Source organism: Zingiber officinale, chromosome 2A, assembly GCF_018446385.1.
Source record: "Zingiber officinale cultivar Zhangliang chromosome 2A, Zo_v1.1, whole genome shotgun sequence".
NCBI lineage: Eukaryota > Viridiplantae > Streptophyta > Magnoliopsida > Zingiberales > Zingiberaceae > Zingiber > Zingiber officinale.
Genome location: NC_055988.1, coordinates 144,659,617 through 144,720,564, shown reverse-complemented (window position 1 = coordinate 144,720,564; position 60,948 = coordinate 144,659,617). Strand labels below are relative to the sequence as shown.

Below are 60,948 nucleotides of genomic sequence, written 5' to 3'. Positions count from 1 at the left end.
ATGGGCAGTAGCAACCTACCTATCTTGTCAAAAATATCAGAACATACTGCACATGCCCACTAAGGAACTAAGGGCATCCATGGTCTCTTGCCTGTTCGACCAATAGGGCATGGACACACTAAGTGAAAATCGCCAATAGACTTCGGATATTATCCGAAGTAATAGGTAGATATTTACCGAAGTAGACGCACGTGAAACAAAAGGGTTATTTTTTTACTTCGGCACACGAATACCGAAGTCTATCACCGGTCCAAAATCGGTTCAAAATTGGACCAGTTTTGAAGTAAAAAAACTCTATTACTTCATCAAGACCAGTAAAAATACCAAAGTAGTTGATGATATATTACTGTATAGGTTACATTGTCTGACGAAGTTTAAAGACGTTACGACTTCACAATTTTTTATACCATGGTGTAGTAAATAGTTAATATTACTTCTGCATATTTTAGCTTGATCAAAGTAATTGTTATTGTATTACTTCATCGTAGTATGGAAGTAAAAAAACATATTTTACTACACTTCAATAATTTAAGTTAGAGCAGTAATACATACGAACGACTTCAACAATTTTAATCAGTGACAAAGTAAATAGTTTCTTTAACTACGACAATATTTAAATTTACTGAAGTCTTATGTATTCTATTACTTCATCATTTTTATTTATAGTATCGGAGTAGTTGACTATATTTTACTACAATACAAATTTAATTGACAAAATTGTATATCATAATATTTTACTATAACACAATAGTTTTCATCACCAAAATTGAACAAACATATCACAAATATCTATGAAATACAATCCAAAAGTGTATTCATAAAAGAAATGTTTAACCATAACCCAAAAACTTTTGTATCCATAAATCTCTAAATACAATCTAAAATTTATATCATAGCCTACACTTAGGCACCCACATAGAAATAGACGAATTCGCTCCATTCACTTTTGACTTCATCATGATATCTTGAAATCCAGACCGAATTGGGATTGGAAGCTCTGCTTCTTCATCTAAGACAACATCAATAGATACCTTGAAATTCCCTTCCCCAAGTAGAACATGATGAATCAGTATATTTGGGCCTCCTTCTGATAGTATTATGACATATGCCACCACATTCTCACGTTGTTTCACAGCCAAGTTACATTTTTCCCCTGTAAGAACAATAAGAAATTGTATATAAATATGTGAATTTGAAAACAAAAATTAATTTGACATAAAATTTAAAAATATAGAACCTCCAAGTTTGAAGTGTTACATTCATAAACCTCCACATCATCTCTCCATTTTGGGTCATTCATGTTTGATAACTTATTCGATATCATAACCTCACAAGTTTGATTATTAATGACCTGATCAAGTTGAGCCTTCAATTTCTCTACTTCAGCCTTCAAGCTCTTATTCTCCTCCGATTGTTCTTTGAAGTTATCCATCGAATCCTTTGGGACTGATTCCCTATTCTTTCTTGCAATTTTAAAGTAGAGTTGGGGTTTTACACATCGTCCCACACCTCTAACTCATCCATAGTGTTCTCGATTTCCTAAGGCAGTGGTAATAGAAATTAGAAAATTGGAAATGCATGGAGGATTTCAATAGTCAACTATGAATCCAAAATGGTAATAGAAAAAAGCTTTTTTACCAAAATTTAATAAATAGTAATTGTTGAACCCTTCCTGCATGGAAAATATTAGTTTCGCCATTCTTCCCAATTAGCATCATGGAAGAATTCATTTTCTAGTTTGATGGATGTTAAAGGGAAATATGGTACGTAATGTAGCTTACCGCAATAGTAGAAGTTGGCTTAAAAGCTATTCTCAAGTAAATGGTTTCTCCATTTGATATTCCTCCCTGTACAGAGGAATCATTATCATTAAACCTTAATTCTTCTAATAACAATTTTCATATGAACAAAAGGAGTAACAAAGATTAAAGGATAAACCTGTACACCCCCAGACCGGTTTGTTCGTGTCCGCATATTGCCATGCCCATCCATGAAGACTCATCATTATGCTCACTTCCAGTCAAAAAAGTTCATAAACATAGTTCAATGACAATTACAGAAAGAAAAATGTTGATTATTATGAATATTCTGAACAATTTACATAATATACGAAGAACCTCAACTACACTACTCCAGGTTAACAGATACTGACCTGCAAAACCACTGCCAATTTCAAATCCCTTCGTTGCAGGGAGAGACAACATCGCTTTTGCCAAATCAGCTTCCAATTTATCAAAGACTGAACATCCAAGCCCCTGAGAGAATGGAAGAAATGCAATTGAAAATGTTCAGTAAAAAGTAGTTTTTCATATAATCCACTCAATGCAGGCTATTATAAACCATTGCAGAGAAGAATCTATATAAATAATAGCAAAGAATCTGAACAAAGTGAAATAATTACTTGTGGAACATTTCGAGTAATGCATGTCACTATGCCTCCAACAGAGTCTCCCTTAACTCGAACTTCATCGATGGCTTCAATCATCTTTTGAGCATAAACTGGATCCGGACATCTGACGATGTTATTCTCAATCTGGTAAGTTATGAGCATAATAAGATCAATTGTCTATAAGAAAATGAAAAATTAATTAGAATAATTGAGCAATCACATACTTGATCAAGGGTCAATGTCTCATGATCAACAACACCTTCAGGAAGCACAACTTTATGAACTTGAGAAACATATGCCAAAATCTGGAAAGATATAGAAGATTTAGAGTTAAGCAAATAAACATCTAAGGCCAATGGCACACTAAATGAAACTCAAAGATTCTAGTTAACTTAAATTAACTAAATTGAAGCGCGAATATTTGATTATTTGAATATTGCTATATGCTCAATAACGGAGGAACTATGTGATAGACAACGACGACACAAAAGATAAGACAACCTATGTGACTCTGTTGCTAAAATATTTTTAATAAATTAAATAAAAGGCTCTACATTGGAACTTTTAAACCAAAAACTAGTCAAACCAAATCAACAGTCATGCATAGACAGGATAGTTACAATGTGCATCTCCAATTCAATATCAAGTTCAATAAGCATGGCAATAGAGGATTGTGAGAGTAATTCCTTTTTGGGACAGAGGAATTATGAGTGCATTTATGGTTATCTAATGGAAACACAAAACACCATATCAGAAATTTATATTACAACATTGTCAAAATAAAACAATGAATAAACCCACCTCAGTTCCTGCATACATCTTAAGAATCTTCTTTGCAATAGCTCCTGCAGCAACCCTACCAATAGTCTCTCTTACTGTACAATGAATATCAAGAAGTTAAATACCCCTACCAATAGTTCATATGTATAATTCTTGTCTTGCTCCATCAGGTTTTAGTTTATGAGATCATGTCAAAAAAAAACCAATAAACTAGAGAATAAGACTTGCCTCTTAGGATCGGTTAGAGACAATTGGTTAGAAACAGCGCAACAGAGATGAAAGGAAAAGAAATCTAACAGTAAGGCAGAGAGGAAAGGAAAGAAGGGGTCAGAGAGGGAACAAACCTAGAGCTGTAGAAACCTGAACGGCGGTCGCTAGGTAAAGTAGATTTGTCGCTGGTGGAGTCAAAGAACACCGGGTGAAATCGATTGTTTGCGTCAGGCGAAAAAACAAGCAGAAGGCGCAAGGCTAAAAAACACGAAGAAGACCTAGAGGGCGCATGACAAAAAAAACAAAAGTTAGGATCGGTTAGAGACAAAGCAACAGAGAGGAAAGGAAACCTAACAGCGAGGCAGAGAGGAAAGGAAAGAAGAGGTTGAAGAGGGAACAAACCTAGCTCTGTAGAGAGGAAAGGATCTTTGTGCGTTTAGGGGAACAACTCGAAGATCACCGGCTGGGTGAAGTAGATTTGTTGTTGGGGGAGTCGAAGGTCGCCGGCGGTGAGTGGAAGGCTGCTGGGGGAGTTGAAGGTTGTCGAGTGAAGTTGAATTTGTGCGTCGGGCGAAAAAACATGAAGAGGGCGCAAGGAGAAAAAACGTGAAGAAAATAGAAGAAGACAGAGGGTGCACAGCAGGAAAAAAAGTAAAGTAATTAGGGTTCCCGCGTGGAAAAAAAATAAACTGGCCTGTTCAGCTAGGAAAATATTTTTAACCAGTTATAACTTATTACTTCAACATTTAGACATATAGTTTAATTTTGTGACTTATTACTTCATCAAATATATATCATGAAGTAAAATATTAGATAAAATTAGAAGTAAAGCCCGTATTTTTTAATCTATGAAGTCTAAAATATTATTTACTATATTAAATTTTGTACCGAAGTTAATTGTAATATATTACTTCATAATTATTGACTGCCGAAGTAAATAGTGGCGAAGTCTAATACAGATTTTCACATAGTGACATTGTATGGTCATTCCCAATGGCAATTGGATAAAGGAAATTTCTCTTAGTGGCGGTAGACTACTTCTCAAAATGGATGACAGCCGAGCCGTTCACCAAGAAAACTGAGCAGATAGTTATAAAATTTCTGTGGCAAAATATCGTTTGTTGGTTTGGCGTCCCTCATCGATTCATCTCTGACAATGGAAGGTAGTTTCAAGGAAGGAGTCTCAAAGAATGATGTGCCAACTACAGTATTACACAGGCCTTCACTTCGGTGACTTATCCCCAAAGCAATGGCTAGGCGGAGGTCACCAATAGAGAAATCCTCTGAGGACTCAAGACTCAGCTTGACCATGTTCGACGGAGCTAGGCGGATTAATTGCTGAGCATGTTGTGGGCCTACCTCACCATGCCTTGAGAAGCCACCGACAGTACCCCATTCCACTTAGTATATGAAGGAGAAGCTGTGGTGCCAGTCAAGATGAGATTTAAGTTCGATCGGATGTAGCTCTGCGACGAGGATAATTCTGAACGCGTCGCATGGAGTTAGATTTAATAGACGAGTTCAGAGATAAGGTAGCTATTCGGCTAATGATGTACCGGGAAAGGATGAAGCAGAACTACAACAGACGAGTGATTCCCAGATCATTCTAGGTCGGCGATTTAGTCTAGAAAAGAGTCAAGTCGATCGGCGACGTCAGCAAACTAGAGGCCCCATGAGAAGGACCCTATAAAGTGATTCAGAAACTCAGCTTGAGGTCTTATTATTTACAAGATTAAACCGGGAGAAACCTAGAGCGGCCCTGGAGCGCGAACCATCTACAGCCTTATCAGGCGGGATAGTAGGTTCGTGACTAAAATTATGTAACCTATAAAAATGTTCATTCTATGAATGCAAGAAGTTTTGAATGAAAATTTGTCAAGTGTCTGAGACTCTTGAGACGTTCGGCCAAGTTATAAGTGACCTAAGCTCTCGTGCCAAGTGTCAAAGACTCTAGATCTGATCGAGCAAGTTATAAGTGAGCGGATCTCTCACAATTCCAGACTCTTGAGTCATTCAGTCAAGTTATAAGTGAGCTAAGCTCTTGTGCCAAGTGTTAGAGACTCTCGACCCGATCGGGCAAGTTATAAGTGAGCAGAGCTCTCACAATTCCAGACTCTTGAGTCATTCGACCAAGTTATAAGTGAGCTAAGCTCTCGTGCCAAGTGTCAGAATCTCTCAACTCGATCCGGGTGAGTTATAAGTGAGTGAAGCTCTCATGATTCCATACTCTTGAGTTGTTCGTTCAAGTTATAAGCGAGCTAAGCTCTCGCCCCAAGTGTCATAGACTTTTGAGTCGTTTGGTCAAGTTATAAGCGAGCTAAGCTCTCGTACCAAGTGTCAGAAACTCTTGACCTGATCGGGAGAGTTATAAGTGAGCGGAACTCTCAAAATTCCAAACTCTTGAGCCATTAGTCCAAGTTATAAGTGAGCGAAGCTCTCGTGCAAAGTGTTAGAGGCTCTTGAGTCATTCAGCTAAGTTATAAGTGAGCTAAGCTCTCACGCCAAGTGTCAAAGACTCTCGATCTGATTGGTCGAGTTATGAGTGAGCGGAGCCCTCATGCCAAGTGACAAAGACTCTTGACCCGAACAGGCAATTAATAAGCGAGAACCTATGAGCACTGAACGGGAGCATATGGATTCATACTTAGAAACTATGTGAAACTTTCGAGTGGAGGACTCTGGGTTGTCGAGCGGAAATGTGTTAATTCATACTTGGAAAATTTTTACAAACTACGCTTGGCAGTACAACAAAAGGCTGAAAAACTTAAAGAAGAAAACTATGTTAGGTAATCAAGAACATCATCCAAGAGCGACTAAGGGATCTTCTCCCTATTTATAATTTTTCTCGTCAGATCGGGAGAGACATAGCCACCGTCCTTTAGTTGTTGGAGGATCCCATCGATGCCATAGTTTAAAAGGCAAATAGTCTAGTCGGTGAACATGTCGTTGAATTTGAGGGAACGAAGGTACTTCACTCGAAAAGATTCTTGCCGATCGGGTTCCACCTCCTTGAACTTATTAAATTCCTCTCTGGACTCCTCTAGCTCGGCCTTGGACAACTCCATAGCGGCCTTTAGTGAAGCTAGCTTAGCATCTTTCTCATCGAACTAGAGCTTGCTCACCGTTCGCTCTGTAGTTTGGTCATCCCGCTCGGCCTCCAGAGCAGCTTCTGTCTCTTTAAGATTCTAGGCCAAGACCCGAGCCTCGTTGTTTTTCATGTCGAGGTCTTCAATGGCTCAGAGCTCCCTAGTGTTGGCAGAATTTATCTTCGACTCAAAATTATGAGCTTGCTTGGTTAACTGGTAGAGTTGAAGGGTCTGCTCATGATTCTTATTCTTCTCTACGCTAAGTGCATGTTCGAAGCACAACAGCTACTTGGAACTCTAGTCCAAGTCTTCCTTCAGTCGGATCACCTTTGCAGTCAATTGCTCAATGTGGGCTCGGGAGGTTTCTGATTGCCCAATCGGAGCGCACAGCTACTAGAGCTCGTGCTCTAAGAATGCCAGCCTCTAGCACATGACCAAACTCTCTACCCAGAACTGCAGGAAAGAAAACCTAATTAGAGCCGATTGGGAAATGCAAAGAAAGGACTTAGCTAAAAATTTACCCCAGTGGATTTCTAAGTGAAGCCATCAATAAGCTCCCCGGGCGGAGTAGAGGAGGCTTCACCAATTCTATTTGCCAACCGGTTGGATAATCGGGCCAGCTAGGAAAATGGATGAAGAAGTTGTTGGGACCTTGATGTCCGCTAGAGGGGGTGAATAGCGTTTCGTCGCGCTTACTCGTACTTGCTTCGTCTTGATGATGTGCAGCGGAATACAAAGACAAAGCAAAACAAAACACTTACAATGCTAACACCTAGGGTTTACTTGGTATCCACCTCAAGATGAGATGACTAATCCAAGGATCCACACGACACGCTCACTCCACTATGAAAACCTCCTTCTCGGTCGCAGCCAAAGGTAGAGAAGCCTCGTACAACACTCACACACAACACAACACAAATACAACAAGAGGAAACAAAAATACAACGCAACACACTCCTCTTCTTGCTTGCTTGTGCTTGTCGTCGCCTCTTGAACCTTGGAGAAACTCCCCAAGTGCCTTCAAGAACTGGCGTGAGTAGATCGGAGAAGCTCGCTGTGAATTGCTGAAGAACGACGCAAAAGATCGCAAGAGATCTGCTGAGAAAAAGCTCCACCTGGGCTTTATACAGTAGCTCTAATCGATCGAATTCATCCCCAATCGATTGCCACGTCACATCCTGACAATCCTAGCCGTCCACCACCTGCAACCTGCGCAACGGTCGAATCCCAATCGATCGATCGATTGGGAACATCTGGATCGATCGGTGGATCGATCCAGAAGTATTCTGTGCTTCTCGCGATCGCGCGAGAATACTCCTGCCCAATTGATCGATCAATCGATTGGCAGCTCCCAATCGATCGCCCGATCGATTGGGAAAGGTTCTGTGCTCACGAAATATCATCCCAATCGATCGACCAATTGATTGGGCCATTACTTCCTTCGCAGCACACTCCAATCGATCCACTGATCGATTGGAGCCTATTCAATCGATCGCCTGATCGATTGGACACCCTGGACTTGACTCAAACTCAAGTCCAGCTCCTCAAACCCAACTCTCGGTCAACCGTGACCTGTTGGGTTTGCACGCCTAGCATTTGGCTATTCTCGACCAACCTCGAACTAGCCTTCTAGCCTCCTCCATCAGCCTTGCGTCCCTCGGATATCTCTCCATCCTTCACGCCTTGCCTTCTGGAGCTTCCATCGGCCTCATCCTAGTTGTTGGGTTCTCCTAGCCAAATCACCCTAGGACTTGCCCTGCCAAGATCACACTTGGTCTTTCCAATTGCCTGGCTCCTCACCAGGACTTTCCATTTGCCTAGCTATACTAGGACTTTCCAAATGCCTGATCTCACTTATCAGGACTTTCACCACCAAGTCTGGTCAACACTGACCTACTTGGATTTTCACTCTTGCCAACCTTCTTGTTGGACTTACCTTTGCCTAATCTCCAATTAGGACTTTCCCAGTTAAGTGTCCTGTCAACCTTGACCTACTTGATTTCTCTCTTACCTAACCTCCAGTTAGGACTTCCCAGATGCCTAAACTCCAGTTAGGACTTTCCCGGTCAAATCTCCGGTCAACACTGACCCACTTAACTTGTCTTCTCATCAACCTGGTCAATCCCTTGACCATCTCCACAATCGGACGATTGCTCCAGCAATCGTCCGATTGTGGAGATGGTCATTGTTAACCAGATGATTGCCCTAGCAATCTCCATATATTGTCAAACATCAAAACTCAAATTCTGACTCAAGCTTGACTCAACTCAAGCTTAGTCAAACTGGTCAAACTTGACCTAGGAAAATTGCCCCAACAGAAGTAATGCTCCCTTCAATGCGTATTTGAGGAAGGCATTTTATTAAAATAAACTATGCCCAAGAGGGTTTGAAACAAAAAAGTGTCTGGCTCGGACAACTTGGGATAATAAAAGAAATAAAACGCATGGGGTACTAAGGGAAGGTCGTATAGACGGAATAATATGACCACCCCGCACAGTAACCTAAAAGAATTGGGCACTAGTTGATGTAGCGAGATATAAAAATATCTACAAACTTTCGAGAAAAAGGGGTGGACGGGAAAGCAGAGACCGACGTAAAATTGGTCCCTAAAGAATGTTAAAAAACCATTCGGGGGTAGGTGAGGGTGGTCATAGGCAGAGGGAATGACAATCTGATAACCCACGGAGAAACGGTAGGTTAATTGCATCTAGGCAACCTCGTCACCGTTAAATTTGGATTCGGTGGAGGTGTACCAGAGCTCGCGGACGGCCGGGAGAGGACGAGGAGATTCAACCATGAAGTAGAGGGAAGAAAATCAAGAATTTAAATAAAGAGAGAAGAAGGGGCTTACTGCAAAGAAAATCACCGACAAAGAAGAGAAGATGACGGTCAACGCAAGGAAGATGATAGGGCGAAAGAGAAGGCTGGGGGCTTAAAAACCTGGAGAGAGGCTGCTCTGAGCCATTCAATCGAGGGCTTTAATAGGGGTTCATCGCGACTATTAAATTCAAAAAGATAGCAATCACATCAAACGCAAACAACCGTCTATCACATCATGCATATGGGGGCATGAAGAGACGACACGTGTCATTCTATTACAAGTGGCATTAATGATGAGGCAGAAAGCAGGATTATAGGGAATGACTAAGCGTGGTCTGCATTAATGGGGGAAGATTTGAACGATTCTCGAGAAATTACGATGGCATTAACGACAGTTAGAGGACACTACAGTCAAAAGCACAGATAAGTAAGAAATTAAAAAAAAAATTGGCTAAGTGTCGTGCATGATAGAGCCGAACGACAGCTATAAACCCTTGAGCCGAAGATATTAACAGCCGAACGGCGACTATAAAACCATATAGGTTTGATATCAGCAGTCGAATGGCGGCTATAAACTATATGGGTTCGACATCAACAGTCAAACGACGGCTATCAAACCATATGGGTTCGACATCAGCAGCTGAACAGTGGCTATAAAATCATATGGGTTCGACATCAGTAGCTAAACAGTGGATATAAAATCGTATGGGTTCGACGTCAACAGCTGAACGACAGCTATAAACCCCAGGACACCCTTAGGGGAAGGAGAAGTTTCAGACCGCACCAACTGTCCAGTCAGTCGGACTTGCAGCTTCTTTCGACTAGACTCGAGGGGGAGACCTATGATCCGTTAATGATGAGGGGTCCCACCAAGGAGAGGCCAAAGGAAGACCGGTTGATGTGGAAGACAAGGTCAAGCGAGGTGTCCAAGTCAATCGAGTAGATTGAGTATGGACGAGCGTACCAAGTATGGTCGACTGGACTGAGTATGGTCGAGCAGATTGCACAAGCTTATGAGACAAGCAAGCCATGCATTTCCCAACTGAGTAAAGCTAGTCCTCTGACCACAAAGAAAGTTAAGCAGTAGCTGATTTTGTTGACCAGGCTCCACGTCCGGTCAGATGGAGACAACTGATGATGGTCAAGAAGCAAGGAAAATGACGAGCCAACAGATCCGATGGACACCGCCGAGCGGGGGTAGCTCGGCCGAGCGAACTCCGGTCGGCCGCGCGTGGCCCCACCAAATATCTTATATTCTTTTGGAAGTTCATGCCGGTAATAGGAGGATATGTCCAACAGGCAAATCATACTTTATAAGCTTTCAGATTGTCACATCAGAGGATTGCATGACTACATAAGAAATGGTGTCAGAGACACTTTTTCAACTTGTCTTTTCCTGAGACATCTATGAAAATGTCCTTACACTTTGAGATGCATGCACGAACACTACAGTGCCACTATAAAAGGGGGGTTCTCATCTATAGGAGGAGGTATACGCAACTTCGTTTTCTACCCACTTTATCTACAATTCTTCGTTCTTTGAGATCATCGGAGATTGACTTGAGCATCAGAGGACCAACGCCGGGAACCCCTTCCTGACCGACATTGGTGCTTTTGTGTTGCAAGGCTCGTAGAGTCTTCGCTGCATCAACTTTGGAGCACAATCCCCAACTTACTATCTTTACTGTTTTTGGACAGGATCAACTATATATTAAGAGGGTATAACATCCTCCTAAATGACTAATAATTTTGGGATGGAAAAGGTTCCACCCTAATTCAATAGGATATCAAAGTTAGACCCACTAAGTGATGATATTGAAACTAGCTTCTCCCTGCTCATTAGCTTCACATGGACAAGGATACTGGTTTCATATGTTTTTATCTATATGCCCTTGTAGATGATTAGCCATTTTGCAATGAAATGTCCTATACCCAAATTCAACACTGATCCAGACATAAATGGTGATGGAATGTTAAATTCCTGCCCTTCTTGAACAATGGAAAGTTAAACTCCTCCACCACAATGTCCAAATGCGATACCTTCGTACAGTAAACAAGAATAGAGGAACCAAAGAGATAAGGAATCGATACCACTCCATTCATAGCTTCAATGTCAGGCAGAGCGAGGTGTATCAAAGGAGGTGGCGGAGGTGCGTTTGGGAACAGGAAGAGAGGGCGGAGACACCGTCGCAGGCGGGGCGGAGGCAAGCGGCGGAGGTCATTTTTGCAGGCTAAACCGAAGCGCCGGCAGAGAATTGTATTCTTATCCTCTCTGTACCGTTGGCGGATAACGGCCTTTCGTTTAATGTCAGCCATCCATCAGAACCACGCGCGAATCGTAAAGAAGCCGAATTAAAATAAACGAATCACAGCATCCGGAATCTCTTTTTAAAAAAAAATCCCTGCAATTTTACTATTTATCATTTCACCTATATACTAAAATACCCCTATAATTCTATTATTGTCATTTAACCCCCTATACTTTTATAAATTCAACCAGATCAGATGAGCACTCACCATTGCAAGAGATAAAACATGGAACCGCCATTCCTTATTGGTAAAACATCACACACAGTTTGCAACATACCGAAATGTTTATTCGATGACAGACATTGAAAAGCTAAAATTCTAGGGTTTCTTTTGCAAATTTAGATCTCCCTCACACTACTACTCGAGCAGCTGCAAGCCTTGCAATGGGCACCCTGCAAAAGGAGTTGACAAAGATGAGCTTGAGTAGAATTATGCCAATGCATTTTGATAAGTCGACATAACTTGGCTAAAAAATTTGTGTGCCGGGTGGCATAGAGCAAGAATTCAGATCGACAAGAACATTGACGACGAAGAGTACCTGAACGGAGAACAGGAGACATAGTTGAAGCCAACTTGCGCAAAGAAAGCAACTGAGGAGGGTTCTCCACCATGTTCACCACACACTCCTATCTGCATAGAGACCGATCGACATTATAATTCATTTTGCATCTTCACAAAGTACATATTTGATGGATCTCACCTCCAAATCAGGCCTAGATTTTCGACCTCGTTCCACTGCAACCTTAATGAGCTCACCTACCCCTTTCTGATCAAGAACCTATATCCGTATATGAAAATTTTTTATTGAAACAAACAACTTCATCAAATTCAAAAACTTATCACTTGAATCTATTTATCCAGTTCGAGGCTGTAGAGGCTGATTCACTAATGAAATTATCAAAAACCACATTCTAGCAGAAGAAACTTGCCTCAAAGGGATCATTTTGCAGGATGCCTTTCAATAAGTAGATAGGAAGAAACTTCCCGACATCATCTCTGCTGTAGCCGAATGTCATTTGTGTGAGGTCATTGGTTCCGAATGAGAAGAACTCTGCTTGTTCAGCTATCTACCAACATCATATTCGATATAGTATGAATAAGCAATCAAAAGTTTCATAGTTGACGATAAGCAGATTAGCCACCCAAAAGACATTCGAGTACACATTTTACCTCATCAGCAATAAGGGCAGCCCTCGGAACCTCAATCATAGTTCCGACCTTATAGCTTATTGAGGTTCCCATCTCAGAGAAAACTTTCTGCGCTGTCTTCCGTATCAGATCAGTTTGGTGCTTCAGCTCCTGACAATCAATGACTCAGGTAAAAATGCTCACTATAATTTACAGGAAAGTTATGATAAAAAGTTGCAGAACATGAGTTTTTGTCTCTGAATCAAGCAAGGTATGGGGGAAAAATATTACTTAGGAGGAGTAATCAAAAGACAGATTCAAACCTGAGGTGTGCCAATCAGAGGAACCATAATTTCTGGAAACACTTTGATACCCTGATTGCTCATAATAATAGCAGCTTCAAATATAGCTCGTGCTTGCATTTCAGTCAACTCTGGGTATGATATGCCGAGCCTAAAAGAGATAACACTTACTCTTCACACAAAACCATAAGCCAAAACTTCACAAGCACACAAAATTATAATAGTATTACCCTATGAGTAAATATCAAGGTAAACTAGAAATAAACAAAGAAGTGATCAAATATTGTTTTTCAAATATAGAAATAGAAATTAAGAATAATCAGATAGGCGATATCTAAGTCAAGAGACAAAAAAAGAAGGGAAGATTCTAAAAACTAGAAAGATACTGTAACCATATTGGTTTGCACACTACCATTAGACAATCAAAGCATAAAGTTCAACCTGCAACCTCGGAAACCAAGCATGGGATTAACTTCAGAGAGCTTCTCCACTGTTGAAAGTACTTGCTCTTCTTTTGTGCCAGTATCTAAAGCAAGTTGACTAACAATATCCCCCAGGTTACCCTCTGGGAGAAACTCATGAAGTGGTGGATCTAGCAACCGGATAATCACAGGAAGCCCTGCAAATCAATAGCAACGATAAGAGCTAAGGTAAGGCAACAATCCCTTTTACATCTACTTCTAAGGATTAAAGAGTTGGTCGGAAAATTCAGACAATGAAGAGTGAATCAGACACCCAAAATTCTCAAAGGATCGATAAACTAACTAATAATGCATTGGCTTGTTAGACCCACCAAAAACCCATGATTTCAACTTCTGTTTAATTTTGCACATAAAAATTAAAAAACAAAGGAATTCAAAGTAGAAGTTATGCTGAGTAGATATTGTGTCGACCCAGATGAATGCCATTTATTTTACCTGTGCAAACACAAGTATGGTGGTACCAGTTGAGACAAGCCTATCTCAACGAGTTTCATCTAGTCGATTAAGGCAAAGATTTTCTTGTCATAATTCATCCTTTTTTATTTTATTGCCAATTATGAGGAGAAGATGAAACACTATATAAAATAGAGCAGAAAAATAGGAAAAGCACCAAATGAAGTACCAACAATAACAAAGAGGGATGTTGCTGGAGTCGAATAAATGAATCTGTATATGCTATTGCATGTGTTTGTTTCATTTCGAGTTGTGCTAGTGCAAGTGCAACTCTAAGTGTTAAACTAAGGCATATTTATACACATATAGAAAAACTAATTTCAATACTAGATGTTAGAGCATTATGTAATGTGAGTCATATCGAATTATGAGGTTATTTTATACTAGGATGCTACAAGAGTCAATTCCTTTTATTGCACAATAAGATGGCAATGTTTTTGGTAGAAGATACAATTAATAGTTGATATACCTGCTATATTTTTAACATGTTGCTAAAAAAAATTAATTTAATTGATTTTCTAATTCCTATAATAATTGGAGCTAAAGAAGCTGAGTAAAAACATTCATAGAACTAAAAGTCATTTAAATTGATTTCAGCACACTTTAAAAGTATACCATATGTCGATGCAAACATTATATCAAAACTGCATTAATATAATGTTTTTAATATAATGTTTGTATCAACATATGGTATACTTTTAGGCATAATAGAATAAAGATAGAATATATGAAATTAAGTTTAGCAATATTAAACGTAATGAGATAATTGTTAAGATAGGAGATGTCAAGTTTCTTGGAACTGAGAGCTTTAAATATTTAGGATCATTTTTGCAAAACAATAGAGGGATTGAGAGAGATGTCTTACATAGAATACAAGCAGAATGGTCGAAATGGAGGAGAGCGTCGGGTGTTTTATGTGATTGTAAAGTACTTCTAAAGCTTAAAGGAAAAGTCTACAAAACCATAGTTAAACCTGCTATATTATATGGAGCTGAATGTTGGGGTATGACTCGAGTACACGAGTAAAATACGAGAATTGTAGAGATGAAGATGTTAAGGTAGATGTGCGAACATACGAGGTGGGCAGAATAAGAAATGAGAGCATTAGAGAGAAAGTCGAAGTTGCATCTATTGACGGAAGCTCTAAGAGACACACTTAAGATGGTACGGACATGTACTTAGACTACAAATAAATGTTCCAGTTAGATGTTATGAAACTATGACAAACACGCACATCAAACAAGGAAGAGCAAGACCAAAAAAAGACTTGATTAGCAACAATAAAACTAGATAAAATTTATTTAAGTATTGATAAAGATATAGTAGCAGATATAGTCCAATGACATAAAAGGATCCATATAGTCAACCGCACCTAGTGGGATAAGGTTTGGTTGTTGTTGTTGTTCGATCAGATTGATACTTTAAACCTAGTTTCCAACAAAGTTGAAAATGAACTTTTTTTTAATGAAAACCTACCATCCATGGCATGAAATATTCCTTGGAAGTCTGATCGCTGATAGGGCAAGAGGAGATCTAAGGCCCGATGCCTTTGCTCACTATTTGGTGCCACTATCATTTGTCTAACAACCTTTATCCTTTCATCTGAAGAAAAAAACTGAGGAACAATGGATGTTAAATATGAATAAAAGGAAAATTAAAAAAGTAAACATAATTAGTGAGAATATTTCAAGGTTTAGTGTTGCATTCAAGTTTCAACTTTGTAAATACTGTACCAAACACAATAGCATTAGCTTGGATCTTCTAATTTACAAGTAAATCCTAAAAAATTGATGAAATTTCAAATTGGAGAATCACAACTAAAGATGAACTGCCTCTAAAAATGAGTGAACATATTAACAAACCATGTGTTCTGTCCTACAAAGTCCAATCCCTTCTGCACCATTTTTTCTTGCTATTCGTGCATCGTCAGGTGTATCCACATTTGCCATGACCTAAAAGGATGGCCATTTTGTTGAATATCAATAATTTTTTTGGAATAATAGAAAAAGATGAAATAAATGTTGGATGGTTCTAAAGAAAGTATTTCTATCCTGATTAATATATGCAACCTATCGATCTGTTGAACCTAAATTCTTATGGGTATTAAGTGAATGTGAGGTGCACTATCTGTAATTAATAAGAAAATCATTAACTATTACTTCAATATAATACCTTGAGTTTCCTTATCTCATCGACCCATGACATGAAGGTTTCCAAGTCGCCACTTAAAGCTGGTGGTGTAAGTGCTTGCTTTCCTAAAATTACTTCACCTGTTGATCCATTGAGTGATATCCAGTCACCTTCATGTATCGTTTTGTCTCCAATCAGCACCACCTAAAATTAAAGCAAACTCAACAATTAAATGCTATTTGTGAAGAACACAGAAATAAGTTATCACCATGAGTGTTAATGAAGTTTAACCATGGCAATCAGCAAAAAAACAAATTGGTCATTAACTAGTTGCTACGATGTGTATCGTGATTCCATGAAATGTTACTTTTCCTATAGTGACAAAAATGACTTTGAAACTTCAGCACACCTTATTTGCTTCTATAATAGTTAAATCAGAGCAGCCAGACACACAGCATTTCCCCCACCCACGTGCTACAACAGCTGCATGGGAAGTCATGCCACCTCTCGCAGTTAGAATTCCTTCAGCTGAGTGCATACCGCCAACATCCTCTGGGCTTGTCTCTGTTCTTACCTTTAAATGTTGAAAAGATTGTCATTCGTAATTAGTGAATTGCAAGTTAAACTAATTTATAGCATAGTAAATAACATAATAATTAAATGCATAATCAACAACTTTATGAATATAAAACATATTGATGGAGTCAACTACTTAAACATGCCCTTTCTCACCAAAAACATAATTTTTTCTAAAACAATGTACCATAATTTATCAATTTCTTTTTTATTGAGTGCTATTTTATATTTTGTAGGGAAGGTAATACAAAGGGGTAAACCATTCTATAGGATGAAAAGAAGAAACTTGAATAAACGTTATCAAACAAGATTTGGAGATGTTCCTAACAAATGTCAAATGAAACAACCACCTAATGCAAAAGTTGAATTAATAATTTATAGAAATAATATTGCAACTGACCAAAATAACGGTCAGGCCTTGACCGTGCCATTTTTCGGCATCATCAGCAGTGAAGACAACCTGACCAACTGCAGCTCCTGGTGATGCAGGCAAGCCTCTTGCAATCACTTTATCCTTGTACATGGATGGATCTTCAAACTAAACAAAAGAATTTAGTAAAATAAACCCAACATCTTGCACATTTTCTCTTCGGAGATTTCAAATAAAAAATGGGAATATATTTTGTTGTTTTGGTTGCCATAGTACTTACTATACAGATCAAAGTTATGCCACTAAAAATGCTTACTGCATAGTAAAGCTTACATACCACTTTTAAAACAAAAGATTTTGTGCACAACCAGTTAAATTGCATTGAAGTCTTTAATATAGACCACAAGTATCTATGATGAGAATTCTTAGCGTATGGTTATTTTAGAAACCACTTTTAGTTGATCCATTGATCTTCATCATCTGGTAGAATAATATGCGAAAGGAGACTAGTACAAGAATGATTGGGATCATTAGAAAATATATACTAGTCGTTTCACATTTGGCATTTGAAATGTTGGTCTGATCATGGACAAATCAAAACAATATACCTGTGGATGAAGAAGCTGGTCCAAGTGAATTGGCTCCACCATCTTAATAACAGTACGGGTATCGACAAGGCCTTCTTTGACCATGTCAACTGCAATCTTTACTGCACCTCTGCCAGTGCGCTTTCCAGTTCTACACTGCAACATCCAAAGCCTCTTTTCCTGTACAGTGAACTCAATATCCTGCAGCAACATAGCAAAACATATTCCACTAGGTGACATCCATTAATCAATTTTAAGGATGAAACTTCATGCGGTTTAAGAGAGACCTCAAAGAAAGAATCTAACCATCATATCTTTATAATGACGCTCTAGGATTTCACAATTCTTCACAAGTTCATTATAAGCTTCGGGCATGCATTTCTTCATAGTATCCAGGTCCTGCGGAGTTCTGATTCCAGCAACTACATCCTCACCCTATAAAGAAAATTTAAACTAAATTGTGAAAAACAGTGCAGATGCATGTTGACAATGAATTCAGAAACTATCACAAAAAAAGTACTGTTGAACAAGAAAGATATAAACATGAAACAGAAATGTAATTCACAATATATCAATGAGAGATCATCTATATCCGAGAATGTTCCTAGAGTAATTGACACTTGTCAACCGAATCATGCTCAAAGATCATTAACCTTTTCTATAAGAATACACTTAATATGGTGTATCAATTGATTGTTTGGTAACAAATGAACAGTGGAATTTAACACCAAATGAGAAGTAGAGATCATGATGCAAGTCTCCCAACGTTTCTCAAAGGGATGAGATGGAAAGGAGAAAAATATAGAGATATGTGAAACACCTGGGCATTGATGAGGAACTCCCCGTAAAGCTTCTTCTCACCCGTGCTTGGATTCCTAGTGAAGAGCACTCCAGTTCCTGAGGTGTCCCCCATATTCCCAAACACCATACATTGCACATTCACTGCAGTTCCCTTCAACCCTTTGATTCGATTGATGCTTCTGTACTTCTTTGCTCTCGGACAGTTCCATGAGTCAAAGACAGCAACCACGGCCAGATACAACTGCCTTTTTTGATCTGGAAGCAATGCAGCGGTCAATTAATTTGGAGGTGTTTAAATTTATGTCTAGCAATGAGCAACTAAAAAAGAACTTAAGGAAGCTGAAATTCAAAGAATGATCTAGGGCATCTTGCCATAGAAGGCTAATTTATGTGATTAAGGATTCACGGGAGAAAATTTACCTGTAGGAAACTGCTCCCTTTTGGATTCAAGGTACACATTCTTGTACTGAGCAACCAATTCTTGGAGGTCAGTTGCAGTAAGGTCGGTGTCTGTCTTGATTCCTTTTGCCATCTTTAGAGCTTCAAGTTTTTCTTCAAACAGAGAGTGCGGGATTCCCATAACCTTCAAAAACCATTGCAGTATTTATCAGTCTTGTTTTAGTCTGAAAGATATATATCATGCAATTATTACTGGTCAATTAAAGATTAAAATGAATCTTATATTGTTCAACTTTAAAATGCATTATCCATATTCAAACCAGGATGCTCCATGCCTATTGGCCCAACATGAACATTTAACATATACTGTCTTTCAAGGAAGAATTAATCAGCTAAAATAATAGAGCACAGAAGAAAAAAACACCAGCATGAATTGGAGAAATATTCGGCACTAATGCCTACCACATTTCCGAACATGTCCAAGAATCGACGATATGAGTCGTAAGCAAACCTCTCCCCGCTCTTCATCGCCAGCCCAACCACCACCTCGTCATTGAGTCCCAAGTTGAGCACTGTGTCCATCATCCCCGGCATCGACACCTACACACAAGTATTGCATATATGTGTCAAACAGGATCGTAATTGAATCCATTTGGTGGCTAATTCTCTCTCTCCCTCTCTCTCTCTCTATTCTGTATTGAAGGAGATATCAAAGTTATTTGCCTCTGGCATGGACAACATACCGCAGCGCCAGAGCGAACGGAGAGGAGGAGCGACCTTGAAGGATCGCCGAGACGTGCTCCCATGTTCTCCTCCACCTTCCCAAGAGCTTCCAGTATCTCCTCCCAGAGGCCGTTCGGGAGATGCTTCCCACCCTCCTCGTTATACTCCCGGCAGGCCTCCGTCGACACCGTGAATCCTGGCGGCACCGACAGTCCAATCCTAGACATCTCCGCCAAGTTCGCACCTTTCCCACCCAGCTACACGTTATGCAGCTAAAAAGTCAGTAAAAAATGTTCGATCGGACATTGCGTCGAACATGTCGCGCGCGCTTACCAAGTTCTTCATGCTCTTGTCGCCTTCGCTCCTCCCCTTGCCAAAGGCGAACACCCTCTGCGAACACCGACCAGCAGGAGCCATTTCTCGAGTTTGAAACTAGACTTGGCCGATGAATTCCACTGGCACAGCATTGCATTGCTCAAGAAGGAGCTCTCTACTTATACTCGCATGGATTTTGGCGGCGAAGGCTACGAGGTGGATGAGACAGAGACGCCACCGTGGATTTCACCGGCTCAACGGATCCCCCAAATGGCTCGCACTGCTTGCCTGCGACAACTCTGTCCTGTTTAAACTAACGCTGCGGTGAGCAGGCGGAGAAGGGAAGGATGGCGTTCATGCCGTTTCGGTGCGGCGGCATGCACGTCGACGTGTGGCGCGAGAGGGAGAGGCAGCGGCCTGTGACCCACCCAACTGCTGCTGGGCCCCATCATGACGTTGATGAGGACCCCACCTGGTCGTATATAGAATACGGGAGCGAGGTTAGCGCTGGTAGTTACAAAAATTCATATTACCCTTTAATTTATTTTTTTTATTAAAATACATCTGTATATAATTTTAATTATCAGAAAATTGAAAGAGTCTTTTTTTATTTATAATGTTAAAAAAAATATAGTCTTAGGAAAAAAATCCTATTATCCTATAATTAATTGAACATTATTTATCATTTTTTACATAATAATAAATTATAAGAAACATTAAATGTAATCATTTTTCACTATAAATTGACCATATAAAAAAATATCGTTTTGATTTTCTGCCTTTTAATTTTATTATTTTATGAATCTATATACATTATTTTCAGTGTGCATTTGGATTGTGTGGGACATTATTTGCGTAAGTTTAACTACAGTGTTTTAATATATTGGTATTGTGATTTAAAACAACATGACTATACACATTCCTTGTAATTATATTAAACATTACTGAATTTCTCTATCTACCCAGTAATTATCACATGTATAAAAAAAATCTTCTTCTTTAATTTAAAATTTAAAATTTAAAATTTAAAATTTAAAATTTAAAATTTAAAATCAGTATATCTTTTATTCTTTTATCCCTCTATAATGTTTCTTTATAATTTCTCAAATTATATTATTTTTGACAAATAAAAGTACTATTAAATTCATAACAAAAATCTATCTATAAATTTATTTTGAATTGCAATAGGCTTACCCATTATCTTTACTTTTATTAAAATTTTAATCTATTATCATGCATGTTATTGAGATAAGAAATTAACTTAGCAAAAGATAAAGTTATCATGTTAGTAGCTTTTTAGAGACGACCTCGTTCAATCTAAAAAGAGTAAATTATAAGAGTTTATTCAATTTTACCCAAATGAACTTCCTAGATAGGAACAGATAATTAAAAATAGTATTTGCATAGGCTAAGAATCAGACCATGCCTCTCAGATGGCAAATTTTATCTTAGTACCAACTTGATTTTATTAGAGCAATCAATGTGATCTTATATTTTGATATTTAGGTAAAAGTTTAAGTTAAGTTATTATGGTATTTAATATGCGTTTATCAATATATATATGATGCAGGTATAACAAAGTAAAGTCTAAGTGGAGGTTTGATGGTGTAAATCTAAATGTGTAGTTTTGGCAACATAAGTCCAAGCGTGTAGTCACGACAACTGATGCGACGATAAGGAGGAGTCCACCTGGCACGGGTCAATGGTCACAGTAAAAGTCAAAGTTAAAACGGTCAACATCAAGACTCAGAGGCTCAACCGTGTCGCCCGAGCGAGAGGGGGCTATATAGGCCGATCGGATAAACCGTTGTCCGGTCGATCGTCTGGATGAAACAGTGTTTGGTCAGCCCGATCTGCAGGAGAGCGGGTCAAGCGGCCTGTAGATCGGGCCACCCATCCAACTCGAGGTATGTCGTTGACAGTGTAATGAACCGATATAATAAAAGAGGAAAAGATGGATACTTAATAAGGGGAAGAGAAAACAAAAGAGAATACTCCATCTATCATTGAATGTGGAGAAGCCAAGACAAAGATGTCTTCTGTCTGAAATTAATATCATTAAACAGAGGCATATGAAGGGTCACTAAAACAGGTATAAAAGAGTATACTAGGTATGAAGAAAGGCAAGAATTCATCTCTGTCCCTAATATTTTCAATTCCTCTTCTTCTGTCTCTAACTTGAGCGTCGGAGGGCCAACGTCAGGGACTCCTTCCCTGGTTTGGTTTGTTTTATATATAAAAGTGAGGTCTTCATCTAGTCAGCGAGACTACCACATCCCCGGCTTTCCAGCTTCAGACCTTCGAACAAGAACATTTTGGCGCCGTCTGTGGGAACGTAGTCTGCATCCGAACGAGAAGATGGAAGACGCTGGATGACTCACAACAATGACGCTAATGCAAGAGGATTGTACTAATACAGACTCGAGTGACGAAGATATTGGAGCAATAGTAACAACAGGCGCTGGTCGATCGCAAGCGCATGAGCCTACAGCCTCCGCGGCAGGTCGCCAAGCTGAGCAAGGGGACAGAATGGAACAACTTTCCATTTGGGACCCGAACAAGAGATTGATCGGGACCTATGGGAAAGCACCTCATGCGCCGATCCCCTTACACCGAGCACCATTATGGACTTCAGCAGAAGAAAAAGCCCAAGCGGATAAGGACTGAGGATCTTCCTCGGATGAGGCACCCGCTTAAGAAACAAGGAAAAGGAAGGCACCCAGAGAGGATAATTCGCCCAAGCAGGTCAATCAGTAGTTTTCAGAGGGGATTCTAAATGACCCTCTGCCGAAACATTATACCCCACTGACGATCAGGGAATATAATGGCGTGACCGACCCCGATGACCACTTGGCCAAGTTTGATAACGTGGCCACACTTCATCAGTACACGGATGGGGTGAAATGTCGAGACTTCCTCACCACGTTATCTGGATCGGTGCAACGCTGGTTCAAGCGGTTGCAGACAAACTCGATCCACAACTTCAAGGACTTCCGAGCGGCCTTCCTGCATTACTTTGCTAGCAGTCACCGCCATCATAAGACAAGTGTAAATCTATTCTCACTGAAGCAGGGGCCCCGAGAAGCGTTAAGGGCCTATATTCAGCGCTTCAATCAGGTGGCGATGGACATCTCGGCAGTCTCCTTGGACGTGTTGGTGAACGGCTTCACCCAAGGGCTCATCGAAGAAGGAGAGTTCTTCCGGTCGCTCATTCGAAGGCCTCTAAGGGACTTTGACTATCTACAAAAGAAGGCCAACGAATACATCAACGTGGAAGAAGCCCAGGCGACAAGGAAGAAGGAGACGCATGCCGAGCCCGCAGGAGTACCTGAACGGCGTCAACAGAGCAGCCATCAACCTCCCAAGGGGCCTCGATCAGGAGGAGCCCCGCCACACGAGCCCAGGACACATGTCGTACAACATGTGGTGGCCGCTCATCCAAAGGCTGCAAAAGACAAGGTGTGGGCGCCGATGTTCTGCTCCTTCCACCAGTCGGCAATGCACAACACCCGGGACTGCTATGACCTGGCAGCCAGCAGGTCAGCCCTGTGGAGATATCGTCGTCGATCAACATCACCTGATCGACGACAAAGGCGCCGATCAATCGTCCGAAGGGAGGGAGAAGGACAACGTTCGAACCACGCCATCATTAGCCTTAGTATCGGAACATTCGAAGTATCGTTCGAGGCTTCGCCAAGCGGAATGAACCGTCGGTACGGGAGGAAGAGAACCAGAGTAACGTCGTTCCGAGGGAGATAGGTATGATCACAGGAGAGTCGATCGGCGGAGATTCTAACTGAGAAAGGAAGTTGCTTGCTCAATGACTCGAGATACATATTGTTGGCTGCAACAAGGAAAAAAGCTGAAGAACTCGAAATCATCTTCGGCCCCAAAGACTTGGAGGAAATAGAAATCCCTCACGACGATGCACTGATCATCTGAGCGATAATTGCCAATTATACAATCCATCAAACTTTTGTTGATACTAGGAGCTCGGTAAGCATCATATACAAAAAGGCATTCGATCAGTTGCAAATCAACCTAAGCAAACTATTGCCATTGGCAACCCCGCTCTATGGTTTCACAGGCAATGAATTGTTACCGATCGGTCAGACAAAAATATCCATTTCACTTGGTGAGAAGCCCCTGAAGAGGACAATGACGACAAACTTCATTTTGGTAGACGCATCGTCAGCATACAACGTTATATTAAGCCAACCGACCCTAAACGAGTTCCGAGCGGTGGTGTCCACCTACTGCTAGAAGATTAAGTTCCCGATGGATGACAAGGTAGGAGAAGTCAAAGGTAACCAATTGACCACTCGACGATGTTACATCGAGATTGTCAGATCAGAAGCAAGGACCGCTCGGAAAAACCCACACCTGGAGGTAAACACCATCATTGAGAAGCCCCCTGCGATGGTTTATGAAGAAAAAAAAGAAGTCTAGATTCACTCGAACCGGTCAGATGCGACAACCTTTATTGCCGCGGAGAGTGAGAAAAAGGCGAAGCTGTCCACCTCCCTCAGGTGGAATCTTGATGAGCGTCGCCTAACATGAGCTTCATATCCGATGTGAAGCAGAGGAAAAGGGACTTCAGCGCAGAGTATAACGTGATCATTTGGGAAGAAATAGAGAAATTACTAGAGGTCGACCACATCCGGGAAGTCCAGTTCCTGAGTTGGCTCATTAATGTCGTGTTGGTCTCCAAGCTAGGCAACAAATGGCGGGTGTGCATCGACTTTCGCGACTTGCATAAGGCATGCCCGAAGGATTTCTATCCACTACTCCGAATAGACTAGATGGTGGACTTTACGATAAGCTGCGAGCTGATATGCATGCTCGACGTATATTAAGGCTACCACCAAGTGTCACTCGCCAAAGAAGATCAAGAAAAAGTGAGCTTTATCATGGCTGATAGAACGTTCTGCTACAAGTCATGTCATTCAGACTAAAGAACGCTGGTGCCACCTACCAAAGGCTCATGAACAAGGTATTTCAGAAGCAGATCAGCCACAACTTGGAGGTATGCGTCGATGATATGTTAATAAAGTCTGTCTAAGCTGCTAATCTGTGTGCAGATATTGAAGAGACATGTCGAACCTTGAGGACATATGGGATGAAGTTAAACCCGAGCAAATGTCTGTTCGGCGCTAAGAGTGGATGCTTCCTCAGATATATCATCACCGAACGAGGTATCAAGGTAAATCCGAGCAAGGTAAAGGCGCTGCAAGACATGCCTCTGCCACATAGCATAAAGGAGGCTCAACGACTGACCGGGCGGATTACAACATTGTTCATATTCATATCCAAATCATCCGACCGGAGCCTACCATTCTTCAAGGTGCTGCATCGAGTGATAAAATTTCAGTAGGACGCGGAGTGCGATCGGGCGTTGGAAGAGCTCAAGGAGTATCTTAACTCCTTGCCTATGTTAACTAAGCCGAGCACCGAGGAGCCGCTTTGGATCTATTTGTCGTCCATCGAGTATGCGGTCGGCTCGACATTAGTCAAGCAGAATGACTATGAATAGCAACCCGTGTATTTTTTAAGACATATATTGAAAGATGCTGAATCTCGCTACACTGGTTTGGAAAAATTAGCTTACGCTTTGGTACTTGCCGCTCGGAGACTCCGCCCGTACTTCCTCGCTTATCCGATCATCGATATGACCAACAGTATCCTGGGAAGAGTCCTCCTCAATCCAGAGGTGTCTGGGCAGCTAATCAAATGGACAACTGAACTAAGTGAGTTTGATATTCAATATCAACCCCGAACGACGATTAAAGCTCAAGCCTTGGCTGATTTTGTTATAGAGGTCCAGAACGCCGAGCCGACAATAACTTGGAGAATATATGTCGATGGTTCATCCACTCGACAAAGGCAGCGAGATCGACATTCTGCTCATTTCACCACGGGAAGACTGGATGCAACTTTCCATTCGACTAGATTATCGAGCCACCAACAACGAAGTCGAGTATGAAGTCTTGATAGTCGGCTTACAGACAGCGCGGCATGTCAAAGCCACAAAAGCCTTCACTCACTCAGACTCTCAGTTGGTCGCCTAATAGCTATCATGGATGTTCGAGATTAGCATATCCTTACTCAAGTTATATGCAGAAGCTTTTGAGAAGCTGAAGATAAATTTTCAAAAGGTCACTATACAGAAGATCCCCCAATCGGACAATCAAGAAGCATATGAACTAGCTAAGTTAGCTAGCTCATTATCACCAGTTGTGATCATCCAGCTGATCGAACAGGTCTCATTGGTGGCACACATCAATCGGATGGAGGGAGTGGTCTTCTCGAGCGATTGGAGAACCTCACTGATTGAATTCATCCGATCGGGTAGCACGTCGGCCGACCGAGAGGTAGTGTGACTATTAAAGAAGAGGGTCAGAGGTTCACTTTGGTCGGAGATCAGCTATATAAGAGAGTCTTCTCCAAACCCCTGCTCAAGTGCGTTGGACTAGAGGACGTAGAGTACATCCTGTAGGAAGTGCACCAAGGCTCCTATAGGAGCCATCTAGATGGTCGTTCGTTGGCTCGAAAGATTCTCTTGGTTGGATATTTTTGGCCAACTCTCTAAGAGGATGTCGCTTGTACAGTAACCACATGCTTGTCTTGCCAAAGGTATCACAACATCTCGCACCAACCAATCGAGGATATGAAGACATCCACGGTGTCTTGCCCATTCTACCAATGGGAAATGGGCATCGTGGGACCGTTTCCCATAGCGACCGATCAATGGAGGTTCCTGCTCGTCGCGGTGGACTATTTCTCAAAGTGGGTAGAGACCGAGCCACTAGTAAGGATAAGTGAGCAAATGGTCATCAAATTCATCTGCAAAACATCTTGTGTCAGTTCGACATCCCCCACCAACTCGTCTCAGATAACAGGAGGCTCAAGGAGTGGTGTGAAGGTTATGGCATCTAGCAAGCCTTCACTCAGTAGCCTTTGGCCAGGTGGAAGAGATCGGGAGATCCTTAGAGGATTATGATCTCAGCTCGACCACGCAGGAGGTAGCTGGGTCGACGAGCTTCTGAGTGTCTTATGGACACTTCGTACGACTCCAAAAGAAGTGACCTGCGTAACACCATTCCAGCTGATGTATGGAGGAGAAGTAGTGGTCCCCATGGAGGTTGGAGTAGAATCCGATCGGATGCAACTCTACGACGAGGGAAATACTAAGTGGAGGTTAATGGAGCTCGACTTGGTGGATGAATGGCGGGATAAAGCCGTTGTCCGGCTAATGACATACCAACAGCGGATGAGGCAAAACTACAATTGTAAAATATCGAAAAATAGAGAATAATAATAAGGGAATTTTCTGGAATTTTTTGAAATTTTTCGGGAATTTTTCGGAGCTCGTATGGACGAGTTAACGGGGATAAAAATGGGGTCCAGAAAAGCCTGTTTAGGCTACCCTATTTTAAAGAGGAAAAGTTTTATTTCTCCTTTTCTTTTATTCCTTTTCTTTTCCTCTTATTCCCTTGCCCTAACCCATGCGACGCCATCTCCTCCTTTGCTTAACCGGCGCCACAAGCGACGGTTCTTCTTTTCCCTTCCTCTCTGATCGACGCCGGCCAAGTGTCTGATTCCGCGTCTCTTCCTCTCTTCCAGCAGAGCAGCGCCGATTTTCCCTTTCCCTCGCGCCGCCCCGATTGCTACGGCCAACACCGGTCGCTAGCCGCTGGTTTCCTCTTCGCTTCTTCGCGCCACCACCCGAAGCATACCTCGGCGCTTACCGATCATCGGCCATCGAGGGTTTGAGCTCTTCCCCCTGCCCTAGTTGGATTCACCCATCTTCCCTTCTCTCCCGTGCAACCAACCCAAGCTTCTCTGCCCTAGATGCTGTCAGCATTGTCGCAGCTCTTGCATATGGTTCCAGTGCCTGCAATTGGGGGCTAATCGATCGCCGACCATCCTCACCAGGCTGCTGCCGTCGAACAGAGCAACGTCGACCGCTAGATCTCTCCGGTGTGCCCTGGATTGGGTCTATAGCAGCCGAATGCCCCACTGATCGATCCACTACTACCTACTGCAGTCACCTCCCGATGCCTAGTGCCCTCTGCCCTAGTTCACCACCGCAGACGCATTTGGATTCCATCTGAGGGAAATCAGTGGACTCAGTTAGGGTTTTTTGGCTGCTAGATTTGAGGGATAGCTGGATTGTCTTTTTCTCTAGCAGTGGTTCAGCAGCTGAGACATTCAAATTTAGGTAAGGTTTATAGTCATTTGAATTCTATTATTTCGTTAGGGATGTTTGTGGAGTTATTTGGCCGACCATTGTTGATCCTATTACAGTTTTTCTGGTAGCAGTTTCTCCTAGCTCCAGCCATTGTTTACCAATAGCAGGTTTTCTTCGGGTGTGAGCCTATAAAGGAGCATCCAAATTTGGGAAGTTGGTCTGAGACGAGCATCTTGACATCGGATTGGACCGGATACGATCCTCTTATCGGAGGCGGGTACCTTGACTTATCTTTTTGATATGTCTTGTTGATATGTTTAGTAGGTCATAACTTTTAGTAATAATTATGTTCGTCATTGTTTCGGTATGTCACTTTTGGATACCTGTTACATGCTTGTTTGCTCATCTGTTATGCATTTTATGTTAGTACCCACATGATTATATATATATGCTCAGAGGGGTAGTGACATACCATGCTTGCTATGTTCAGGACCTAGGTTTTTGATATCCTATCTGACCTGTGTACTTTAGATCTTCGTATTTGACCATCGATATTATGGTACTCATTTTATATATATGGATATGGTTATGCTGATCAGTTGGTGGCTATGCTTAGTGTCATGCATCATGATTGCATGATGCACGATTGTCGGCTCCACTATGGTTGAGCACATCGCCAGTTACATGTACTGCACACACCACCACTCATGGGTTAGTGGTATATCAGACAGGTGTGTGGCGGTTCTGCTATTTGGTTCCGTTGGTCTGAGGACTCAGCGTGGTAGCCGGCAGACAGTTCCGCTCTGTTTGGCTCCGCTGGCATTTAGTGTAGCAGCGTAGTAGCCGACAGACGGTGGACTCTGTTTGGCTCCGTTGGTCAGGTGACTCAGCGTGGTAGCCAGTAGAGATACCTCCCCGTCATCGTGTACCGGGAGATGAGAGCATTGAGCTCCCCCATTTATGATTTGGGGTCAGAGGACAGGAGTACTTCGACAGCATCCCGTCCACTCAGTCACTCATCAGGTATAGTGATGGTAGAGTGCACGGTTGTCACAGCCCTACCCACTCGGTCTCACCATTGTGTGTGAGATGACTGACTGACGTTAGGGGTGACCAGGACGCATCATTGGCATCATACGCATTTATGCATTTACTGCTTGTGTTTGCTGCACTTATATGCTGCATTTGGATGGATGCATATGTTTGACATGCATACAGGATTTATGACACTTCCGGTCTGACGACCTGATTATTCTGATAGGTGACCCTGGTGAGTACAGTACTATTCAGCCTTTTTCTATTATGCATTACCTTCTTTTGATCAGGAGGTTGTACTCCATAGTTATTACTATTTGTTATAGTTTACTATACATGTCAACTAGGTATCTGCTGAGTTGTTGAACTCACCCCCGTGGACACTATCTTTTTCAGGTACTAGGTCATTTATGGAGACGCTTGGAGTATCCTGGCTGCCGATCCCCACATCACATCAGAAGACATGTCTATGCTTTTGTGTATTTTTACTTCGGTATTTATAATTGGTGTAATTAGTGTGGTATTCCGATTTTGTTTCTGGAGTTGTTATATTGTTGTGTTGTGTAAGCCTAGTCGGCTAGCAGTTTTAGTTTTGGGTTGTATGTGTTGTCCTTTTCCGCTGTGTTTGTGATTTTTAGTACAGCTGAGTAGGCTGTTAAATATATATATAACTGCATGGTTGTTTATTTTTGTTCCAGCCGAGTGGGCTGATGATACAAACTGCGTGGTTGTGTGTATATTCCAGCCGCCTGTGGCTGATGTATATTATGCCTATAGAAATGTTTCAGATTGTCACCCGTACAGGGGAGGTGCTGCCGAAATTTTTTCGGACAGGGATTTCCTCGGGGCGTGACAATTTAAGTGGTATCAGAGCAGGTATACGATACTTGCTATGTGTTCTGGATTTTCGAGATTTATCTGATACCAATTTATTTGGTATCAGAGATCGGCTTACAAGTCTTATTTTCCCGGTGTTTCAGATTTTGTGTTTTGGTCTTCTCGATGTGACTTTTCGAGTTTTGGGACCTGGCAGCAGCAGGACATCTCCAAGCTATAGGAGGTATGTTGGTAAACTGTTATCCTACTATTTAGTTAGTGTATGCATTGTTGACTGTGATAGTTATAACACTTTGTACCTGGTATCTGTCTGATGTTGTAGCCATATTACATGTGAGGGGTTAGCCACTGACGATGATCGACCTTAATAGAGATTGAGGGATTACAGTTTCTGGTGATTTTTCATATCATACACTAGTAGTTTTAGTTTCTGTTATTACTAGTTGGTTAGCGGATTGAGATACATACCAGCCTCTGCTATTATTAGTTGGGTAATGGATAGTATCTATATCTTTATGTTGACCTAGCCAGTTGTATACCATTTTATTTTAATAAATTTCATCAGTAAATATTTATTTACTCATGTTAGATCGGTCAGTAGAAGATTGATTACGTTTGTCGACTTGGGTAGTCATAGATCGATATACCTTTATGATTGTGGAGGGTCATTTGTGGGTTATTTGTGCTTATTTATGTATCTATAGCACATTTAAGTACATGACTTGTACTGACGTGGAAATGACTGAAATAATAGTATATCGTTGTCGGCTCGACCAGTTTTAGAGGACTGATGTATCCTATTTCATGAAGATTTTGACCATGGACTGTATATACCTGGTTGGATGACTTAGAAGGTGCATTGGGGTTTGTGACCCCGTTGATGTAAGAAAGTGTAGAGCTAATTGCTTAACACTTATGAGATACAATCGTTACTAGTGTATAACTTGGAGAATACATTTGGGTTTATGATGTTAAAATTTTCCCCATTAGATATAGTCTTAGTAGGGTACGACATTGACTTGCAATGTTATACCATGGCGTGTATATCTCTTTTGTTCGCTACTAGTTCCATTGAACCTAGAGCAGGGTTGTTACTGGATGATTAGGCTACTTTATTTTGGGCTATCTATGATTGATGTATTCCTGCTTGATACATTTGCAGGATTTTTGTTTAGGTATACCCGTAACCCATGAGTGTTGGTAGCATAGGGTTGGTCTCTTTGATTGAGCTAGTATGCTGATTTTGCATGTTTAGGTTGCATGTATACTATGATTGTTATGTGTTGTAGGAATCCTGTGGTTGACTGTCCATTTGCAGGTAGTATATGTATACATGTTCTGTTATGGTTTGTAGGTTCCTGGTGGATCATAGCTATGTAGTTCGGTGTATATATCTGAATGTATTATGGAAAGTATCTTTTCAATTTAATCTATGTTGTGGGATGTGCACATGAGTTTAGGTATTTTTCTTGATGTATCTGGTCGATTTAATAAGAGATGTGCTATGTGCAGATATGTTCGGTGTAAGATTCGAGGTATTTTGTGGATTATATTTGATTTATGGATACACTTGGGTTTATTAGACTCTATTGGAAGTATTAAGTGATTATACTCAATTGGTATGTGTTGTGAGTATTATTGGAGGTGTATTGACGATTATACTTATGTTGATATATGCACACGGTTTCGGTATGCATTGTTGGAGGTATTACGATGATTTATACCTATGTTGTGAGTATCTTTGGTGTGTACTAATTGGAGGATTATGTCGATCATACATATGTTGTGTATACATATGTGCCAGGTGTATTGTTGGTAGCAACATGATGATTCTACTTATGTTGAATGCAGGATGTGGAGTGTCTGCATTAGGTTATTTGTTGGATTACCCTGTCAACTAAGTTTCTTATCAGTGGGTGACTCACTACGATGTGGATAGAGTTGACGATGAGATTGATTTGATTACTGGATTGTGATACCCTAGGCTACCCACAGTGATCTGTGGTAGAGCGACCCCATGTAGTCTCTGGCTAGATAGTTAGGTGCCTTGGGCACTTAGGTTTGTTTGTGGTAGAGCGTAGCTCCCACATATCTTGGGTTGTTACACATATTGCGGATTGCTTGTAGCGGAGCATTGCTCCCATATTTATTGTAGATACATATTTCAGATTATTTGTGGTTGAGCGTTGCTCCCACATATGGAGGATTTCTTGTGGTAGAGCGTTGCTCCCACATATGTGGTATTTCGTGTGATGGAGCGTTGCTCTCACACTGGAGGATTTATTCTTAGATGATTTATATTGTTGGTGATCAGATTTTCGACTTTTTATCGGAGATCTTATGGTTAGAAATATCTGTGATACAGACATTTTGTGTTTTGATTTTACCATTAGGGTTTGGGAAGCCTTAGATGTTTTCAGAGACTTGATGATTTTGGTATTCCCAGAATATTTGGATCGATTTCCATTGTCTTTGTTGACGATGTTGTGATCTATTTCGGATCCACAGTGAGTCACGCACATCATCTTTGCATAGTTCTAGGGATGTTTCGATGGAAACGTCTAGATGTGAAGATCAATAGTGCGTATTTTTGGTTGTCTTCTGTGAGATGTATGAGACACACGGTCACCAGTAGGAGTATACCGTGGTTCCACAGGAGATCGAGGTTGTTACCGTTGAGAGTAGACGGAGTCTATAGAAGAGGCTCGCGACTTCCTTTGTCTGGCTTGATATTTCCGGAGATACGTTGATGGTTTCTCTCGGATTGCCATGCCACTGACACGCCTGAATAGGAAAGGCGTAAAGTTTGGTCCGAGGACTACGGGACCAGCTTCCAGGAGTTGATGAGGAGATTAGTGTCGGTTCCAGTTTTGGGTTTTTCACTTCTGGAGAGAACGGATTTGTACTCTACACCAACGCATCTCTTCAGGGTATGGGTGCTGTTCAGATGCAGCACGGTAGAGTATTCTCATATGCTTCTCGATAGTTGAAGGAGCATAAGAAGAAATACCAGTTCGTGATCTGGAGCTAGTCGTCATTATTTGTGCCTTGAAGATTTGATGACATTATTTATATGAAGTTACATTTGAGATTCTCATTGACCATAAGAGTCTCAAGTATCTATTTAATTAGAAGGAACTTAATCTCCGACAGAGGAGATGGATGAAGTTCCTGAAGGCTATGTCTGGACCTTTAGCTATCACCCGAGGAAAAGCTAATGTGGTTGCCGATGCATTCAGCAGGAAGTCTAGAGGGACTTTGGCTTGCCACCAAGTTTCAGTTACAGACTTGGTTCAGGGTTTCTCTTAGTTAGACCTTGAGGAGCAGGGACAGACAGAGCAGGGTATTCTGGTTACCATGGTTGCTCAGTCGTCGATCAGGACGAGGATCCGAGAGGCCAGGCTGGTGATCAACATTTGCAAAATATAGGCAGTCAAATAGCTTCCGGCAGCAGACCGAGTTCACACGAGACGAGGAGGGTATTACATACTTCCAAGGTAGATTGTGCGTACCTTAGTCTCAACCGATTTTGTCGGAGCTACTTCAGGAGGCTCATCGTTCTCGATTTGCGATCCATCCAAGCGGGACCTCCATGTATCAAGATTTGAGGCGTTCCTATGGTGGAACAGTATGAAGGAAGACATCGCGGATTTTGTAGCTAGATGTCTTGTCTGTCAGCAAGTGAAGGCCGAGCATCAGAGATCTGTCGGCTTACTTCAACAGATTTCTATTCCTGAGTGGAAATGAGAACATATTACTATGGACTTTGTGGTGAGTTTGTCGAGGACATGACGAGACCATGACGTGATTTGGGTAATCGTTGATCAATTAACCAAATCCGCGCACTTTTTAGCTATTCGGAGGACAGATTTCCTGGATCGAGTGGTAGATCTGTTTTGCCGGGAGATCATTAGATCACGTGGTGTCCCGTTGACTATTATTTCGGATAGAGACCCCGGATCACGTCTCGTTTTTGACAAAGTCTGCAGCAGGCCTTGGGCACTTATCTCCGTTTCAGTACAATTTTCCATCCGCGGACAGATGGACAGTCGGAGCGGACTATTCAGACTCTAGAGGACTTGCTGAGGTCTTGTGTATTGGATTTTGGAAACAGTTGAGAGGACTATTTGCCATTTGGTAGAGTTCGCTTACAACAACAGCTTTCATTCGGTTATCTAGATGACACCGTTTTGAAGCATTGTATGGTAGACCCTGTCGGACACCCACCCTCTGGGATGAAATTGGGGAGGCCCAGCTGTTGGGACCTCATAGAGCTCAGCATGAGGCAGAGTTAGTCCGTACTATCAGACGGAGGATGTTAGAGGTGCAGGGTTGCCAAAAGTGTTATGCTGATTGGAGACGTAGACCCTTGGAGTTCTCTATTGGCGACCATGCTTTTTTGCGAGTTTCTCCCATGAAAGGGGTGAAGAGATTTGACCTCAGAGGTAAGCTAACTTCACGATACATTGGACCTTTCTAGATCTTGGAGAGGATTGGAGCCATAGCTTACCGTCTGGCATTATCACTGTCCCTGACAGGCGTTCATGATGTATTCCATGTGTCTATACTGAGGCGATACATACCCGACCCGACACATGTACTGACAGATATCCCAGCCCCGTCCAGCCTGAAGCTACCTATGAGGAGGTTCCGGTACGGATTCTGGACCGGAAAGAGCGTCAGTTGCGGAACAAGACTATCCGACTAGTTAAGTCGGATGACAACATCATACAGACGAAGAGGCTACCTGGGAGCTCAAGGATACTATTCGAGCTTGATACCCCCATCTTTTCATTTGAGGTATGTGATTTAATTTGCCGTTCAGCATTTTATACTCTTTACCTGTTATTAGTATTTGCTGATGGTAGATAACAAAATTTGGGGACCAAATTTTTATTAGTGGGGGAGAATGTAAAATACCGAAAAATAGAGAATAATAATAAGGGAATTTTCTAGACTTTTTGGAAATTTTTTGAGAATTTTTCGGAGCTCGTATGGACGAGTTAACGGGGATAAAAATGGGGTCCAGAAAAGCCTGTTTAGGCTACCCTATTTTAAAGAGGGAAAGTTTTATTTCTCCTTTTCTTTTATTCCTTTTCTTTTCCTCTTATTCCCGTGCCCTAACCCATGCGACGCCGTCTCCTCCTTTGCTTAACCGACGCCACAAGCGACGGTTCTTCTTTTCCCTTCCTCTCTGATCGACGCCGGCCAAGTGTCTGCTTCCGCGTCTCTTCCTCTCTTCCGACAGAGCAGCGCCGATTTTCCCTTTCCCTCGCGCCGCCCCAGTTGCTACGGCCAACACCGGTCGCCAGCCGCTAGTTTCCTCTTCGCTTCTTCGTGCCACCACCCGAAGCATACCTCAGCGCTAACCGATCGTCGGCCACCGAGGGTTTGAGCTCTTCCCCCTGCCCTAGTTGGATTCGCCCATCTTCCCTTCTCTCCCGTGCAACCAACCCAAGCTTCTCTGCCCTAGATGCTGTCAGCATTGTCGCAACTCTTGCATATGGTTCCAGTGCCTGCAATTGGGGGCTAATCGATCGCCGACCATCCTCACCAGGCTGCCGCCGTCGAACAGAGCAACGTCGACCACTAGATCTCTCCGGTGTGCCCTGGATTGGGTCTATAGCAGCCGAATGCCCCACTGATCGATCCACTACTACCTACTGCAGTCACCTCCCGATGCCTAGTGCCCTCTGCCCTAGTTCACCACCGCAGACGCATTTGGATTCCATCTGAGGGAAATCAGTGGACTCAGTTAGGGTTTTTTGGCTGCTAGATTTGAGGGATAGCTGGATTGTCTTTTTCTCTAGCAGTGGTTCAGCAGCTGAGACATTCAGATTTAGGTAAGGTTTATAGTCATTTGAATTCTATTATTTCGTTAGGGATGTTTGTGGAGTTATTTGGCCGACCATTGTTGATCCTATTACAGTTTTTCTGGTAGCAGTTTCTCCTAGCTCCAGCCATTGTTTACCAATGGCAGGTTTTCTTCGGGTGTGAGCCTACAAAGGAGCATCCAAATTTGGGAAGTTGGTTTGAGACGAGCATCTTGACATCGGATTGGACCGGATACGATCCTCTTATCGGAGGCGGGTACCTTGACTTATCTTTTTGATATGTCTTGTTGATATGTTTAGTAGGTCATAACTTTTAGTAATAATTATGTTCGTCATTGTTTCGGTATGTCACTTTTGGATACCTGTTACATGCTTGTTTGCTCATCTGTTATGCATTTTATGTTAGTACCCACATGATTATATATATATGCTCAGAGGGGTAGTGACATACCATGCTTGCTATGTTCAAGACCTAGGTTTTTGATATCCTATCTGACCTGTGTACTTTAGATCTTCGTATTTGACCATCGATATTTGACCTGTGTAGCAGCGTAGATATAACTGCGTGGTTGTTTATTTTTGTTCCAGCCGAGTGGGCTGATGATACAAACTGCGTGGTTGTGTATATATTCCAGCCGCCTGTGGCTGATGTATATTATGCCTGTAGAAATGTTTCAGATTGTCACCCGTACAGGGGAGGTGCTACCAAAATTTCTTCAGACAGAGATTTCCTCGGGGCGTGACAACAATCGAAGGGTGATCTCAAGGTATTTCCAAGTGGAGATCTGGTGTGGAAGAAAATCAAGTTGGTCAGTGATGTCACAAACTTGAGGTATCATGGGGACGACCTTACAAGGTCATACAAAAACTACGCTCGGGGGCCTACTACTTGGAGGACGAAGACGGAAGGTGGCTCGAGCGGCCATGCAGCACGAATCATCTCTAACCCTATAGGGTCGGATGAGAGGTGCGTAAGTACATATAGATTCTGGATGCAAGATAGACATGAATAAGAAACAAGTTTTCCAGACTCTTGAGCTGATCGGCCAAGTTAAAAGTTGAGCGGCGACTATAAACCCTTGTCTCCGTTAACGGTCAAGCGGCGACCTTAAACCCTTGTCTCCATCAACGGTCGAGCGGTGACCTTAAACCCTTGTCTCTGTCAATGGTCGAGCGACGACCTTAAATCCTTGTCTCCATCAACGGTCGAGCGGCAACCTTAAACTTTTGTCTACATCAATAGTCGAGCGGTGACTATAAAATCTTGTCTCCATCAATGGTCGAGTGTGACCTTAAACTCTTGTCGCCATCAACGATCGAGCGGCGACCTTAAACGCTTGTCTCCATCATTGGTCGAGTAGTGACCTTAAACCCTTGTCTCCGTGAATAGTCGAGCGGCGACTATAAAACCTTATCTCTGTCAACAGTCGAGTGACGACCTTAAACTCTTGTCGCCATCAACGGTCAAGCAGTGACCTTAAACCCTTGTCTCCATCAACGGTTAAGCGGCGACCTTAAACCCATGTCTCCATTAATGGTCGAGCGACGACCTTAAACCCTTGTCTCTGTCAACAGTTGAGCGGCGACCTTAAACCCTTGTCTCCGTCAATGGTCGATCGACGACTTTAAACCCTTGTCTACATCAATAGTCGAGCGACAACTATAAAACCTTATCTCTATCGTCAGCGGTCGAGCGGCAACCTTAAACTCTTGTCGCCATCAACGGTCGAGCGGTGACCTTAAACCCTTATCTCCGTCAACGGTCGAGCGGCAACCTTAAACCCTTATCTCCGTCAATAGTCAAGCGGCGACTATAAAACCTTGTCTACATCAACGGTCGAGCGGCAACCTTAAACTCTTGTCACCATCAACGGTCAAACGATGACCTTAAACTCTTGTCGTGGTTGAGCGGCAACCTTAAACCCCCAACTACGTCATTCAACTGTCGAGCGGCGACCTTAAACTCTACGTCTACATCAAAAAATCGAGCAGTAGCTATAGACCCGAGATAGATAAAAAAATGACTCATCCAGGCAATTAATATTATGCCGATCGGTGGGCCACAGAGCCACACTAATATAGGCCTGCTTCATGAGATCGAACATGCTCGATTCAGCTCCCTGATAAGTCTCTAACACTGCTCGAGAGGCCTTCAACCCTTCCTTCAAATTGGCTAACCCTTCATCTTTGGCGTCGAGCTTGATCTTCGAGGCGGAGCGTTCGGCTAACCTACTCTCCCTCTCGGCGTTTAACAAGGCCTCCACATCCTTCAGGTTTTAAGCTAGCACTCGAAACTCCTTATTTTTGATCTTTAAACGCTCGATGTCCCGGAGCTTCCTGGTGTTGGCCATGTTAAGCTTGGACTCGAAGGAGCTGGCCTGTTTATCAAGCCGAGCCAATTGAGCAGCTTGCTCAGCGCCATTGCTCTTCTCCGCCTCCAGCTACTCGGAGCTATTACTGGTATCGGCTCTTAGTTGAGCCATCTCAACACTCATCTTCTCTAGCTGCACTTGGGAAGCAGACAATTGGCCGCTCAGTGCACACAATTGCTTGACTTCTTGCTCTAAAAATGTGAACCTTTGGCATATGGTCAAGCTCTCTACTCAATACTGCAAAGAACTCGAGAAAGTATTGGAGCCAAGAGGAAATAAATCAGAACTTACAAGTAAAATGCTCACCCCAGTGGACATCTGGATATGACTGTCGGTGAGTGTCCCCGGAGGAATGACCGCCACGCAAGCCCTAGCGTCGGCCCATATCTATGCAAGCGGCCCCTGGATAATTATCTGGTGCTCAGGGGCTCGGGATTTAGTGTTGTCCGAGGCACGCCACTCATCCGTAGGTAGATGAATGACTGCCATTATGTGGCGTCGACCGCTCGGAGTGGACGGGGCTAACATTGCTCTACCAGCCGAATGAGGCAATGACGTTGGTCGAACGCGGGACACATGTGTCGCTGGCAAAGGGGGTGGCATGAAGGCTACTGGCGGTGCAACTATTAATCCCTCAGGTAGACCGGACAGTGATGGTGTCGGGTCAGAAGATATAGAGCCTGGGAGCACAGGGACTCCTAGATCGGGAGCAGGCGCGGAGGTTTCGCCCAGCTCGGAAGGGGGGCGAGAAACGATCGGTGCTGGAGCTACAAGGTGGAAGTCGCAAATTGAGCGGAACCCCCTTCCGTTCTGCGCCTCTTGCGGTGTTGCAGGGGTTCATCAGAAGTCGTTGACTCCGAAGTGACCGCTATCAGGACCATGAACGGTCGTTCAGGCAAAAAATCCGTTGTTGCAGCCGCTGCATTGCTCACGGCTAGCCGACTTCCTCCAGCACCGCTCCCCAACATATGAGTTCCCTCCTCCTCGCTAAGCGGATCCTCGTTGTAACCGATCGACTGCAGACCATGGCTCTCTAGCTCGACCATAGCCCCGACATTGATGTCTGTGTCCGCAAGTTTACACTTGCCGGCTAGACGTGCTCGCAACATGATTTGAGCTGCACAAAAGGAAGAAAAATCAGTTAGATTTAAAAGTTGGGGAAAAGAAAGAGCACACCTAGGCTGGACGAAAGCTTTGTGTGGATCGAGCTCAAGCTAAACATGTAGAGGACACCCTCTAACGACAATTTATGGATATGGTATTTCTGGCCGACCAAGTTGGAAGCTGCATGGAAGTAGTTTGAGCGGCTCTTGTATTTCTTCAGCTCGAGAGGGTTCGGCACCTCTAATTGCCACTTGGTCGGAAAGTTCGGCCGCTCAGGAAAGCGAACAAAGAAGTAGTAATCCTTCCAATGTTTGTTCGAGGATGTCATCTTATCAAAGAAAATTAGGTCCACTCAAGCCTGGAAGAGAAAAGTCCCTAGCCCGGATAATTTGGGATAATAAAATTAGTGGAAGAGTTGAGGAGTAAGAGGAATGCCATGCAGGAGGAACAAAATGACAACCCCACACAGTAGTCGAAAGGAATTTGACACTAGTTGATAGAGAGAAATATGAAAATATTTACACACGGTAGAGAAGAAATGATGGATTTGGAACCGTAGACCAGCTGTAAATTAATCCCTAAAGAAGCATACAAAGCACAGAGGTGGCTCGTTTGGGTGATCGAAAGTTGAAGGAAGACCGATTTGATAATCGGAGGGAATTTCAAAGGCAACTCTCAAACTCTCAGCATCGCCTCCGTCGAACTTGGACTCGATGGACGTGTACCAAAGCCCAGGGACAGAGACAGGAGGTTGAGAGGAGCTTGCCATTGGAAATAAACATCGACAAGAAACAATGAAGAAGTTCGATTGAAAGAAAGGATGATAAGAACAACGAATAGATCCGGTTAAAGGGTATAGAAAGCTTATTAGAGAAATCACTACAATCGCCGGAAAGAAAGAAGTGTTGGTGCTGTTAGCACTGACGATCTAACTCAGGTTTTAATGAATGACAAAGTAGGTTAAGTTAGTTTCATAGTGATCTAACACTTTGACGAAGTGTGTAGGAGAAGCTCAACTAGGTCGACAGGTCGACCGGATAGCTGGCACGAAGTCCAGCTGGTCGACGGGCCGACTGGATAGCTAGCATGAAACCCAACTAGATTGACGGGCTGACCTGATAGCTGGCATGAAGTCCAGACTCGTCGATGGACTGACCGAATGTTTGGCACGAAATCTAGCTAGGTCGACTGGCTGACCTGATAGCTGGCACGAAGTCTAGATGGGTCGACGGGCTGACCGGACGTCTGACAGTAAGTTAAGGTAAGTCACTAGAGGGGAGTGACTTGATGAGGACGCATTCTCATTTAGAGAACTTAGACGTTGATCCAACTTAGAACCATTTTAGAAATATAAGTTGAGATCTTGACTAGATTCCGGTCTCAGTGAGACGGAATCTAATTATTATTCTTTTACTATAACTGTGCTAACACTTTGTTTTGCAGGATAGTATAATTTGCATTTGCCTCGGACTAAAGTTTTCTTGAAGGAAGTTGATTGCTAGAAAATGGGGGTGCGGGCGCCCGGACCTTCGAGCGCCCGGAAGGGGTATGGGCGCCCAGAGTGCAAATCTTATCCCGTCGCAGTCGTCGCAAGTGGAGCTCACTGGTTGGCTGGGATACGTCACAGTCCAAGCGCCCAGAAAGGATCTGGGCGTCCTAAGCTTCCTATATAAGGAGGGTGAGCCCTGGAGCAAGTACAACAACGTCTTCCAACGATTGCTCTACTACGTTGTGCTCCTGCGATGCTGCTTCTCTGACAACCTGCTAAAGTTTTCTTTCTTTCATTATTGTCGATATTTTTTCTTAATAGTTCTTGTACTTAATATTGTAATCTGATTTTGTGAACTATTAGTGATTTCCCAACGAAAGCACTCAACGAGTGCGAGCCTTGGAGTATGAGTTGACCAAGGCTTTGAACTAAGTAAATTGGTTTGTGTTAGCATTATTTTGCTTTTATTCTTCCGCTGTGCTTACTCTAATTCGATACGATAATTTTTTGATTACTATTCACCCCCCCTCTAACGCTTTCACGATCCAACAAGAAGAACGCAGTGTCGCTGGAAAATTCGAAGATGAAGATGCAGAGGAAGACGACGACACACGCGAGGTTTATAAACCTCGCGATCGATCGATCTCAGCCGTCCGATCCAAAGCTATAGAAATCTAGAAGCAGATCCCATCGTTGATTTTGAAAAGGTGCACGCTTCATTGCAAGAGGATATCTGCCTGTCATATCAAGCGTGCGGCGGCAGTGAGGGACACATGTCCTTCGATCACCGGATAACATTTAATGAGCTTAATTAAAAAGGTATGGCCGCGTACTCAGCCATAATTATCAGGGATTTACACAGCCTTCAAGAAATTTGGACGATGTTGGCCAAGACCGAGCTCGCCCGAGGACGCGTAAGGAAAAGGAAAACAAGTGCAAGTGTTGCTGCTCATCGTCCCGATCGTCGCAAAGAACGGGTCACAAGGATGAACCCGACAATGGTAAAATGAAGCTGAGCGGTGTTGGCTTGTAGGCCGATCAGTGATTAAAGACCAAGCACAGTATGATCGGCCACTAAAACATATGTGCCGAACAGACCTTAAATTCACTAAACACACATCTTCTTGTCCAGCCAGTCGTACTTGTAGCCTCCTTCGACTAGACTTGAAGGGGAGGCTTGTAATGCAGCAGTAAGGAGGAGCCCACCTGGCACGGGTCAATGACCATGGTGGAGGTCAAAGTCAAAATAATCAACATTAGGGCTCAGAAGCTCAACCGTGTCGCCCAAGTGAGAGGGGGCTATATAGGTCGATCAGATGAACCACTGTCCGGTCGATCGTCTGGATAAAACAGCGTCTGGTTAGCCCGATCGGTAGGAGAGCGAGTTAAGCGGACCACCCATCTGGCTCGAGATATGTCGTTGATAGTGTAATGAACCAATATAATAAAAGAGGAAAAAATAGATACTTAATAAGGGGAAGAGAAAACAAAAGAGAACACTCCATCTAACCAGATTTAGATGAGAATGAACCTTCCTAGATCTTGATTTTGATTGTTGTAGTGCACTTATGGGAATAGATGTATTCAATTTGAAATTAGATTTTGATGGGAACCAATTCTAGAATTCAAAACTTCACTATAAATTCTGCACTCAATTTCAAAATTGACAACTCAAGGACATCTCATTTTAAGTCATAAAAAATCTAGCTTGAGAGGATATCTCATTTGGCATTGAATTCTGGATTTAACATCATAGAGATTGTGCACTAATCATGCACTTGATGAATGTTTCTGCAATTCAGAAACTTGAAGTTCTGTACTCTTTAGCCTCTATTGTACAGAGCTTTCATCCAAAGCATCCTCAATTCCTTGAAGGCCTAAGTTTCAGTATTAAGATTCTGAGGTGGCTTCAGTTTAAATCAAATAGAATCCAGCTAGGATGAGAATTTCATTTGTCTCTGAAATGCTAGAAGTTCAGATTTAGATTGCTATCCAAAAATAACATAAACATATTGGTATCAAATTCTAGCTTGACAAATTCTGCTAACCAAGTATTCAGCTTAACTAAAACTCCCATTCAGCACAGAGATGATAGTAGATTTTTGCTGAACAAAAATCTCAATAGAATTTGGCACCAACAGACTTTAAATGTCAAATTACAGAACCTCTTAATTCCTATCAATTGCCGCTCCTAAATTCCTTTCTTATCAAGTTCTGGAATTTACAGAATCTGCCCAAACTTCAACTAATCAGATGTGCAGCTACATGTTTAAGAATTTAGTTCATTGAATCCACAAAAATCTGACACATGCTTTGACAAATAGAAGTCCTGCTCTTACAATGCACACATCAACTAACAAGTCTTACATTACAGTAAATTCAATGAGTTAGCAGATTTTTATTCATCAGGACTCAACTTGAAAGGAAATTGTATTTGTCACAAAAGTATAGGACTGTAATAGGCTCCTCACTGCCAATTTCAATACTAGGAATAATTCTGCAATTTGATTCTCCATTTGTACATAAACAACAACATTCAGATAAAAGCTATGTCATTCCAACATTTCCGGAAATTAGGGAATTAAACATCAACCCATCAACAACAGATTTTGATTTGCTTACTGATTTCTTAAAAATTGGCACAATGCAAGTGTTTTGAGGAGATAATTGCTGCAACCCATTCCGAAATCATCTCTTGAAACTCATACCAAATTGCTGATTTCTGCACTGCAGTGCAATTGAACAATTCTAGGTCATGCATCATGGTACAGGTTATCAAAGATTGCAAGAAAATCATATTGTTGTTCTTGAATTCCAACTCAAAAGGACTACTTCCTGTCATATAGAAATCTTTTAAGAGTTCCTGCAAAATTTCTGCTACTTAGTCTCATAAATTTTTCATCCTGCAGATTCAACTTCTGGAGTTCTTACTGCTTCAAAATCAGAAATCTAGAATTCAATTCCAGCAAAATTCATCTACAATATATGTTCCGGACAGAAGCAATATGAAAAATTGGCACAACACATGTACTTATTGGTACATTGGCTTCATTTATGCAATTCTCAGCATTTCTATAGTCCTATCAGGTTCTGAAATTCATAGTTCCCAGAATTCAGTTTTGCATTTCCATAATTCAGCTCCTTTCCAAACAGAATTTCTGTTTTAGGATTCAAATCAGGCATTTAACAGCATCTTGAATACTGATGCTGATATAATCAGATTCACAACTGCCAAAATCAGATTCAATGAAATTGAATTCTGATTCTGATTTCAGCAACCCCTCATTCTCCAAATTGGCACAGGATTCAGCAATTCAAGTGTAGGAGCATACTATAGTGTGTTACAGCAATGCTTTCCACTTTTAAATCAATCTATTGTGAATCAGATCTTCCAGCACCCAATAGATACTATTTTTTAAATTCTGCAACAATCCCAGCTTGCTTTTTGTTTTCTCAGTTTGCCTCTGCGAACAACTTCATTGATATATCAACAACTCTCTAACAGTCTACTCTATTCAATCAACTTTGAATTTGATCCATGGTAATCAGATTTCCAGCATGACAACCACTAATTCTGTAGCTTAGTATTAAGTTTCAGACATAGAAAAGGGAATCATTCGACACTCAATTAATAGGCACTTAGTTTCATAACCATGCTGATCAAAAATAGCATAAAGAATTGGCACAAAACTTGTATCAGGCATGTCATTGTTCAAGATTTTATTCCTGCAGCTCGTACAGAATTCCAGCATGCAATAACCTTGTTTCACTTATGAACCATATCAAAGATTCGAATAGCATTTCTTAAATCATATTGCTTGTGACTTCTTCAAAACTAGTTGCTGCAGATTGCAATAAGTTGAGGATCTTATTCCTTTCAACTTTGCATCACAGAACCTTGTAACATATTCCAGTATCACTTTTCTTCCTTTCCTCATTAGCTTCTTCCTAACCAAAATTCCACAACCAAGTTTGGCACACCATTGATACATCAAACTAGAAATGTAAGAATTTGATTCCTTTCAAAAATATATAACATCCATCTGAGGCTTTTGTTCAATTTCCAGGAGCATATTCCTCCTTCCAGATTTTTTCATTGTTTCATTGCACATTTAACTCTAGCAATAAGACTTTATAGGAGTTAAGATTCAGTTTCTACCAACTCAGCAACAGAATTTCTATCTCTTCCCAATGCCTCGGTTCTTCACTTATGAAGTAGCTATATCAGATTCTAATGAAGTACCAACTCAGCTTTAATAAATTTTAATCATTGGACTCAGCTTCAGCTATCTACAGCCACCAGCTAGCTCTTTCAGGAATCCATAATTTAGTCTTGAATTTAACATTGTTTTCAGAAATCACTTAAGGCTGATAATGAAAAAGTTGCACAACTTATTTCCATATGTTTTTGAATTCTATTTCCAGCTTTTAACCTCACTGTTTTGAGTGTTAAATGTCGCCCTTTTCTTTAAGTTTTCAGAGTAAACGATGCAATGCTCAAGTGTTGTGTCAATGAAATGCTACCCACTAATTGAATTCCGAATTATGGTTCATGAAAATCCCATTCTAGTGGCTATACAACTCACTGTTCTTGCATTGTTTTGTGTCCATATGGATTCCTGAATTTATCTCTTCTTATCTTGCAAATGCTATTAAAGGTAAGCGTACCATTTGTTTCAGCATATTCTTAATTTTCAACTAAACTCCCACTCATTTAGATCTTGCATTCTAAATTTTGATACTGAGCTGATACAGAATTTCCAGCTCTGTACTTCAATTTCTGCAGATCTCCAAAGCTAAATGAAAGCTGACCCTAACTTCAGTTCCCGGAATTCCAAGCTGTTCACAAAACTTCTTCTCACAATCAATTATATCAATTATTGGCACATCAAAACACTAAGCTTCCTCTCTTAACAATGCATTCACTTATATGTTTACTGAATTAGTTTCATTTCTGATTTGATGCTTAAATTCTGAGTATGTGTAAGCAGAATTCTGAAATTAAGATTAATTCAATGTGCCACTTCACTTCACAGAATCTACTCCTTTTCCTTCTAGCAATCGTTGATGAAAAATGCCATTAGCCACTCTTCAATCCTTAAGATTTCAATAGAGTACACTTCCCCCACACTTAAATCTTTGTACATCTAGTCTAGCTAACTCATCAAGCAATTCATCCAAACTCTCCATGAAATAATTACAAGCGAAGGCAATCAAAATTTTGAATGCTAGATGAGAATGTATAAAGAAAATTGTGAGGAAAGGAATTGGAAAGTATGAAGGGAAACAAAATTGACAAAATCCTCAATTTCCATGCACACATATGCTATTGTGACTTTGAAAAGAAGCAAAGCAAGTTCTAGAGTTTCAATTGCTATGAGTGCATGCCACACAAAATTAATAATAAAGATTAGGCTTAAAGTGGTCATCTCTAGGTATTTTTATGCAATCAAGCTTAATTGATCAAAATGGAATCCACCACCAAACTAATCAATATCATGCAAGTAAAGCATCCAATCTTGTACAATTACCTAAAATTGATGATCAAATTTAAGAAGTTTTTACCATCTTAAAAGCATTACTAGAAAAATTCACATGGAGACTTTATTCAAATGGAATGTTATATACTAAACAAAATGCAAAGTATGAAAGTAAAGTGTGGAAGTAAAATACAAATATAGGAAAATGAAACTAAAAAAATGTATAAAGCAAAAAGAAATAAAAGCAAGGAACAAACTCCCCTTAACTCTGGGCGGTTGAAGAAGATTTAGTAAAAGAATCCACACCGAAAGTGAAGTATCCTTGATTGCGATTAACTTCTTTTTATTGACCATTTTTCCATTGCAAATTATTTCTGGAGGTCTTAGGCGGTTCAGTTCAAGCATCCACTCCGGAAGCTTGTATTCTCCTACAACATCAATAAAAGACAAGAACTCCCATACATATGTGGGATTAAAAGAAAATAGGAGAATATTAGTTTTGATAGAAGATTTGTCAAGAAATGAATCACAACTAATAAAATCAACAAATGGTACCTTTATTGAATTTTCTGAAAAATCACAAGAAAGACTCACCTTGTCATTTTGAAAGGTACCTAGAGTGGTGATTGTTGCCTCCTCTTCATCATGTAAATGCTCAAGCTCTGGTTCAAGTGATGGTTCAGGTGGCTGTACAACTTCATGTAGTGATTTTTGGGTGCTTGGCTCCATAGCACAAGTCCCTACACTTACATCTTCAATTCTTGGTGATTCTTGAGGTAATACTTCCAGTAAACAATCCCCTACACTTAAATCATCTTCAAAAATATGTTCAGAACCTGATCACTATCAACATCTTCAACAACAAAATCATTAGGATCAGAAATTTGCATAATTACATCATTATCACAAAAATTACTAGAAAAATCATGTGAAGTGATAGGAGTAGGGTCAGGCCTGATAGAATCGCTACTTTCCATCTCTCCATTGGAATTTCGTGCTTGCAGCTGATTAATAGATGATGCAATTTGATCTAACTGAATCTAAATGTTCTGTATCCTTGAAAATTATTGCTCTTGATGCTCACTCATTTGTTGCATAATCTCCCTGAGTTTCCATGTTGACTCATCCATCTGAGGATCATTTTGTTGAAAAGAATTTGGCAAAAATGATGTTGAAACTTCTTAAAACCCATATGAATTCTGGTAGACTGGATATGACTCAATAAATGGTCCTTGTGCATTTTCATACCTGAAACATGAATTATCCACCCAATTAGCATTAAAATCATTTGAAAATGATTCATACCTATTTTGTTGATCCATGTTTGGGTAAAACTGATACTCAGGCTAAAAATATTGATTTTCCATTCCACCTCCAAAATTCTGAAAATATGGATCCATGCTAAAGAAATCTCCTGTTCTTCACTACAACACTAAAACTCAAGATTCGAAGACTCAAGAGCATAAAGTTTCAAACTCATGAAAATATGAACATAAAAGCACTTAAAAATTCAAGAACAAACCAACATGAAAATACAAAAATAAATAAACAATCAATCAAGATGCTAACAAATTAAAATCATTCAATGATCAATCCAAAATAAACACACACTACTAGTTAGTTGCTCCCTGGCAACGACGTCAAAATTTGGTGTTGGCCATTTTACATGTCACGTGGCACCCCAAATTGATGAAGATTGGAAACTCACATTAACTAAAATAACACGTATAGTAAGGAGTCACAAGTCGTATTTTTCCAAGGATAACTAGTATGTGTGCGCATTCTAGAATTAGTTCCAAATTGAATTATTACATCAACAAGGTCAATTAGGCACTTCCGTTTGATTCACATTATAATAGAAATTCATCTAGATCTTCAAAGTAAACTAATTCAATCAAGAATAGAATCAAAGGAAAGTTAATCTTATCTAAACATGATTCAACTCCACCTCATCAAGTTAACAACAAGTAAATTCGGATTCAAAGCATCATTGAGACAAATAAGTCAATTACCAATTTCCAATTTACAATATCAGTAAGAACAAACTCTTTTAGCCCAAACACATTTGTAGAAACCCAGATCACATCCAATTCACCATAACAGTCAAATTCAACAATCAAGCTTATACAACTAGTCTTCAATTCTTGCTCTCATTCAATAGTGTTTAATAAAATGTGAAAAATGAAAAGCTCAGGTTAAACATTCACATTTGTACTCCATTACAGTCACAACAAATCAAGTGCATAGAACAAATGTTTCTAAGTTTTTGAATTGAAATTGTCCCTAATTTGTGAACCCAAAACATGGAATTCAAGACAAAAATTACAATTAGATTGCAAACTAAGTTAATAGTTAAAAATTTGGTGGAATTGCAGAAATTCAACAAGTTCAGAAATGTTAAGAAAAACAGAATTGAAAATAAGAAAAAAAATCAGAAATAGAATTGCAGTAAACTGAAACAAGAAAAATAGCAAGAAAATTGAATCAGATCTTAGGATCTGAGCAAATTTGAGAACAAATTAAAGACAAAGATAAAGAAAATAAAAACTCTAAACGTTCCACAAACCACAGATCCTTGCCGCAAACCTTCTTCTCCCTGCTATCACTACAGAATTGCCGTTGAGAACGCCCTTCGACAATTGGCTCTGAATCTTGAGCTATCAACTAATCCGAACGGATGTTCATAGCCTCAGAGAACACCCTTCTAGCTCACAACCGAAAGGAATCCACATCACAAGAAGAAAACAGAGGTTGAATCTTGAAGTTGCTTCACTCACCCGATTGATCAGATCGGCTGGAGATGCTGATGGAGTGGCAATCAGAAATGCGATCGGAAGCTTTTGGGAACACCCTCGAGCTCCGATGCTGATGGAGATCACAGATCTGGGAATGCCTCTCGCCTATGATCCGAATATGAATCAGAAATCAACTCGCGAGCTGGGAACGCCTCTGCCGCTCTCTGTACCCTTGGACGATGAACGCCGGAGCTCAGGAATCTCCGCCGGTGAAGAACGCTGACATCTGGATCTGAAGTGGAGAACGGGAGCTACAGATCGTGCGAAGAAGACGAAGTCATTGTAGAAGAAAATCACGACCGAATTGATAAAGATTGGGACCCAAAGCACCCCAAATTGATAAAGATTGGAACCCAATTAACTAAAGATAAAACGTGTCGTAGTAAGGAGTCCCAAGTCGTATTTTTCCAAGGGTAACTAGTAAATTGTGTGCATTCTAGAATTAGTTCCAATCAAATTATTACATCAACAAGATTCGTATATCAATTCCATTTGATTCACATAACAATTTGAATTCATCCATTAAAATCAAGAATAGAATTGAAAGAAGGTAAATATCATCTAAACATCATTCTCTTGCATCTCATTAAGCTTATTACAATTAAATTCTGATTCTAATGCTTTATTGAATCAAATGAGTCAATTTCCACATCTTCAATTCACACTCATATAGTAACCAAACTCAAGAGCTCCAACAAAATAAAGTTGAACAGAGGCAACATTCAAGAGTGCAAATTAAACATCCATCATGCAAACTAAATCACAGTCATCACATATGCTACGGATAAGTAACTAACACAAAATAAACTCTTGATAATAAGAACTTCTAATTCAAAACACAAACTAGTTAAGTAACTAATCCAGAAGTTAGACTAAACTCAGATTGCTATGGTTCAAAGAAATCAAATGGCAAATGCTAAGTATCAAAATCAGATAGCAAACTTTGTTAGTAGCTAAACAAGTTCCAGATTGCAAAATTTAGCAAGAAATTAGAGGTTCAAGCAAAAAACAGAGAACAGTACTGAATTGCAAACTTAACTGAAACAAAGATGAAATTGCAAAGCTAATAAATCAGATCTGGTGATCTGAGCAAGTTTGAGACAATTCAAAGACAAAGAATAAGGAAAACGAAAACCTAAACATTCCACAAACCCAAATCCTTGCGGCAGCTTCTTCACCCTGCTGTCACTACAGAACCACCGCAGAGAACGCCCTTCTGGTAATCGGCCTTGAATCTTGAGCTATCAACTAATCCATCGGATGATCAAAGCTTCAGAGAATGCCCATACAGCTCACACCCGAGTGGAATCCACATCGCATGAAGAAGCAGAGCTGGAATCTAGAAATTTGCAGACACCAATTGATTGATCAGATCAATGTCGTAGTCGCTGATGGAATGGGGAAACGGAAGTGTGATCGGAGCCTCCGAGAACGCCCTTCTAGCTCCGGTGTGATGGAAATCGCGGATCAGAGAATGCCCCTGCATCCGAATTGCGAAAATGGACAAAAACACAACTTCACGGACTGGGGAACACCCTCTGCCGCTTCTGTGCCCTCGGACGATGATCGCCGGAGCTCAGGAACCGCCGCCGATGAAGAATGCTAACTCTTGGGTCTGGATTGGAGAATGAGAACTCGACCACGGAGAAGAAGAAGACAACGCTGTAGTAAAAATCGTGAGGATGCCAAGCCCGAACACTGTAGCTTCTCACGCGGGTTTTAAATCTCCTCAGATCTAATCCAACGGCTGAGATGCTTCAAAGCTTGATCAACGGTGGAAAATAGCCTAAAATCTGATCCAATAGTATTGATCTTCATCTACGGTCCAGATGTACTCCTCATTAGGTCGGATGGACCAGATGCTTGACGGATGGCTCATATCTACTTAATCTTCAATGGACGGTCCAAAATACTCCAAGACTTGATCAACTTGATTAGCCCTTGATTTAAGCCCAAGTATGGCCTGATCTGATCGGGTCCATGATCCTTTTGATGCCTACAAAATAATAAACAAAGATTAGCATCAAATACCATGATAATTGACTAAATTACAATTAAGTCCAAGATCACATGCAATTATGAAATATAATGTAAAATGTGAGATTAGGCTATGAAAAGACCATTAAAGATATGCATTATGAATCAAAATAATATAGCAAAATCATGATTATCAAGGTCAAAGTCAAAATAGTCAACATTAGGGCTCAGAAGCTCAATCGCGTCGCCCAAGTGAGAGGGGGCTATATAGGTCGATCAGATGAACCACTGTCCGGTCAGCCGTTTGGATAAAACAGCATCTGGTTAGCCCGATCGATAGGAGAGTGAGTTAAGCGGACCACTCGTCCGGCTCGAGGTATGTCGTTGATAGTGTAATGAACCAATATAATAAAAGATGAAAAAACAAATACTTAATAAGTGGAAGAGAAAACAAAAGAGAACACTCCATCTATCATTAAATGCGGAGAAGCCAAGACAAAGATGTCTTTTATCTGAAATTAATATTATTAAACAGAGGCATATGAAGGGTCACTAAAACATGTATAAAAGAGTATGCTAGGTATGAAGAAAGGTAAGGATTCATCTTTATCCCTAATATTTTTTATTCCTCTTCTTCTGTCTCTAACTTGAGCGTCGGAGGGTCAACACTAGGGACTCCTTCCTTGGTTTCATTTGTTTTGTAGATAGGAGTGAGGTCTTCATCCAATCAGCGAGATGACCACATCCCCGATTTTCCAGCTTCACGCCTTCAGACAGGAACAACAACGTAAGTCCAAGTGTGACTTGGCAAGGTTGAAGTCCTGAAGTAAGGAGCTCTTGGCAATGGAAGACCCAACAACAAAGGACGAGGCCGAAGGAAGTTCTTAAAGGCAAGGCGTGAAGGATGAGAAGCATCTGAGGGACCCAAGACTGATGGAGGAGGCTAGAAGGCAAGGTCGAGGTTGTGCGGGCGAGGACGAGTACATGAGAGATTGTACTGAAGGTAAAACCCTAGGTTTAGTATTTACTAGTTGACTGATGACTTTACTAGTCGATTGGTGGGAGTGAACAGGATGTTTCTATTCTCTCAACAAAAGTAGACTAGTCGACTAGTCTTGTCACTAGTCGACTGTATCAAGTCGTTGGGTGTAACGGTCGATTTTCCACAGAGGCAATCGACTGGTGACTTTACTAGTCAACTGGTATTGGGAAAATAGCTTAGATGTTTTCCCTCAAGCTCTATATAATGGAGCTTGGGATGGCTAGCTTGGGTGATGACAATAGACTTGGTTAAAGCCTATTAGAGTCTTCAAAGCTCTCAGTGTGAATGTGTGATCCTTGTGTGTGATCAAGAGATTGTGGCGAGGTTTCTCCATCGAGAAGGAGGATTAAGCTAGTTGGAGTTCTAGGGATTGATGAACCGATGGATTAAGGGATCGTCCACCTTACGGACAGCTGTCGAGTAGGAGCCCTAATCTCTGAACCATGTAAATCAATGTGTTAGGTTTGTTTTCTTGTTTTAATTTATCTTTTGTATTTATATTTTCACTGTGCACTAACGAGTGTAGGAAGCAAATGAACGATTCAGGGTGGATCGTCTATTCACCTCCTCTCTAGCCGGGCATCAAAGTCCCAACAATTGGTATCAGAGCGGGATCACTCTTCATTGGACTAATCGCCGGAAGGAGCAAGTGCTAGAGGAAGAAGATGGATGTGGATGGACCATTAGGATAGGATATCTGAATCTCACCTCTATATGATCGAGAATATTTCAAGTATTCGAGGAAACAGTTGGAGACTTGGCTCTAAATGGATTGGGACCATTGGACCATGTTGAAAGTTCCTTTCGAAGCTCCAATCGATAAGAAGGGCAAGCGCCTCCGGCCACGGTATTAGACCGAGGAGCAAAGGCTATAATCGGAGGTGGATAAGAAGGTAACTAGAATTGTATTAAATCTATTACCTTCTAATATTGTGTCGTGTGTAAGTGAGTACAAGTGTTCTCATGAGCTATGAAACAAAGTGATTGCTCTTTATGAACATCCTACACAAGCACAAGAAGTGGAGGAGCTCAAAGAGAAGAGCTCATTGGTCTAAGAGGAGGAGGACCAATCGGATGTGGAGACGTGTTCAACATCTGATGAGGAGGAAGAAGTGAAATCGACCACATCTTCGGAGGGGGAAGAAGTGGAACCGTCCACGTCTTCGAAGGAGGAAGAAGAATCCAAGACAGGTGAGAGTAGTCTTGAAAGTTCAACCCTCAACCTCATCTACTAAGAAGAGTGGGAAGAACCATATTAAGTGTTTTGAGTGTGGGAAAATGAGACACTACAAGAGTAGATATCCCTTGCTCAAGAAGGTAAAGGAGGTAAACTCTAAACCTAATGCGAATTATAGGAAGGGTGGTGCCAAGAAGAAGAAGTGGCACATTATTTTCTTCACGTGTGGTGAAAGGGGACAAAGTGCCCAAGGAAGGAAGCGCTCATGAAAATTGAGCAACTAAAGCAATAGAGGAGAATAAAGCCATATGGATGCTCGTGTCAAGGGGAAGCTCAAATGGTAGGTAGGAAGGTAATCCCTAATTTGATCCTTAATTCTAATATTAATTCAAGTTTTAGGGGCATACATGCTAGCGATAACAATGTAGGTTATTTACCCATGTATAATTATGGATTTAGGTATAACGATAGGAATAGGGTTGGCATAGTTAATAACCCTAAGAAATCAAAGTTTAATGTTAGACCTATAAATGGAAAACCTATCTTGGTTAAGGGAAAGGAGGTAGGAAATTATCAAGGTATTAATCTCAAGAAGGGGAGACATATGCCTACGAAGGGAAGATTTAGGAGTGTCCAAGGTAGATATGTTGATTCTAAGGTTAAGAACCTAGAAGTGGATAATCAAGCTTTAAAGGAAAAGCTTGATAGGTTAGAGAGAGATTCAATGTTAGATCTAAAGGATTAGGTATAATGTTGGATAATCAAAGACTTAATGGTAATAAATCTGATTTGAGATATCGGTCTTCATCAAACAAAGGTAAGGGAAAGTTATTCATGGAGCACTTTGGCGGGTATGCCACAGTAGAGTTCCCTAAGGTCAAAAGAAGGTCCATACAATGATTGTAAGTGCAAATGATAAGGGAAAATCCTTCAAGGCTAAAGAAGAGTCATATGCTAGGATGACATATGACTATAGTAAGGAGATGTCAAGAAATGATAAGGAAAAGTCATTTAAGGATAAGGAGAAATTAACCAAGGACAAGGTATCTAAGGTCAAGAAGGTTAAATTTGTAGGTCAAGTGTCACCCGAGGTGCACCGTTGTGACCTCGTATTTTTAGATGGGTCACCTAGGGAGGTGGCTAGGGTCAAGAGCTATAGGGGGGCTCAGAGAGTCAAATTGGGACTCATGATCAATAGATCTCAAGTGGTCCTTGCTTGGGATTCTAAATGATTCATGGAATGAACCAAAGGGGTTAAAGGTGGACTTGAGTCTCTAATCTAGTTGGTTGGCACATAGGAAGATGAGATTCATGCATGAGAATATGAATGGAGTTCATATTGCATTATAATTGGTTTTAAATATATAGATATCATATAAACTAATATTAGGGATGTTAGGATGTATACTAAAAGCCTAGCTTTTGGTATAAACATTTATCTAGAAATAAGAATCACATTGGTCAAATGTCTACATTTATGATAAATGTAGTTGCTCAATTAATTTATATTGTAGATAACATGGTGTGTGGTGTCACACACAGAAGATCATGTTATCGGTTCCTTATAAATTATAAACAGTAGCTCACGACCAAGATGGAAAGGAACAAATCATTGGAAGGTCGTGGTGTAATTAGGTATTAGTTTATCTTAACTATATAATTACACTAGTGCACTTAGAGTGTATTGAGTAGGACCATTTGAGGTCGTTCCTTTTATACTGACTTTATGAAGGAACAAAGACCTCAGTTATTATGGAAGTGTGTGCTCTTAATCCTAATATAATAACAAGCACATATATTTGTTATTTATTTCTTTAATTTATCAATGGGTGAGATTTAGTTCGATAAATCAATAAGCCCGATAAGTTGGGAAATGATATCACTTATAGTGTGTGTTGTTGATTATAGAAGGAAACTGTATCCTAGTGATCTAGGTTGAGAATGTCCCCAAGAGGAGCTCATAAGGATTGTCATGTTAAACCCTGCAGGTGGACTTAGTCCGACATGACGATGAAGTTGAGTGGTACTACTCTTGGAGCTAGATATTAATTAAGTGAGTTGTCAGTAACATACTTAATCAGTGGACATTTGTTATCTTAAATACAGGGAGACTAACACACTCATAATAAGAAGGAGCCCAAAATGTAATTTGGGATTGGTGCGGTAGTTCAATAATAGTTCTCTAGTGGAATGAATTATTATTGATAAAATTAAGTTGTGTGTTCGGGGCGAACACGGGATGCTTAATTTTATCGGGAGACCAAAAACAATTCCTCCTCTCGGTCCCTATCGTAGCCTCTTAATTATAGAGTACTATACCCACATATACCCACCTTCTTACCCATCCCATAGGGGCCGGCCAAGCTAGCTTGGAGACCAAGCTAGGGTCGGCCAAAGTTTGGTTCATGGGTGCTTCAAGGTGGCCGGCCCTAGCTTGGGTTCAAGCTTTGTGTGGACCGGCCCAAATTAAAATAAAAGGATTTTTATTTTTTTAAAAATTTTTCTTATGTGGATAACATGATTTAAAAGAGAGTTTAAAAATTTAAATCTTTCCTTTTATAAGATTCTACAAAAGATTAAGAGAAGAGTTAAATCTCTTTCCTTATTTGTAGATTAAAAGGTTGATTTTAATTTTGGTAAAAACTTTCCTTTTTAACCATGTTCATGATTAAAAGAAAGTTTAAAAAATTAAAAATTCTCTTTTATTAGTTTCTACAAAAGATTAAGAAAAGATTTGATATCTTTCCTTATTTGTAGATTGAAAGAAGATTTTAATTTTTTGAGATAACTTTCCGGAAATTATCCACATGTTTAAAGAAAGATTTAATTTATAAAATTTCCTTTTAACCAATCATGAAGGGATAAAAATTATTGAAGAAATTTTTTATAAATTTCTGAAGATAAATTAGGAAGTTTTAATTAATTAAAACTCTCCTTGTTTGTAGCTTTAATATGGTCGGCCATTGTAAATTGAAAAGGAAAATTGTTTTTAATTAAATAAATTTTCCTTTTCAATGGCAAAAGAATTAAGAAAGTTTTTATTAAATTTTCCTTATTTGCCAAGACCAAGGATTATAAAAGAGGAGGTAGAGGAGGCTTCATGGTGAATGACTCTATTCTATTTTCTCCCTCTTTTTCTTCCTTTGTGTGGCCGGCCATCCTCTCCTCCTCTCTTCTCTTTGATGGCCGAACCTCATCCTTCTTGTGGAGATTCATATGGTGGCCGGATTAAGTTTAGAGAAGAAGAAGAAGAAGAAGAGAAAGAAAGCTTTGTTTCTAGCATCCCTTGGAGCATGGTGGTGGTGACCGAACCTCTTCATCCTAGGAGAAGTTTTGATGGTCGAAACTTGCAAGGAAGAAGAAGGTGCTTGGTGGTTCTCATCTCGGAAGATCGTTGCCCACACAACGTCCGAGGTTAGAAGAGGAATACGATAGAAGATCAAGAGGTCGTTAAAGTCTAGCAAAAGGAAAGGTATACTAGTATTTAATTTCCGCATCATACTAGTTTTATTCTTTTGTAAAAATACCAAATACAAGAGGCATGCGATTCTAGTATTTCGAATTTGTTTTCGATATTGTGTTCTTTGTTTTTCTTTTCCTTGTGATTTGATTGTTCTTTTCGGTTGACCTAAAGTTATTTAAGGAAATTAAATATTAACTTTCCTTAAAAGGCTTTGTCTAGTCGGTGGTGGTTGCTCCCATATCCAAGAAGGTCATGTGCCTCGCCACGTCAGTACTGGAAGCCAATTTTGGAAATTAATATTTAATAGAATTAATAACCTAGGTGATTTGGATCGAAAGTGTTAAGTTCCGCAGGAAATCCAAGTCTAAACTTAAAAGAACAAATAAATTAAACTTTGGATCAAACGTGTTAAGTTCCGCAGGCGATTCAAGTTTAATTTAAAAGAACACATGGTAGCTAGGAAATGGTTCAGACCTTTGTATAAAATTTTTATACAGTGGAACCATTAGGCTTTCCGAGTAGCAACTAACAATTGGTATCAGAGCTAGGGTTTTGCCTCTGTGTATTTGGTATTAGTTTAATTATGCACATGTCATACATAATTTAGGCAGGATAATAGTAGGATGTGCTAACTTTGTGGATGCAGGATCCAACTATTATGGCTTATAGTTATTATGTGTGTGATTGGACCCTTGGACATGTCAAGGGCATTTTATTGTGTGCGCATGATTGTATTATAAAATACAGCAGGAGCTATATTTAGTTTTATTAGGATTTTATTTTTTGATCTAGTTACATGTACATTCCTTTTATTGAATATAGGATCGATGGATGTAAATTTTATTTTATGTTCGATCTAGTTTACATGTACATTCCTTCGAGGAATATAGGATCGAAAAATGTAAAATTCTATTTATGTCGCGGATCGAATCTTGCAAGGCGTGGAACCTTTTGAGGACCAGAGGCGCAGCGGAATAAGGAGCAAGATGGATGCGACAACTAGACCCGGTGGCCGTGGCCAAAGATGGCAGCAGCTAGGATTGACGACACACAGAGGACAACAATAGATAAAAGTCATAATAGTTGAAAATTAGTTTTTCTATTTATTGCTTTTTATGTTGTGTTGTGTGTGCTTATTAGTATGCATGTTAGGTAGACTAGCATAGGCAAAATTCCTCACTTTAAATAACTAAGTGGGAGAGGGATTTATTTTAAATAAATTCCACGGTCTCCATTACTGGTTTATAAGTGATGCAACAAGCTTGCGAGTTGGCTCTGAGTGCCTTCCTCCATATCGGATGAGCTTGTTTGCGGATTACTAGATTAAACTTCTATTTTGGATGACTATAGGAAGTTAATTAAGAGCGTGTGATCTTCCCCATCGGAAGGGGCACAATCTTATTAATGGACTTAGTGTCAAGTAATGGTATACACTTAGGCACGTCTAATAGTATCCTCCCCATCGGAGTCACTGCTATTATTTGTGTGACCGAAGAAAACTAACTATTAATTTGTCAGATAAATAGGTTGACAAGATAATAAAATTAAAAACTCCTCTACAAATGTTTGATTTTGTATACGTCCACACTATCGTGGCATACAAAATTCACGGTGTTTGAGGTAATTTTATTTGTCATAAAGATTTATTGACAAGATAATTAATGGGTAAACCCCTCCTCTTACAAATGTTTAAATTTTGTATACGTCCACACCATCGTGGCATGCAAAATTCACGGTGTTTGAGGTGTTGGTGAATTTAAATAATATTGTTTGAGGAATCAATATTATTTTAAATTCAAAAGTTTTGACGAAATATTTGATTAAAGAAAGATCAACTATTAATTTTATTTGTCATAAAGTAAAGTTGACAAGGTAATAAAATTAATGAATAAAATCTCCTCTTTGTTTTTGTATACGTCCACATGATCGTGGCATACAAAATTCATAGGGATTTTAAAGAATTGATCTTGACCAAATATTTTTGTGATTCTTAGGATTTAAAATGTTTGTCAATCCCCTAGTTGTTATACTATAGAAAAGACTTAGTAGTCCCAATTGTAATGATTGGAAATAGGACTTGGACATTAAGGTAGACTGTTTTCTTAGAACTAAGAACAATTTAGGTGTATTTAATTCATTAGTTGAAACATGTCTAGTGGTGTTATCTACCAGAACCTGGAGTGTAGATACAGATGTCATTAATCATGTCTGCAATTCATTGCAGGGTTCCAGGAAATCCGACAACTAAATGAAAATAAAAAACACCGTCCACATGGGCACTACTGCAAAAGAAGCAGCTGTTGCAGTGGGAGAGGTTTATTCTCTAATAGGAATAAAATTTGGATTATTAGAAATTGTCTTTACATACTAAGTTTAGAAAGAACCTGTTTTCAGTTTTGAAACTATTATAGAATAGATATTGTGTCTATTTTGATAACAAAGTTGTTATCAAGAAAAATAGGGAAGTTATCTATTCTGGTATGTTGGTTGGCAATTTATAATCCAATAACTCCCATGATGCGACAAATGGAAATTAGTAACACATCTTCTAACTTTAAGAGAAAGCAACCTTCGGAAATGAACCAGTTATATCTTTGGCATCTAAAGCTAGGTTATATTAACTTGAGTAGGACTCAAAGGATAATAATCGATGAACTCTTGGGTTCATTGGTAGAGGAAAATTTTTCAACCGGCGAGTCTTACTTGGAAGGAAAAATAACCAAGAAGCTTTTAAATCTAAGGGGTACGAAGCCAAAGATATATTAGAATTGGTTCATTCTGATTTGTGTGATCCTATGACTATCCAGACAAAAGGTACTATCAAATATTTCGTCTATTTTATAGACAACTATTCAAGATACAAATACATTTACTTAATGTGCCGCAAGACTAAGTGCTTTGATTAGTTCAAAGAGTACAAGGCTGATGCGGAGAAACGTCAAAGTAAAAGTATTAAGACACTACGGTGAGATCGTAGTGACAAGTACCTCTTGGGAGAATTTAGGAGTCACTTATCAAAAGTAGGGATTCAATCCCAACTAACTGCACCTGGTACACCCCTACAGAATGGTGTAGAAAAAGGAAGGTATAGGACTCTTATGGAAATAAGTAGATTGATGATGAGTTATTTGGAAAATTACCAAATTCATTTTAAGGATATACTCTGGAAACGGAAGTGAACATAGTACCTTCCAAAGTTAGAACTCTCTACTCATATAGAATTGCTAAATAGGCATAAGCCTATTTTGAAGCATATTCGGATTCGGGTAGTCCAGCACATATGCTGAAGAGAGACAATGATAAGTTGGAAAGGAATTCACTTGTTTGTAAGTTATCCTAGAGAAATGAAAGTAGGTTTATAGTCTTAAAAATCAGAAGGTCATTGTTAGCATCAATGACCGATTTTTAGAAAATGACTATGTAATAAACCACAAGCCCATAAGTAAATTTGTTCTTAAAGAAATTATAAAGGACATGTCTAATCTAGTACCAACTGTACAAGATGAAATACCACAAGGAAACTGTAACACGTATCACAAATGATACACAATTGCAGAAAATGCCTCGTCGTAGTGGGAGGGTTGTTAGGCAACCTAAAAAGATTCATGTTTTGGGAGAGTTTTTGGACTCGATCCCTGGAGGACATTAACCTGATCTCCGGACATATGACGAAGCAATCAAAGATAAAGATGCAGCATCTTGGCAAAGAGTAATGAATAATAGAATTAGAATATATGTATTCTAATAAAATCTGGAAGCTTGTAGAACCACCAAATGGTGTAAAAGGCTTTGGGTGTAAAAAGGTCTATAATAGGAAAAGAGGGATAGATAGGAAGGTAGAAACTTTCAAAACAAGGCTTGATGAAAAAGGAAATTTTTTCACTGGTAGTCATGCTTAAGTCTATCCGGATTCTTTTATCTATTTGGCAAGTGGATGTCAAGACAGCATTCCTTAATGGAAGTCTTGAAGAAAGCATCCATATAAAGCAACTAGAAGGGTTCATTGCAAAGGGCTAAGAGCATCTTGTGTGCCAGCTCAATCAGTCTATGGACTGAGGCAAAGCTTCAAGGTCTTGGAACATCCGGTTTATCAAAGTAATCCAGACCTATGGATTTATTTAGTAACCGGATAAGTCTTGTGTATACAAAAAGTGTGATGGAAACGTGGTGGTATTTCTTGTACTATACGTAGATAACATTTTTGGTAGTTGGAAACAATATCAAAATGTTGTCAGAAGTAAGGGTATGGTTGTCCAAACAATTCGATATAAAGGACTTGGGAGAATGTATA

At 40.5% G+C, this 60,948-nt stretch overlaps 1 protein-coding gene and 1 long non-coding RNA gene across 2 annotated transcripts; both read right to left on the bottom strand.

The window, feature by feature from the left end:
* Nucleotides 1–1,781: 1,781 nt before the first annotated feature.
* LOC122040116 lies at nt 1,782–1,997 on the bottom strand. Its single transcript, XR_006128511.1, has 2 exons — nt 1,939–1,997; nt 1,782–1,847 (listed from the first exon to the last, which is right to left on the bottom strand). It is a non-coding gene; the product is annotated as an uncharacterized LOC122040116 (long non-coding RNA).
* Nucleotides 1,998–11,816: 9,819 nt separating this feature from the next.
* On the bottom strand, nt 11,817–20,307 carry LOC122042514 (pyruvate, phosphate dikinase, chloroplastic-like). The gene is made up of 19 exons (XM_042602663.1): nt 19,880–20,307; nt 19,567–19,803; nt 19,286–19,423; nt 18,845–19,007; nt 18,444–18,679; nt 17,930–18,058; nt 17,645–17,824; nt 17,067–17,204; nt 16,500–16,664; nt 16,133–16,294; nt 15,823–15,912; nt 15,437–15,575; nt 13,467–13,644; nt 13,047–13,176; nt 12,766–12,894; nt 12,525–12,662; nt 12,296–12,373; nt 12,134–12,225; nt 11,817–11,987 (listed from the first exon to the last, which is right to left on the bottom strand). Exons 1-19 carry the CDS (start codon nt 19,961–19,963, stop codon nt 11,945–11,947), a joined length of 2,649 nt encoding a protein of 882 aa, XP_042458597.1. The 5' UTR covers nt 19,964–20,307; the 3' UTR covers nt 11,817–11,944.
* Nucleotides 20,308–60,948: the final 40,641 nt, after the last annotated feature.

Bases quoted from the DNA above. Each gene is read 5' to 3' on its own strand.
- LOC122042514 (XM_042602663.1), bottom strand. From the start codon at position 19,963: ATGGCTCCTGCTGGTCGGTGTTCGCAGAGGGTGTTCGCCTTTGGCAAG. The intron at 12,663-12,765 runs GTAAAATGTGTA...TGATGTTGGTAG, and splicing joins CTGCCCTTATTGCTGATGAG to ATAGCTGAACAAGCAGAGTT. The intron at 12,226-12,295 runs GTGAGATCCATC...GTCTCTATGCAG, and splicing joins AATCTAGGCCTGATTTGGAG to ATAGGAGTGTGTGGTGAACA.